Raw genomic sequence first — 70,026 nt, 5'->3', positions numbered from 1 at the left:
CCTGACCTCATGGTCTCATATTTTGAATCACTAAATCCAATTTGTTTCAGACATAAAGACAAATGCACTCATCAACTTGAATCTTCACACCAGTTTTCAGTTTGCAGGGAGAGGCACAGCTGAAAAAAGTCACGAGATGGTTGCTGACTCCAGCCTCTGGAGCATGCCTGATCACTGGAAAGGACCCATTCTGCTTCCTGTGGTTTGTGCGCCACCATGCCAGTCTCATACCCCTCTGTACACGCGAGACGTTTCCCGCAGGCAGTTCTCCAAAATGCCTCTGATTCTTAAAGGCTCCTCTGCTGTGGGAATTAACACGCAGGGACACCCAGAAGTGCTTTTGTAAAAGCTGTCATTAGCTTTTACTTACTGGAGGATATAGAAAGTATGTTTTACCAATTCCCTTCAGAAAGTGCATTGAAAACTAAGTTTAGGCTCCAGATCATATGCAACAAATTCATTTGTCCACCGTCTTGTCAACTAATAATAACTTAATGCATGGATACATATTCAAGATTTATAATCAGATGTATCTTGGTAAACAAACCTAAGTGGTCTTTTACCACCTATAAGAAGAAAAATTCTAGTAATTTTACTTAAATCTTTCAGAACTTAATATCACTGGGACAAGTCAAAGTCTTACATGTTTTTAACCCAATGCTTTTTTCAGAATAGCTAAGACTATTTATTGAATATTTAGTATCACATTATCTATTTGTAATAATTTTTTTTGTTTTTGAATATATACTCAAATCCAAAATGTACAAAAATCTCTTTCCATCTCAGACTCCAAGCCCTTTGTCTTAGTCTGTTTGTGCTATTATAAAAGAATACCATAGGCTGGGTCGCGTGTAGACAACAGAATTTATTTCTCATAGATCAGGAGGCTGGGAAATCCAAGATCAAGGTGCTTACAGATTGACGGTCGACACTGAAATCAGATTGATTATATTCTTTGCAGCCAAAGATGGAGAAGCTCTATACAGTCAGCAAAAACAAGACCGGGAGCTGACTGTGGCTCAGATCGTGAATTCCTTATTGCTAAATTCATATTGAAATTGAAGCAAGTGGAGAAAACCAATAGACCACTCAGTATGACCTAAATCAAATCCCTTACGATTATACAGTAGAAATGAGAAATAGATTAAAGGGACTAGACCTGATAGACAGACTGCATGATGAACTATGGATGGAGGTTCATAACACTGAACAAGGAGACAAGAATCAAGATCATCCCCAAGAAAAAGAAATGCAAAAAAGCAAAATGGCTGTCTGAGGAGGGCTTACAAATAGCTGTGAAAAGACAAAAAGCGAAAAGCAAAGGAGAAAAGAAAAGATATACCCATTTGAATGCAGAGTTCCAAAGAATAGCAAGAAGAGATAAGAAAGCCTTCCTCAGTGATCAATGCAAAGAAATAGAGGAAAACAATAGAATGGGAAAGACTAGAGATTTCTTCAAGAAAATTAGAGATACCAAAGGAACATTTCATGCAAAGATGGGCTCAATAAAGGACAGAAATGGTAGGGACCTAACAGAAACTGTGGTGTTGAAGAAGACTCTTGAGAGTCCCTTGGACTGCAAGGAGATCCAACCAGTCCATTCTGAAGGAGATCAGCCCTGGGTGTTCTTTGGAAGGAATGATGCTAAAGCTGAAACTCCAGTACTTTGGCCACCTCATGTGAAGAGTTGACTCATTGGAAAAGACTCTCATGCTGGGAGGAATTGGGGGCAGGAGGAAAAGGGGACGACAGAGGATGAGATGGCTGGATGGCATCACCGACTCAATGGATGTAAGTTTGAGTGAACTCCAGGAGTTGGTGATGGACAGGGAGGCCTGGCATGCTGAGATTCATGGGGTCGCAGAGTTGGACATGACTGAGCGACTGAACTGAACTGAACAGAAGCAGAAGATATTAAGAAGAGGTGGCAAGAATACACAGATCTGTACAAAAAAGATCTTCATGACCCAGATAATCACTATGGTGTGATCACTCACCTAGAGCCAGACATCCTGGAATGTGAAGTCAAGTGGGCCTTAGAAAGCATCACTACGAACAAAGCTAGTGGAGGTGATGGAATTCCAGTTGAGCAATTTCAAATCCTGAAAGATGATGCTGTGAAAGTGCTGCACTCAATATGCCAGCAAATTTGGAAAATTCAGCAGTGGCCACAGGACTGGAAAAGGTCAGTTTTCATTCCAATCCCAAAGAAAGGCAATGCCAAAGAATGTTCAAACTACCACACAATTGCACTCATCTCACATGCTAGTAAAGTAATGCTTAAAATTATCCAAGCCAGGCTTCAGCAATATGTGAACTGTGAACTTCCAGATGTTCAAACTGATTTTAGAAAAGGCAAATGAACCAGAGATCAAATTGCCAACATCTGCTGGATCATGAAAAAAGCAAGAGAGTTCCAGAAAAAACATCTATTTCTGCTTTATTGACTATTCCAAAGCCTTTGACTGTGTGGATCACAATAAACTGTGGAAAATTCAGAAAGAGATGAAAATACCAGACCACCTGACCTGCCTCTTGAGAAACCTGTATGCAGGTCAGGAAGCAACAGTTAGAACTGGACATGGAACAACAGACTGGTTCCAAATAGGAAAAGGAGTATGTCAAGGCTATATAGTGTCACCCTGCTTATTTAACTTATATGCAGAGTACATCATAAGAAACGCTGGGCTGGAGGAAGCACAAGCTGGAATCAAGATTTCTGGGAGAAAATATTAATAACCTCAGATATGCAGATGACACCACCTTTATGGAAGAAAGTGAAGAAGAACTAAAGAGCCTTTGATGAAGGTGAAAGAGGAGAGTGAAAAAGTTGGCTTAAAGCTCGACATTCAGAAAACTAAGATCATGGCATCCGGTCCCATCACTTCATGGCAGATGGGGAAACAGTGGCAGACTTTATTTTTCTGGGCTCCAAAATCACTGCAGATGGTGACTGCAACCATGAAATTAAAAGATGCTTACTCCTTGGAAGGAAAGTTATGACCAACCTAGATAGCATATTCAAAAGCAGAGGTATTACTTTGCCAACAAAGGTCCGTCTAGTCAAGGCTATGGTTTTTCAAGTAGTCATGTATGGATGTAAGAGCTGGACTATAAAGAAAGCTGAGCACCGATGAATTGATACTTTTGAACTGTGGTGTTGGAGAAGACTCTTGAGAGTCCCCTGGACTGCAAGGAGATCCAACCAGTCCATCCTAAAGGAGATCATTCCTGGGTGTTCATTGGAAGGACTAATGTTGAAGCTGAAACTCTAGTACTTTGGCCACCTGATGTGAAGAGCTGACTCATTTGAAAAGACCCTGATGCTGGGAAAGATTGAGGGCAGGAGGAGGAGGGGACGACAGAGGATGAGATGGTTGGATGGCATCATCAACTCGATGGACATGGGTTTGGGTGGACTCTGGGAGTTGGTGATGGCCAGGGAGGCCTGGCGTGCTGTGGCTCATGGGGTCGCAAAGAATCAAACACGACTGAGCGACTGAACTGAACTGAACTGAACTGAAGAGCCCAAATCCTGATCTATAGATGACTGTCTTCTTTCTGTGTCCTCATATGCAGAGGGGTGAGGGAGCTGTCTGGGGTCTCTTTCATAAGGGCACTAATAACCACCCATGAGGGCTCCACCATCATGACTCAATCACCCCTCACCCCTGGCCTCATACCATCGGCCTAACACCCCTAATACCACCCATGGCCTAATACCATGGCCTAACACCCCTCACCTCCTAATACCATCCATCATGTTGGGAATTAGATTTCAACATATGAATTTGGGAAGAAACATGAATACTCAGTCCATAGCACCTTCTAATGTCCTTTCCAAAGATAATTTCTATTGGTTGTTTTCTGTCATCTCAGAGATTTTCATGCTTTCATAGGCAAATGAAAGAAGGCATCCTTTCCTCTATCTCCCTTTGTAAACAAATGTTGGCATAATATACACCATCGCACCTCGCCTTTTTCAAATAACTTATTAGGAGCAGCACTTGCTCCAGAGCTCCTTGGAGGGTTCATCAAAGTCAACACTGCAATCTGATTTCCTCTTCTGCCCAATCTTATGTCCTCATTCTTCCTTTCATAAGGGTTCATCCCTAATACTCATCTTGTTGGTGGCTCAGATGGTAAAGCATCTGTCTACAATGCGGGAGACCCAGGTTTGATCCCTGGGTCGGGAAGATCCCCTGGAGAAGGAATTGGCACCCCACTCCAGTACTATTCCCTGGAAAATCCCATGGAAGGAGGAAGCCTGGTAGGCTACAGTCCATGGGGTTGCAAAGAGTCGGACACGACTGAGCAACTTCACTTCACTTTACCCCCAACACTGTCTCAGCCTCTGCTTCCAGAAAGTCCAACCTGAGCAGTTTGTAAGTCACTACAACAATTGTAAAGCCTCTGGAGTCTCATGAGATATTCAAATAACATGTTTAGGGACACACTTCTTGTAACAGAGAACAAAATATTAAAAATAATTGCACAAGACCTCCATTTTGGACAGGAGAATAAGCTTGATATTCCTGTCAATGTTCTTGGTTTAACACCTTCTCAAATTGAATTTTTTGAGCTGTCTTATGAAGCAAAAATGTTGTCTCTCCCTCTAGCTGTAAACAAGAGAATATTTTCTTTTTTTTTTCTGATTATACTTTTATGAGTTACATAGGCTTGCATTTTAAAGTCAGAGTTTAGAATTTCACTAGTTAATATTAGATGCAAAATGCAAGCCTGGGGACTTCCCTGGTGGAGCAGTGGATAAGAATCCTCCTGCCAATGGAGGGGACATGGGTTCAATCCCTGGTCATGGATTCTACATGCTGCAGAGCAACTAAACCCCAGTGCCACGATTATTGAGCTTGTGCTCTAGAGCCCAGGAGCCGCAACTAATGAGCTAACGGGCTGCAACAACTGAAAGTTATGCACCTAAAGCCTGTGCCCTACAACAAGAAAAGCCACCACAATGAGAAGCTTTCGCACTGTATGGAAGAGTAGCCCCTACTCACCACAATTAGAGAAAGCCCTTGCAAAGAATGAAGACCCAGTGCAGCCAAAAATAAATTAATTAAAAAGAAATGTAAGCCTACTAATTTTATTTGCAGAATCAACAAATGGGTCAATATGATTTTATTCAATACTGGTAAAACAAGCACTGTACAGCATTTCATTCTACAGTCACCACCACTCCCTACTGTCACACACATGGATTGCTTCACTCATCAGCATAGGTGTCCTCGAAGGCTGTACGAACTCACAGGGATATATAAAGATGTCCTAACAGGTACCTTGGCAATGATAGTTTAAGAGACTCATCCCTTGATGGAAAATTGATGGAAATCATCAATTTCCATAAGCACCCTTTCATTACATTTGTGCAGCCTAAGAACATGCCTGCTGTAAATGCTGAAGCTGGTTCATCCTTTTAAAGCTCTTCTTTCCCACTCATCCTTCTCCTAGTTTACAAAAGAAAAGCGGGTGAAAGATGGGTAGCTCTCACCCATCCCAAATCATGATAAACTACCCCAGGGATTAAAAAAAAAAATCTCCAAGTGTACCAAAGAGACAAAAGAACTATTATACAAACCAGAGGTAATTTTCATCTTTCTCTGTCTTATACTTACGGGAGTTAGGTGCCAAGTCAGATATTCAAAAACCACTGTTAGCCCATGTTGAGATGTTTTGAATCCTAGTATACTGTAGAGAGGTAGGGCAGATTTCACAACAATTTTTATTTGAAGAACTTGCTTCCTTACATTATTATTTAAAAAAAAAAAAAAAGCTTGGCTCTGCAGCAAAAGTCCTCTGAGAGCAAGGCAAAGAAAGTGCAAGTAAGAAATATTTGATAATAACCTTGTGCATGCTCAGGTTGTGTCTGACTCTGTGATCCCATGGACTGTAATCCACTAGGCTCCTCTGTCCACAGAGTTTTCCAGGCAAGAATACTGGAGTGGGTTGCCATTTCCTACCCTAGGGGATCTTCCCAAACTTGGAGATGAAACCCAAATCTCTCACATCTCCTGCACTGGCAGATGAATTCTTTACTACCTGATAACAACAACAAATTATCTCATCTAGGACAACAAACATGCACAGCCTATACCTAATCTATTCATCTATGAATTAGGCTGTATTCGAATCTATAACACGTTGTTTGGGGGTTTAAACAACTCCCAAATCCCAGCACCTTACACCAATAACGTTTTGTTGTTCATATTTACTCTAGGGTCAACTGAGAGGGAGGGAGAAGGCCAGTTGTTTGTGCCAGAATGAAAAAGAGTTCTCGAACATCTCAAACCAGGAATTAAACGCTCTAGCCCAGAAGTCACAACCAACACTTCAACTTCCAATGCTTGGGTCAGAACTTTGCGTTACACCCAACCACAAAGAGGATGTGAAATCCTAAAGTAAGCAAAAACAAGGAGCTGGAAATACTGTGACAACAGCATAAATGCAATCAGAGTATTCAAGCTATGCCAAAAGCATGCTGGGAAATACCAGCTAATTTTAAAAGAGCCATGTCTCCCTGCATCATCTCAGTAAAGGGAAGGGGTTGATCTTCATTCATCATGACTCAGTCTTGTTTCTTAGTTGCACAGGCGGCATGATTTTAAAAACTTGAAGTCTTTCACTTCTAACAGATTCAACATTACATCTTCAAGTAAAACAAGTGTGTAGCATGTCCTCAGTCGTGTGCAATTCTGCAACCCCATGGACTGCAGCCCACCAGGCTCCTCTGTCCATGGGATTCTCCAGGCAAGAATTCTGGAGTGGGCTGCCCTGCACTTCTCCAGGGGATCTTCCCAACCAGGGGTTGAACCCTGGTCTCCTGCATTGCAGGTGGATTCTTTACCACTGAGCCATTGGAGAAGTTGAAGGCAAATTGGTATTTTAAACCCTTCTCTGTTCCAGACTCATGTTTAGTACTGATGGGCCTCACTGTGCATCGGGCACGTGGATATGAGATTTCAGTAACAATTTATGGTGACTGGGGCAGGACGTCTGTGCCCATGGCAGTTTGACCTTGGCCAGGGGCAGCCCCTTCCCAAGTACCCAGCAGCTTCTGGAGTTCATTTTGCTCTGGGGAAATGGAAGGGACTCTCCCTTACAGACTGCAGCTGCCCCAAGGCACAAGGCTGTTTGGAGCAAAGAAACATCCAGAGCTATGATCCACATTTGGTGTCGCCTGGAGTAAGTCACTCAAGCTTGCACAAGCTAGGAATTCTGTCCACTCCATTTGCGCTACTTCCTTTGCAGAAAGTGAGCCATTTTGGGTCTGTTCTCTTTTGAGAGCTGGGCTACTCTGGAGACCTCTGGTAGTGGAAGTGGAATTTTAGACTCACTTTCTCTAATTATCTGTCTGTGTGACTGTAGCTTCTTTGTTGTTTGTGTTTTTGTGTGTATCATTTTGGGGTGGGCCACTCTGGTTTGTCCTTCTGTGCGTGGGACCACGTTTGTTATTTGCATATTGTATGTTTGTGATTCAGGATTTTCACTGGTTAGTTGAGATGTCTTTGAATAATGGAGCTAGCATGTGATGACACCAGGTTTCCTTCCCTATTGAGCTGGGTTTCGCCTGTGGTGGAACATTGGTTGGGATATTCCCTTTGCAATGGGTGGAAGTCTCATTTTTGTGGTGCTAGGGAACTGTGAATCTTAGAGACCATTTTGCACTGCATTTGTTTGTTTGGTATTTGATAACACCTGGCATTTGATAATAATCAGAGCTCTATTCCATCTTATAGTGACCCCCCCAAGGGTTAAAAAAAAGATTTTTTTTAACACTGCATGGCCACTATATTCTTTAGACTCTGGAGAAGGGGAAAATTTGGTCAAGATGAAACTTTGTAAATTTCAAAACTGGCCCTTTTTCGTATATGCAGTTGGAGAAAGCTGGCTTGATGAAATTTTTTTCAGAATTCTGACACTGAGAAAATAAAAAATACTTCTAGCAGAAAGCATGAAGTTAACTAAGTAAAGTTAACTTATTCCTACTGTTATTTCTGGTTTTGTGTTTGTCGGGTGAATTGCCGTGACACATGTAGTCATGATCTCCTGTCTTTCAATTTGCATGTTGTTTGTTATTAATAAGAGGAATCTTGGTTTGAAAAAGTTGAGGAAGTTGTTGAACTTCACCCTTTCGTTTTTGTCCTGCAGGGATTACATTTTTGTTCTTTGTATGTGTTTGTGTTTCTTTTGTGTGTAAGTGTGCCAGCTAAGGGAAACTCAAATTTCTTTCCTGAATACAGCTTATTCAACTGCATTCTCCAGAACTGGACCATTTTTTGGTTATAATACTTCTGAGTTAATTTGTAAATGATCTTTACTTAACTGACTCAAAAGTAAGCACTTACAAATAAAATACTTCCTAATATTTAGAAACGTGGCCAAAATGAATTTCAAATCATCATGATCTGGGAAAAATATTCAGTACTGAATTGATACCTGGTATTGAAGCTAGCTTAAGTATGTTGTTTTGCTAAATGTACCTAGATTTACTAGAGGTCAAATAAGACAGCAAAGAAACTGCCTGCAATGTGGAAGACTTGGGTTTGATCCCTGGGTTGGGAAGATCCCCTGGAGGAGGGCATGGAAACTCACTCTAGTATTCTTGCCTGGAGGGCTACAGTCCATAAGTTTCCAAGCAGAAAATGCTGGTATGACAAACAGTTCAAAATTACTTGCCTCTTGGTTTCACTAAAAATTAAGGTGTTTAAGAGTTGAGGATTCTGATCTAAATGTGTAATTAAAGCTACTAAGAATAAACAAAAAAATTATCAGTATATAATAGGAAAGTAGGATATATGTGCTGAGTAAAAACACATGAGGAGTTTTATGCATGGTCAGGCTGAAATTAGATTAAACTTAGGTAAATGGATTTTGCTAATATATGTGGATAACGTGCAAAAAGAAAAAAATGGAGAAATACTATACTATCACTTTAAACTGAAAAAAAAAAACAGACTGTAAAATCCTTACATATTGTTAGGGACCAAAGGACGGGCTCTAGGACCTGAGTCATGTTTACCAGAAAGAGACAGGATATGCGCTCATCCTGCCTGGCCAATCACGTAAGGCCAGCTACTCCTGTAGCTGAGACAAAGAACTGCCTGTATATAAGCCGCCATACTCCTTTGTTCGGGGCTCTTGTCGGATTCCCTTGTGTGGGATGAGACTTGGGCCCTAGAGCGCTAGGAATAAACAAACTCCCTTCTTGCTTTTGCATTACTGTGGTGGACTTGCTCTCTCGGTCAGTTCGGAGATACGGGCTTGGAGCATAACACATATAATACACAAACATAATTATGCTACAATGTGCACAGAAAAATGACAAGAGGGAAATTCTCCACATCTTAATGCTGACTTTGAGTGGTAAATGATTTTTTCTTCTTTCCCATTTTTTGCATTTATAATATTTATAATAGAAAAAAGACAAATATGGACTAGGAATCAATCTTGCAGTGACTAACAGCATGGTATGTTTAGAATTGCAAACTTGACATCAGATGCTGGTCTTTTTACTTTAGAAGGGCAGTCATTCCTAAAGATTAGATCAATTTCCTAAGGAGATCACCATCAGCTTCAGCACTGCATTTCAGTGGCTTCCTCCTGACATATCCACGTGTTATCCTCAAGATTAAGGATTATCAAAGAAAAGGCAGTAATTGCAACAGAGCAGGATGAGCACAGCCCTTAGCAGGTAGTATTGCTGTGCCTCATTACTCTGCACCCTGTTACTAGGCAACAGGTCTTGTTCAGCCATTGCTCAGTGCCTCAAGCATGGGCCCTGCCCACAAGAAACCAGCTGTCCTGCCCAAGGGTAACTGTCAATGAGGGACGACTGGGGAAGTGATTCAGTCAAGGGTCCATGGTGTGGTGGTCATCAGGTAGAGAGTGAGGTAAGAGGCAGATGCAGGCCTTCTCCTGGAGGCCCTCCAGTTTACCCAGCCTTGGACCAGCAGATGAGCTGGAGAGCCCAGGGAACAAAGCCCTCCATTAGCTGGGGCCCAGACTTTGAGAAGCAGTGAACCTCTCCCTGTTTCTGTGACTCACTAGCAGCAGTTGTCTGTATGCGTCACAGTCTGTGAGACCTGGTCTCCCCATTTGGACGGCCTGAGGAGACTGAGGCCACTTGGGTTGGATGCCTGGCTCCCTCAGGGATGACAGCTGAGCAGGATATGGGAACCTGGCCCCGAAGGAGCTGCCAACTGAGATCTGCCTCCTCTTAGCCAGGACTGGGACCTTGGAGGGTAAAAGTTGTGCCTTGGGACTTTGCCCTTTCTCGTCAGGACAGAGAATAACATTCATCTGGTAGAGATTTTCAGGAACATCGTTACCTGACCATGACCTGACCTCGAGAACAAAGGATCGGACACCCAGAAGTCTGCAACAGCTACCATGCCCATCCCTCACCTTTTCCTTTTAAAGGGACGTGCTGACAGCTTTCAGTAACTTTGGGGTTCTTAGGACATGAGCCACCCATCTGCTTGTATGAATCTGTAATAAACCTTCTCTGTTCCAGACTCCTGTTTAGTATTGATGGGTCTCAGTGTGCATGGGGCACATGGATGTGCGATTTCGATCACAGTACTAGATACTGTAAATCCATATTCATATTTTCACTCGGTTGCAAATCTGCAATCATTTGTTTCTAACTGGTGTTAGTAGATTCCACTGTAAAACTGCTACACTAACGGTCATTAAAGCACTTTTTTTTAGCTCCACACTTACTTGCTAGAACCGGGCTACCCGAAGGGTCAGACCAAAGCGGTAGCTCTGGGACTGACGCGGAGGAGTCTTCGTGCTCCGACGGTATCCCTCGGAAGACCGCTGGCGCCATCCTGTGATCTCCTGTGCACATTGCGACCTTAGCTCGCCAGAGACTGGGGCCGGGACTCGGGGATCCGGCGGCGCAGAGGCTGGGAGGGTGCACGCTTTCTGCAACCTCTCCTCAAAATCCCATGACAAATATTTGCTTCCCCAGAGCCAGCAAGTGCAAAAAATCAGCTCTGGTCGGGTCAACGGACAGGGACTGCCTTGTCCTGCTGTTGGGCCCGGCGGCGGCGGCGCCAACCTCGGGCCGCCTGTTGCGGTTGCACTCTCGGCCGCCGTCTGGCGCGGGGGTTGCCAGGAGGCGCCGGGCACTCAGGAGTTTGCCGGGGGCCACGGCCTCGGCTGAAACCTGGTCCGGGGGCCACCGGAAAGGGAGGAGCGCTAGCCATCTGGGCGAGACCTAAAGAAAAAGGCGGCTGGAATCGGCGGCAGCAGCAGGGAGGGAGCAAGTGGAGAGGACGAGGCGGCTGTCCAGTAGAGCACTGATGACTTCCCTGCTGGTTCCGTCACCATCAAGAGCCACGAAGGGACCCTCGGCCGGCAGAGTGTGCAGGCTGCTGTGCAGGGAGCCCCCAGGCTCTTCACAGGCTGCTCTGAAATACTTTTGGGAACTGTGGATCTTCTCCCTCAGGGGTCCAAGGCCTGTCTATTCCGGAAGACATTTCCGGGCCTGAGAACAAGGCCCCAGAGGGGACTGATGCAGCTAGCTGGGAGAGAGGAGGGAGGCTGGGGTTTTTTTTCCTTCGCTTTCAGTTTCAGCAGGGACAACACCTAGGACCAGTTGGATTTACCAAGGCTTCATCTGAGAAGCCCTTGGACTCTTATCTTATATTCCCCAGGGCTAGACCTAAGCACAGTTATGGAGCTGAACAGGCAACCAGGTGTGGAGAAGAGTTGTTTTTCACCTTCCAGCCTGTAGGGAGGGCCCTAAATTCATTTGGGGATCACGGGAACTTCTGCTAGAGTCCAGGCCCGCTTCAGAGCACACAGGTGGTTACTAGTCTGAGAAGGAATCTATGTACCAAAATACACACAGCATTTTAATACTTCTGTATCTAATGTTGCTGATAATTATGTACTTTTTCTTTCAAACTTAAATTTACTAAAGGAGTAACTTTAAATTTTCTTTCAAAGAACCAGATTATGGTTTTAATTAATTGTTTTGGGGGAGTGGGGAAATCTGTTCCATTGATTTCTATCCTAATTTATTTTTTCTTTCCTTGGGTTTTATTATTCCTTTATTAGCTTTTAATAGCTTTAATTCAGTTTTTAATAGTTCTTAATTTCTCATAAAGGCATTTTAAAGCTATGAATTTTCCTCTGACCTCATCATATAGGTTTTAAAATGTAATGTTCACTTTATTTCTAAGGAGTATATAATTTTTATTTTGATATCTTCTTTAACCATGTGCTTTTCCCCAACAGTATAGATCAAGGATAGTATTTTTAGTTATTTCATTGCATTATGATTAGCAAATATATTTTGTATGGCTTCAGTTTTTTCAGCCCTTGTTGAGTTGTCATTTGTCATCTCACACATGGTCAGTTTCTAATCAGTTTTGCATGTGAAGTTCAATATAATGTACTCTATGGGATAAAAATGGTGCAGGTATAGTACACTTATGATTGATCTTGTTAACTATGTTCTTCAAATCCTCTATATCTTCAAATAAGTTTTTGTTGATTTAGTCTTAATTCCTGAGAAAGATGTATCTATGCTAACATAATTAACACTTGATTATTGACTTATTTTAAATCTTTGTGTATACAGTCCTGAGGATATGCATGTGTGTGTACCTGTGTTAGATGCAAACAATTTTTTTTACATTATATAATTTAAAAGATTTGTTCTCCACCACCACCACCACACACACACAATTAGCAAATGGGTTTCATATCCAACTGGAAGTTTCTTCCTACAGTCACCTTTCAAGTGCAAATAGTTCTTGTTGTTGTTCAGTTGCTAAGTCCTGTCTCTTTGTGAAGAGCCTAAGGTACTCCATCTTGTAAAAGAGCTCCATTTTGCAAAGGTACCGGGCAAACAGACTTAGACTTTGGATATTGCCTAAACTTGCCCCACTGTGCGCTAGCCAATCAGCCCTTAGGTTAAACCTCCTGACTTTAAGTTCAAGAATTTGTGATTTACCTTGGAAGTAATGATTTACTTTTGTGATTTACCTTGGAAGTAATGAGTTACACTGTGATTACCTTGGAAGTAATGATTTACCGTGAAAGTAAAAAAACCAATTAGAAATCCACACACAACCCTATAGAAGAGGGTAACCGATCAGTAGTCCTTCAGCCTGAACACCCCCTTTGTTACCCTTTCACCTGAAGATTCCCTATACAAGCAGTGTAACCCAAAACTCGGGGCTCCTCTCCTTAGCCGCTGCGTCGGTAATGGTGGGAGCCCCAGCTCGAGCTTGGTAATAAAAACTCTCTTGCGTTTGCATCAGATCCCGGCTCCCTGGTGGTCATTGAGAGATTTTGCAACTTGGGCATAACATTTGTGGGCTCGTCCGGGATCTCCCATCGGCTACACGGGAAGACCGATCCGGAGAGTTATCTGTAACCAGTAAGTTTTTTTTCCCCTGCTTTTCTTTTTGTCTCTGACAAGGCCTATTTTCTGAGACTGGTACATGACTCAGGCGGACGCGCCAACGGGTCGTTGGGAGACGTCCCGGACCCCCTGTACTCTGTTGACAATAGCGGGTCGCCCCCGCTGAACGGCCGGAGGCTGTTCTCCTACTTTCAGTTTTGCCTCTGGACTCCCAAAGGTCTGTTTATTCTGTCTCTCTGTCTGTCTGTGTGGCTGTGTGTACTATTTGTGTTAGTTTACTAACGTCTGATTGATCCAGGAATGATGGGGCAACGTCAGTCTTAGCCCTACTCCTCTATCTCTGATGACTGAGCATTTTAAAGAGGTTAAGATGCGCGCTCATGACCTCGGTGTAGAAATTAAGAAAGATAAACTAATTACTTTTTGCAGCGCAGAATGGCCGTCGTTCCATGTGGGCTGGCCTTCGGAAGGCACGTTTGACTTAAAAACTGCGCACCGAGTCTGAGATATCATCCTCCAACCGCAGGCTGGACACCCCTGACCAAGTCCCCTATATCATAGTGTGGAAAAATATCATAGTACACTCCCCTCCTTGGGTAACATCTTTTTTGCCTCAACAGGAACTTTCTACCACTCGGGTGTTGGTGACACAGGTGGGAGAGAATCTGAAGAAACCCAGGAAAACTGGACCAACTGCGCCGCTATACCCCATCTTGCAGGGGAAAATTGTTAGAAAAAGCACACTGATTGAAACCATCCACCCTGGCCAGGCACCACAGTAACCATTTGCATGAGTTGTTTTATGACAGGAGATCCTGATAAAGAATACGGAACTAATAAGCCTCCTCCCCCTTCCTTTTTCAACCTGGCTTCCTTTCCTCCCTTGAAATCTTTAATGTTAGTACTTAAATCTGAAGTTCTGTGTCTCTATAGGAGGTTTTCTGAGGGACTGTATTCTTATATTTAAGGGCTTCCCTGCTGGAGCCGAGGTTAAAGCGTCTGCCTGCAATATGGGAGACCTGGGTTCGACCATCTCTAAATCCTGAAACTAAAAAAAAAAAAAAAAAAAGACTTGAAGCTAGATCTTGCACTGTGTCTGTCTAAATATGTCTTGGTATGTCTCTGTCTCTGGGTAATATTTTTGAGGTTAATTTGTATATGAGCTCTATTTATTTGGCTTAAAAAAAGGTAAGCACTTACAAATCAAGTAATTCTAAATTAAACAATAAATTCCAGGTTCATGTGAACTTGGAAATATTCAATGTTAAATACCTGATATTAATGTTTGTTTGTTGACCTATTTAATATAGACATGTCTTAGAGTAATTAACATTAAGTAAAATATTTTCATTGTACCTAGGTTTAATATGTTAAATATTATATCTGTTACAAGTTTGTCAACAAGAAAATTACCTCAAGTGATACACCCATCAACACTGACTAAATCTAACCAAATGTTCTAAACCCTTTTAATTGATTTTTTGATAAAGCTTCCTAAATAGAACTCTTTTGAAGTTCTTTTGATCTCTAGCTAACTTTGGGATGCTTCAGAGGGCCCCTGGAACATCCCAAAGAGAGATATTAAACTGTGTTTATTTGGTTGGTTAAATTACATGGAAAAGATTATCAAATGAGTAATAAATATGCTCATGTTATAATGTATGGTAAAATAACTAATACAGATATCCCAGAAATTACATGGAGTTTTTAACATTCTGGTATGTCCTGGTATTTTAATAAAAAACCTGATGACTTCACAAAAGTTAACAAAAGGACTGAATGAACCAGCGAATATGTTTATAACTTTTATGGTTTCTATCTGAAAAATTATGGGTTTGAATCTTATGTTTTCAGGGAGTAGGGAAAATCTTCCTCTCAAACTAATTATGACAATACTTTGGTAAAATTAAGCATTATAAACAAAACAATTATATTTTCTATCCGACTCCTCCAAAAATTGAAAAGTTCTTAGGTTTCCAGTAAGTTTATCAAATGAGTTAAGAAGGTTATCTCATGGGTACAAAAATCTCAAGAAATTTTTGAGGCCTTAAAAAGGGAAAAATTCACCTAGATTTGTTAGGCAAATCTGTGATAAGCCTTTGGTGTGGGTTTCCCAGCCCTGTTTTATTTTAAAAGTTCAGTCTGAGACTCCATAAATGTTTCAGCAAAATAAAAAGCCTATAATCAATTATGGTTATAAAAATCATCAGACCAAAATCAGTGAGAACAGACCTATTTTGCAAACAAGCTAGCCTTAATTTGGTTATATTTAATAAAAATAAGGGTAATTTTAAGGAGAAAAAGATATTTCAAAATGTTAAATACCAGTTTGTTAATGGAGGTGTGCATCTAGTAAGACTCATCTCTTAGATATTCTTTGCTATTATGTGATGTTAATGTAAAATTTAATTGAATTCTTGAAGAACACCCTAAGTTTGTTTCTGAAGCTTATCTCAGTAATCTATCTTTAAATAAAGATCAGATGCCTCATGACCTGCAACCAGGACTGGAAAAAGCCATAATTTAAGGGACTATCTCCAACATGGATGAAAGGACTTTTTATCAGGGAAACTACACTACACCAGGATGAGAAGACAATGACATCAGAGGCAGACAGCTTCCCCAAGATGCTAGACCTGATTCATATGATCATTTATGTTTTCTTGACTTCTTAGACCTTTGCATATAAATCAAATGCTTTTCTATCATAGGCCTGATCCTATGCTAGTTTTAAAAAATCAATCCAGTTGTTGGGTTTGTGGCCAATTACCTATGTCTAGTTCTGGGTTACCTTGGTAAATCTCTCTACTACCAGACTCTAACTGATTGGCCCTGAGAAAATTTACTTAAAAAATTATAGTCATATTCAGGTCACTGTGCAGAGGACCTGAGATATACTGGGCTACATCTAATAAAAGTTCTTAACATAAGTCTTACTTGTGACTTTACAAATACTGCTGGCTATGTTATTTGTATTTCATCTGTCTTACAAAATGGCAAAATTGCTGTTTTACACTGTCAAATATGTGTATAATATATAGTATAGAATATATATATGTAATATAATGTGTAGAATAATATATAGTCCCATATGAGATCGATGATGGTAATAGTGTAACTCTAGACATGGGAAAAAGCAACAAGAGGGAATATTTTCCTGGACCGAGAAGCTAGTAAGACAGGTGGTCCAGAAAATTTTGGATACTGTTTTATGGCCTAGTCCAGTAACAGCACATTGAGTGGCCTATCAACAGAATCTTTGCCAAACCTGAAAATAGACACTCTCAGCACCATGGGATAAAATGGTCATGAAATGCCCCCCTCAAAATCATGGTCAAGTTTATGAGCAAAAAGGGGCTTTGCCAACCGAAGACTGACACTCGCCATCTGCATCTGCAAAGATTAAATCATGGCCACTGCAACTGCCGACTTTCAACGCCCCTGAAGAGAGTTCAGGGTAAAAATCAGGAATGAGGCACTCTGTACTCTGGAAAAAACTGGCAGAACAGGCCTTCAAATAGTTAGATCTTTTCATGAGAAGTTTTTATGAATCCCAATTCTTGCATCTTCTCGTACCTAGAGAAATACTGACGTCATTAATGGTAAAATCTGCTTTGGCTATTAAAGAAAAGTTTATAATTAAAAGTCAAAATAGAGTAGCTATGGTTCAGATATCCTGGAAAATAACTAGGTGATTATGCTATGGGTGTACTTTCAGATTAGACCTTGTATTGCTAAACACTTGAGTTTTCTGAGTTGTGTCAGGCTTGGATGCCACCATTTTCAGAACAATGTCTGATGGAAGCTAATAACCTTACTTTTTATAAAACTAGGCAACTGGCTACATGGCTACAAGTCTCCCTAAAGTGCCAGGTCCAGACTGGGTTTCAGGCCTATTCTTCTAAAAAAAACATGAGATTTATTTTGTCTACTAAATTCCAGTTATCACTCCTCCAACTACTTCTAATTGGGTCTGTTACACCAAAATGGCAGACCAAGGGATTAAGATTTCAATCATACAAGACTCAGATCTAAAACTTGGAACTCAGAAATACTTCCAAATTCAGTGTCTATACTCCAAGCTGTGGCAGTCCTATGCCCCATTCTGACAGGAAGTTATCACAGTCATAGTTGCCTAGTTCCCTAAAATTAAAACTGAGAGGGACTCTGTGGGGATCTCGAGTACAGATCTGTTCTGTGTTCTCCATTTATCTGTAGGATATAGACTTTGTTCAGCCTCCTTGACCTTCCCTGAATTCCAAATCGTGGATTCAAACAATTGCTAACCAGGAAAGGAAGGGGATACAAAAACAGAAACAATCAAAGGTTGGTACAGCCTCCAGACAGAGTCCTGGTTACTACTCAAATATGCATAACAATGTCTTTGAGCCCCCACCCAGGTGGAAGATGGTAACTTCAGACTGAACACAAGATTCCTGGAGCACAGCCCTGTTGCCTCACCACCAACCAATCAGAAGGGGTCACAAACCCTGCAACCCTCACCCCAAATGTTGCCTTCTGTTTCCGGGGACCAGAGATGACCATCCTGTTAGGTCTCCTGCTTGGCCCTTGTCTATTTCATCTCTGAGAGGGGCCAACTAAATTGCTGTTACTACAAGGGTAGAAGCTGGTTTCAATGTGGAAAACCCCAATTTAGATCAGGTAGAGAGACTTCTGCTCTGCTAGGCAGGCCTACGCCCATGCACAGCAGGAAAAAGTTACAGAAGAAAGAGATCTCCGCCCCAATTCCCAAAAAGTATCTTGAGTATGAAGTCTCTCAGGGGGCCTATGTGCTGCGTTAGGGGAAAAACGTTGTTTTTATGTAAATCACTCGGAGGTAGTCAGGGAGTCCCTGGCCAAGATGAGAAAAGGGCTGAGTCAGAAAAAAAGAAAAAGAAAAATGTCTCAAAATTGGTTTAAATCCTGGTTCAGTTCATCTCCCTGGCTCACGACCCTCATATCTTCTCTGGCTGGGCCCCTTATCATTTTACTCTTGCTATTCACCTTCGGACCATGTTTACTAAACAAGTTGATAAACTTTATCAAAGGCCGCATAAACATGGTGCAGCTTATGGTGCTTAAGTCCCAATATGCAGCCCTACCAAATCCACCCCTGATAAAAGACGATATACAGCTAACCACAGACCCATGATTGGGTCTGTCTTGGGTCCTTGAGAAGGGGGGAATGAAGAGCCTAAGGTACTCCATCTTGTAAAAGAGCTCCATTTTGCAAAGGTACCGGGCAAACAGACTTAGACTTTGGATATTGCCTAAACTTGCACCACTGTGCGCGAGCCAATCAGCCCTTAGGTTAAACCTCCTGACTTTAAGTTCAAGAATTTGTGATTTACCTTGGAAGTAATGATTTACTTTTGTGATTTACCTTGGAAGTAATGAGTTACATTGTGATTACCTTGGAAGTAATGATTTACTGTGAAAGTAAAAAAACCAATTAGAAATCCACACACAACCCTATAGAAGAGGGTAACCAATCAGTAGTCCTTCAGCCTGAACACCCCCTTTGTTACCCTTTCACCTGAAGATTCCCTATATAAGCAGTGTAACCCAAAACTCGGGGCTCCTCTCCTTAGCCGCTGCATCGGTAATGGTGGGAGCCCCAGCTCGAGCTTGGTAATGAAAACTCTCTTGCTTTTGCATCAGATCCCGGCTCCCTGGTGGTCATTGAGAGATTTCACGACTTGGGCATAACATTTGCAACCCCGTGAACTGTAGCATGCTAGACTTCTCTATCCTTCACTATCTCCCAGAATTTGCTCAGACTCTTTTCCATTGAATCAGTGATGCCATCCAACCATTCCATCCTCTGTCGCCCACTTCTCTTCCTGCCCCCAATCTTCCCAGCATCAGGGTCTTTTCCAATTAGTGAGCTCTTCACATCAGGTGGCCAAAGTATTGGAGCTTCACCTTTAGCATCAGTCCTTCCAGTGAATTTGATTTCCTTCTGGATTAACTGGTTTGATCACTGTTTAATGGATTTCCGCTTTTCTGAATATGAAATATTTAGTACATTGTAAGTCAACTTTTATGCATATACATTTTGTATGTACAGGTGTATTTAAACTTACACTTTTCTAACTTCTAGAATAATTATCTATATCCTCCTCCTGAGTATAACATAAATATTAGTTAGCTTGTTTTATTTCTCTTCATTCTCATCCCCCCACTATGTCAATATCATCTGGAATTTGAAGTCCAGGTTTTCTTTTTAATTTTTAGGATCTAGACCAAAAGAATCTATATTTGAAGTCACTAATGGTTTTGAACTCGTTTTTTTTTTTTTTTAAATAGTAGACAAAATGTGGAGGAGAGACCATAAATGTAAAAAACTGTATAATCACAGAGTTATCTAAACAAAAATCTTAAAATCCAAACTTAAATCAGTAATCAAAACAGAGGGAGATTTCAATACAGACATGGTGGGTAAAATAAGTTAATGCTTCTTGTGTGACCCAGGATATCACAAACAGCGTCACCTGTACCTCTAACCTCACAATTGATCCCACATGCAACTGTTTTCGACCCTACACTGTAGTCCTCCGTGCTCTGTCCATGGGATTTTCCAGGCAAGAAGACTGGAGTGGGTTGCCCTTTCCTACTCCAGGGGATCTTCCTGATCCAGGGATTGAACCCACTTCTGTGTCTCCTGCATCGCAGGGACTGTTAGGGAAGTAGTCTTTTTCAGGCTTCAGAAACAAAGAAAGCAGAGTAGACCTCTGACTTGTCCCGACTTGCCTGCCTGCATGTACACTGGCTGTTACCAGCCCCCTGGGCCGCCTCAGAGATAAGCTAGGGAGTGGGTCTTGGAATTCTCCTGAGCTCTGGAGATCCAATCTCCCAGGCCAGAGAGTATCAACACTCGCAAGATAAAACATACAGCATTGTGAAAGATTAACGTGATACCAGAGCTGCAGTTTGCTCACAGACAGATGATGTTATCAGTTTGCAGCCTGGGATTATAAGCAGGAACCCCCAAACTGCAATTTCGAAGTCTCACCTGTGGAGTGGAGACTGCCTAGGACCTTTTCCCAATTGGGGGTTTCAGATTGCTGCTGTTACATGGGACTTCCCAGTGCTGTTTGAGTCTGGATGTTGGTAAAAACCCAATTCGGTTATGTATCTGCTGTTTTGTTTCTCTTTCCTTTTAATGATTGTTTATTGAAAATAAGTTAGATAATTATCTATTAAATACTGAATTGTTTGTGTATGACAAGTGGTTTCTTTTTTTAACAAATCCTTCGAACCTGAGACGAAAGTTTAAATTTTGGGCAAAACACAGATTCTTTTACCACTGCACCACTTTGTATCTATCTTTTATAGCATATTTCTTTTTAAAATTTTATTACAGGTAATTTGGCATATGTGTTATATTCCTTTGTTAGTTGAGCCTTTTCTGATTCATTTATTTCATCTCTCTCTTATCACCTGATTTCTAATTTCTCAATAAAGACATTCAATAATGAAATTAGATGGACGAATAAACAGCAAGTATTCTAAGCCTTAAAGAAATTTTTCTATTTTACTGGCATGTGGCCCCCTTCTGGTATCTCATATCTTCCTCTTAGAATCTTTTCTTATTCTTGCAGGAATACAATTCCAGAAATTCTTTCAGGGAGGGCCTGAAAAGTCAGTCCACACTTAGATGGTAGTTTCGTTGTATATAGATATTTAGTTTCAAAATTATTTTCCCTAGATTTTAAAAAATACCAATTCATTGTCTTCTTATACCCAAAGTTGTCCAAATGAGAAGTCTGACATAACTTGATTTCTATTTCTTTGCAAAGAATTTTCTGTTTCTGGAATTTTCTCCTTAACTCTTGTGTTTTGACATTTTATCACCATGTCTATAGATATAGATACTTTAAATTCATCTCTGTATACTCTGCATTTAATGGAAAACTTGCAGTCTGAAGATATAAATTCTGTGAAAGTCTCCTTTTCTTTACCCATGTATGACACTTGGGTTGTGCACTGTATGCTACTAACACACTGTACAATGGCATATTCAGAAGATTTTAAGGCTACATTATCCTACACTGTGACTTTGACATCTCTGTGCTGCTGTCGGGCCCTGCTACATGGTTATCTGACAACTCAATCTAAAAGACTCAGTCAGGCTTGTAATCCATGTACATACTACTATTTTCTCCTGTCAGAAAAAATAGCCACAGCTGTTTTGCTTTGTTTTACTCTTATAATAGTTGGGACTTTACTATTTCCCATTATAAATGATTTACATGCACTAATCCAGAAAGATTTATCTATTATGCCCCTTACAGCCTAAACAGATTCCACAATCATAAATACCATGAAGTTCCTTTAGCCAAATGAAAAGATTTCTTACTTTTTCTCTCTAGTCTAAGAATTGAAATTCAAATTCTGCCTTGGTTAACTTTCCTGCTAATTCTAAAATTGTGTTCTCTAGGCATACTTGTTGTTTGTGAAAAAAATTCATTTTAGAATAATTTCTGTCACCCAGTTCCTTGATATTTATGTGAAAAAATCATGAAAATAAAAATGCAGACATTTACGAGGCATCACAGGAAAAAGCACCTACAAAACAGCTTGCATAAGCAAAATCATTCTTACTCGATTTTCATGTTGCAGCAGGGAGAAAAGTGAAAAGCCCATGAAAACAAGGATATGCTCCCTTGCTGGAAGTAGTCTTATGGTTGATATATATACAAGTTAATCAGTATGACTTTCTTCTGCTCATTATTCTCCATGTTACAATAAGGAGCATAAGTGGACATGCTAAACTAGATGAAATCTACATCTCCAGAAAGAAATTCGAGTGGTTTAAGGCCCAACGCTAGAGTTGGAAATTTTGTTAAGAACACTGAACAACCTTTGCCCTGGGTTGTGGTATGTCTGAACTCTGTTTCACATTTCCTCTTGGACTAAAGCGTTTTCCTTCCATGCATTTGAAAATGATAATCCCACTAACTGGAAACAGTCCTACACAAATCTCCAACATCATTGCCAAAAACAACAAAAAATAAAGCTGATAGCTTTAGGTATTTTGTCTTCCCCTCAATGTTAAAAACACTGATTAAAAAAAGAATGATAAGGATTTTCCCCTACCTTCTGGCAATTTAAAATTATTGCCTTTGATCCTGTAAAACAACAGAGAGAAATTGTTCTTTATTTCATTTCACAAATCTGCATCCTCCATTTTTTTGCCACAGGAATTCCTTCTTCTGGGTACCTTGTGCTACCTCAGTCCCAAGACCAGTTATCATCTTGATCTGGGTCCTGGTTTGTTCTTGAGTTAAATCCTCCAAATTCAGAGATTTCAACTCAGAAATCAGAAATAGGAAAGAAGTATTGAGGGTATTTCATTTTTTTCTGAAAGTACTGATGGGAAGTTTCACAAACATCATCTGATTTTTCTTTTTAAAGGTATGTGTCAAAGATTATATCAGTCTTTATACAGCACTAGTAACAGACATTAGAAATAAGGTCTTTTGTTATGTCACTCATTTTTTTTTTTCCCTATTGAGACACATAGCAGATAGGTGAAGATTCTACAGAATCATAGGCCCAACAAGTAAACTGTGCCACGGCCTTCTTGGATGTTTTTAAAATAAAGAAGGTCTTATGCAAGATGCTTAGGGAGTTGACTGGCAAGTCTCTAGGAATCTCTTAAAGCACAGCTTGTTGGGAAAGAAATGTGCTCTGGAGGTACAGGAGTGCCCATGCAAGTGCCTCGCCTGCCACAACAATAATGGGAGAAACACTGATCAAGTGTCTGCCCTGTTCCAGCTGCTGTAGTATGTGCATTAAGTACATTATCTCATTTAATCTTCACAACAAGCCTCGAAGGTACATTCCATTATCTTTCTCATTTCATAGAAGAAGAAATTGAGGTTCAGAGGAGCAAAGAAACTTTCCTAAGGTTGTTGAGCTCTTAGGTGGGAAGCTGAGACTCAAAGCTAATGCCCATCACTACTACAGTATACTGCCTTTCAGCCGGTGTCTTGACTTTTATAACTGGTTTGCTATAAGGGGTCCATCGCCAGAGACCATGGCGTGGACTCTGACATAATAAATGTATATTTGGTCTCTTTCGCCAGTCACTGACACAGAGTTCCTAAAACTCTTTGTGATAGTGGTGCTAAGAACATCTTTTGTTCTAATATTTGGTCTTTGGTCCCAATTCCTGACACAGAGCTCCTAAACCCCTTGGGATTTTCTGGGTAATAGGAGCCTATTTTGTTCTAATGAGATGACTCTTCATGGACTCCTGAGTAGCTTCAGGAAAGGGGCTAGTCACCAGAAAGGCTGGGTATAGATTAGAAGATTGAAACTGTTAACCATACATCCTCCAGGGAAGAGAGAGGGACTGGAGACTGAGTTAATGATCCATCATGCTTACTTGACGAAACTGCCATAAAAATCTCTAAACTATGAGATTCAGAGAGCTTCTGGGTCAGTGTACATACCCACATGCCAGGAAGCCATGTAGATACCCCAGTTACACAGGGACAGAAGCTCCTGCACTCAGGACATTTCCAGATCTTGCCCTGTGCATGTCTTCATCTGGCTGGTAGTCTGGATCCTTTATTATATATCCTTTATAATGGTAAACATGTTTGCCTGAGTTCTGTAAACTGTTAGAGCAAATTATTGAAACAGAGGAAGGGGTTGTGGGAACTCCTGATTTGTAGCCAAGACTGACAGGGGTCTACTACTTGTGATTGGCATCTAAAGGTGGTGTGTGTGTTGGGGGTGGGGGTGGGGTAATCTCCTTGGCTGAGCCCTTAATGTGTGGGGGGTCTGAGCTAACCCCATGTAATTAGTGTCAAAATTGCTTGATATGGAAAGCCCACATACTTGGTGACCAGAAGGATTGAAAGTAAGTAAGTAGAGGAAACAAAAGTTTTCCTTTTATGCTCTTATGGTTTCTGAGTTAACTGTAGATAAGTATCCTTAAATGCCTGACAATGTACATTATGAAGCTTCTAAAGTGATTTCTGGACCATGGTGGCTGCAACTTCACCTAGACTTTCACTCTGCATTGTGCCATTACCCATTTGGAGGGCAAAAGATTCTGAAAATAATTTTTGTTAAATCCAACTCTTAAGACTTCTGCACCTCATAAATGCAATTCCTCTGCCCTCCCTTCTCAACTACTCCTTCCCTCATCAATCCATTCATCCCATCAATATTTACGAGCACCCACTCTATTCCAGATATAGCTTGAGCAGATAGGGATAACAGGGGCAGTGGGCACAGGACTGGAAAGGTCTGTTTTCATTCCAATCCCATAGAAAGGCAATGATAAAGAATCTTCAAACTTCCCCAACAAGCTGGGGTAATTTGACACTAATTACACACTAGCAAAGTAATGCTGAAAATTCTCCAAGCCAGGCTCCAACAGAACCAAGAACTTTCAGATGTTCAAGCTGGATTTAGAAAAGGCAGAGGAACCAGAGATTACATTGCCCACATCCATTGGATCATCAAAAAAGCAAGAGAGTTCCAGAAAAACGTCTACTTCTGCTTTATTGACTATGCCAAAGCCTTTGACTGTGTGGATCACAACAAACTGTGGAAAATTCTTCAAGAGATGGGAATACCAGATCACCAGACCTGCCTCCTGAGAAATCTGTATGGTACGCAGTACAAGCAGCAGCAGTTAGAACAGGACATGGAACAACACACTGGTTCCAAATTGGGAAAGGAACAGGTCAAGGCTGTATACTGTCACCCTGCTTATTTAACTTCTATGCAGAGTACATCATGTGAAATGCCAGGCTGGATGAAGCACAAAGTGGAAGCAAGATTGCCGGGAGAAATATCAATAACCTCAGATATGCAGAGGATACCACCCTTATGGCAGAAAGCAAAGAGGAACTGAAGAACCTCTTGATGAAAGTGAAAAAGGAGAGTTGAAAAAGTTGGCTTAAAATTCAACATTCAGAAAACTAAGATCATGGCATCCAGTCCCATCACTTCATGGCAAATAGATGAAAAACAATGGAAACAGTAGGAGACTTTATTTTTCTGGGCTTCAAAATCACTGCAGATGGTGACTGCAGGCATGAAATTAAAAGACACTTGCTCCTTAAAAGAAAAGCCGTGACCAACCTAAATAGCATATTAAAAAGCAGAGACATTACTTTGTCCATAAAGGTCTGTCTAGTCAAAGCTATGGTTTTTCCAGTAGTCACGTATGGATGTGAGAGTTTGACTGTAAAGAAAGCTGAGCACTGAAGAACTGATGCTTTTGAACTGTGGTGTTGGAGAAGACTCTTGAGAGTCCCCTGGACTGCAAGGAGATCCAACCAGTCCATCCTAAAGGAAATCAGTCCTGAATATTCATTGGAAAAACTGATACTAAAGCTGAAACTCCAATACTTCGGCCATCTGATGTGAAGAACTGACTCATTGGAAAAGACTCTGATGCTGGGAAAGATTGAAGGCAGGAGGAGAAGGGGAGAACAGAGGATGAGATGGTTGGATGGCATCACCAACTCAAGGGACATGAGTTTGAGCAAGCTTCAGTAGTTGGTGATGGACAAGGAAGCCTGGTGTGCTGCAGTCCACGGGGTCGCAAAGAGTCGGACACAACTGCGCGACTGAACTCAACTGATAGGGTTAGAGCAGTGACTAAAACAAAATGCCTACATTCATAGGACTTACTCTGAGAAGGTAGCAGGAGAGTCAGACAACGTTTTGGTCACAAAGCAACCTAAATTATTGTACCAAATATTTTAAAAAACGATGGCTTATTTAAACAAGATACAGATTTATTCATCTCTCGTGTGATAGTCCAGGGCCAGTAGCCAAGTTCTGCCATTCTCATCACATGGCTTCCATTTCTGGGCCCTGAGTGGTTGACGTAGTTCCTGCCATCATGTCTGCAACCCAGCCAGAGGAGAGGGTAAAAGGGCAAGGGCAGCACATATTTATTCATTTTTAGGGCACAAACTAGAAATAATATGTATCACTTTTATTCATATCTCATTGGCTCAGAACTTTGTCTTATGGACAAACCCAGATGCAAAAAAAAGCTGGTAAAGTAGCCTTTAATTAAGAAGCTATGCACCCATAAAGCAGGGAGTGAAAGTAAGCAGGGAAGAATAGCTTTTATGGGTAATGGTCTCTGATTCAATAATAAATAACTAAATATATTAATATTCAGATGGTACATGGAAGGAAATTTAGCACATTTTTTCATCTCTGGAATGCAACTTCCACCTCCTTACTTGTTTGAAACACTGGAAAAGCAGTACATCAAGCCAGGCTAAAAAAACTTTAACCTCATCATTTTGGTCACAAAGACACATTCATCAGCTGAAGGGAAGGTATCAAGTGCAGTACTTTATCTCCTCTTTTAGGATTTTTAAATCTCTAACAGTCATTTTAACTGGGTCAGTAATTATCAAGAGCAATTAAAAAGCATCCAGGTTAAAGGAGCAAGGAAAAAAAAATAGGAAAAAGTAGAGAGAAAAAAAAATCTCATGGGAGCACCTGAATCTACCATCCTTGCATCATTTTCTAGTGTTCTACAGTCTGGGCAACAAACTTTGAGGAGCTATTTTCTATCAGGCACTGGGATAGCCCTTGTGGAAGAAGACAAGTAGTATTAAAAAATGATAGATCCTACCCTCCAGCAGAAGACAAACACATGAAAATGTAAAAGCAATGAAAAAAATTTAAGGACAATACTACAACAGTTCACAAAGCTACACAGTTAATTGTAAACCCACTGTGCAAGGAATAGAGCCTTAAGAGTCAAAAGGAAGAAAACCTCCCCGTGAAATAAAATAGGGTGGGGAGGCTTCACAGAGTGAGATCTAAATAAGAGTTCAAAGAACTGGTATAATGATAGGTTTGCGTAGTCTAGAGAATGACAAAGTACTTACTACAACTTAGAAGAGTGATACCACAAAAGCAAAAATGAAAAATTTAAGATGCATTAAGTGAAGAACTAAAGAGCCTCTTGATGAAAGTGAAAGAGAAGAGTGAAAAAGTTGGCTTAAAGCTCAACATTCAGAAAACTAAGATCATGGCATCCGGTCCCATCACTTCATGGCAAATAGATGGGGAAACAGTGGAAACAGTGTCCGACTTTATTTTTCTGGGCTCCAAAATCACTGCAGATGGTGATTACAGCCATGAAATTAAAAGACGCTTACTCCTTGGAAGGAAAGTTATGACCAACCTAGACAGCATATTAAAAAGCAGAGACATTACTTTGTCAATAAAGGTCCGTCTAGTCAAGGCTATGGTTTTTCCAGTGGTCATGTATGGATGTGAGAGTTGGACTATAAAGAAAGCTGAGCGCCAAAGAATTGATGTTTTTGAACTGCAGTGTTGGAGAAGACTCTTGAGAGTCCCTTGGACTGCAAGATCCAACCAGTCCATCCTAAAGGAGATCAGTCCTGGGTGTTCATTGGAAGGACGAATGCTGAAGCTGAAACTAATAGTCTGGCCACCTGATTCGAAGAGCTGACTGATTTGAAAAGACCCTGATGCTGGGAAAGATTGAGGGCGGGAGGAGAAGGAGACAACAGAGGATGAGATGGTTGGATGGCATCATCGACTCAATGGACATAGGTTTGGGTGGACTGCGGGAGTTGGCGATGGACAGGGAGGCCTGGCGTGCTGCGGTTCATGGGATTGCAAAGAGTTGGACACAACTGAGCAACTCAACTGAACTGAAAGGATAGTGAGTAGAACATTTTACCTAACCTGGAGGACTGGGGTAAGCAAGTAATTGAAGAAGGTACCTTTCGGCAAGATGATAGAAGGCCTTTAGTTTCAGGATAAGGAATTGAGGTTTAATCTTTTAGTCACTAGATAAATGATGGCTTTTGATTAGGTGAGCCAACTGCCAACGCTTTAACAACTTCAAAAGACCATAAGAAACATGGTCCCTAGTCCTCAGGTATGAGAGCCCCTGAACTTTAGGATTCTAGTTGAGGAGAAGAACAGATATACTATCTGATGGCTTGTTTGGGTAGAAGACAGACAACCCTGGCCTTTAAACGTACAGTGATTTTTCCTACCATAAAGTGTTGTATAATGATTTTTTTTCTTTCAACTGAAAATTTTAGATTCTCAGTTGAGTCATCTTTCCCTGGCCTCTTTGTCTGAGAGTCTCTGGGGAAAAGATGACTCACTGAGAATCTTTATTTCCACGTGAAAGAGAGAAATCAGATACAGCCCACAATTCAACTTTTAATTAGATGTAAATTTGAACTCCTACATTATAAATTAATAAAATTCATTATAAGCACAGTCATGTAAATTCTCCCAAATTTGATTAATATCAAAACTTGACTGTCAAGTGAATTGGAAACTAAGACTTTGTCCTTTTGCCTCAAGGGTGTATTTTATTTGGTAAAATATCCAGCCTTTGTCAGGATTAGTCTTGAGTTTTGCAAATTTTGAGAGAGCCTTAGAAATTCATCCCACGTTAACTGTGCCCTTTTATATATCATGCCCCAAAATCTATTAAAAAAAGACACCCGAGAATACTAAAATCCACCTCCCCAGTCCCCACCCCCAACCTGACTTTATCAGGGAACTTCAGGACAGGCACCTGGATGTTGTTTAGCAGGCTGGTAAATGGTTGTTGTAACCAGGGAAGTTTGTTACAAAACTAAGACAAGGTCCTTGCCCTGGAGGAGATTATTTTCCTGTGGAGGAGTGTAGACAATCACAGTAAATTATGTACTGCTCAGTTTTCACCAAAAGCACAGGACAGGGGAAAATGTTTGACCTAAATGAGAACTAAATCCTAAAAGGGGCGGGGGGCAGGAAATCCCTGAAAGAAAGAAGTCTTTGGGCACTGGGTCTCTCAACCTTATCACAAGGGTCAACGTTATGCACCAGACAACTCTTAGTTGTGGGGGCTGTAAGCTGTCCTGTACATTGTAGGATGTATCCACTAAATGCCAGTAGCACCCCCTCCCAAGTGATGACAATCAAAAATGTTTCCAGATATTGCCAAATGTCCCATGGTTGGGGGCCTGGGGGAGGAAGCGAGTGCGAAAATTTATCTGGTTGAAGGTCACTGGGCTAAAAAGAAGTTAGGGGAGGATTGCTAAGTTGGGATTTGCTGACAGGCCAACATACTAAAGCACCTGGCTATGTTGGTAAAAGCTTGTGACACATACCCAGAGGTGTACGATTAAAAAAAGACTAAGATATTAGTAAACAGCGGGGACTGGGGAACTCAAGGCTATCTGTACGTTAAGAGTAAATCCCAGCTCGTTTACTAGATAAAAAAACAAATGAATTTAGTAGGTTAGTTCCCTCTTCCCCCCTATACCTAAACTCCACTGAGGACTCAGACTAGGCAGGTAGGGACCATCTTGAACACCCTATTACCAGCAAGACATTTACCATTAGGTGGCACCACTGGATCATGGGACGTTTCGAATTTTAACTGCTAGGGCAACTTTTTACCATTGTCCCGATATAGCCCCACATGTAAGTGCGATCCTAATTACGGACCCACCCAACGCATCTAATTAAGTGTTTACAGCCGCTTTCTCTGGTAACGTAAGTGGCTCTGAAAAGAGCCTTTGTGTATAACATAGATGTTCGATTTCGTCCCTTGCGCGCCCTTACTTTGAACTGGTGTATTTGGTGACCGCCTTGGTGCCCTCGGACACGGCGTGCTTGGCCAGCTCACCGGGAAGCAGCAGGCGCACCGCCGTTTGGATCTCTCGAGAAGTAATGGTTGAGCGCTTGTTGTAATGCGCCAGACGCGACGCTTCGCCGGCAATGCGCTCGAAGATGTCATTGACGAAGGAATTCATGATGCCCATGGCCTTGGACGAGATGCCGGTGTCCGGGTGTACCTGTTTCAGCACCTTATACACGTAAACGGAATAGCTCTCCTTGCGGCTGCGCTTGCGCTTCTTGCCGTCCTTCTTCTGCACTTTCGTGACAGCTTTCTTAGAACCTTTTTTAGGAGCAGGAGCGGATTTTGCTGGATCCGGCATTTTTGCAGGAAGACACACCACACGCCTGTACTAAACGATCCCGACTACCTCAAACCTGGCCACTTACGCGCTATTTATAGAGCTTGTATGCAAATGAAGGCTAACAGAGTACTGCATTTTTATTGGTTAAGATACAATAGTGTCGTCATAGAGAGGCAGGGTCCATGTAAATGAGGTCCTGCTCGCGCTTTCTTAGTGGTTCTTACAACAAACATCTTGTTAACCAATCAAAATGTTCTGTTTCATATTAACTTAAGTAAATATAGTTTCACCTGTTTGGGGTCTTTTGTTAAATGATTTTCACTTTTTCTCATTGACTTGTATATAGTAGAGATCTGAAGCGCGTGCTAAAGACAAGCTAACTTTCTCTTATTTTTGCATCGTTTTACTCCTCTGTACTATTTTGGGTAAGTTTGGTTCTGGTTTTCGCAACAATACCTTAGCCGCCTACCCCCTCCCCCGCCTTTTTTTTTTTTTTACAGTTTGCGCCTTCTGTCTCACGCAGTTAGGAAGATGGGATCCTACGTATCTCGGGATTCTCGTCCCCATTCTTAACAGTTGAAGTACCGAGAAACTACTTGGGGACCGAGGATTTTATCTAACATCTGGCCTAATTCTAGTAACTGTAGAATTGAGCTGAAACCGATTACAGTTATCACATAATGACGGCTTTCTTCAGTATTCAGATTTGTGCTAACGTTTTGTACTAGCAGCTTGGAAAGCGCTAAAAACGACTAGCAGAGAATTTAGCTTCTTGCAAAGTTTTCTCAGAAATGGCTAGGTTCTCCAAAAAAAAAAAAAAAGGGTAGTTTGGAGCTCTGCATTAAGAAATCAAACCAGCTTGTAAACGCAGTTAAAAACGACCCAGACCTTGCTTCTGGGGCTCCCTCTAGTGTCTGTCAGCTTTAATTCCATAACCTCACCACTCAACGCGTGTTAAACTCCCCTACCCGCTTTGCCCGTAACACTCGTGCGTTAAGAGTTCACCGACTAAAGTGAAAGCTGGTACAGCTGCTTTTTAAGAAAACGTGGGTGGCTCTGAAAAGAGCCTTTAGATCGTCTGTTTTTAAAAGTACGCCTTAAGCCCGCTCCCCGCGGATGCGGCGAGCCAGCTGGATGTCTTTGGGCATGATGGTCACGCGCTTGGCGTGGATGGCGCACAGGTTCGTGTCTTCAAACAGCCCCACCAGGTAGGCCTCGCTCGCCTCCTGCAGCGCCATCACGGCCGAGCTCTGGAAGCGCAAATCGGTCTTAAAGTCCTGCGCGATCTCGCGCACGAGCCGCTGGAACGGCAGCTTGCGGATCAGCAGCTCAGTCGACTTCTGGTAGCGCCGGATCTCCCGCAGGGCCACGGTGCCCGGCCGGTAACGATGCGGCTTCTTGACGCCGCCCGTGGCCGGCGCGCTCTTGCGAGCCGCCTTGGTGGCCAGCTGCTTCCGCGGCGCCTTGCCACCGGTCGACTTGCGGGCAGTCTGCTTCGTACGCGCCATAGTATCTCACAGGTTTTATTCACCGACCCCCTAGGCAGTCTCATTTATAGACATAGCCTAGTCTTGATTGGGCCCGAAAAGCTAGCAATTTCCGAAATTGTAATCTCATTGGTTAGAATTCAGTCCTATTTGGGCAGAAGATTGTAATGCTAGTTTCTTTACTTACAACCTCCATTTTCCAGTCCTTTTCTATAATCTTATCACAGATTTTTTTAAAGCCCTTTTCTTTATATTGCTGTTAACTTTCGTAAGAACAATTTATGAAGTATTTTTGCACGCTTGGGATTTATATTTTAGCAAGTTCTTTAAAAATACAAGCACGCCCTAGGTTTCAGCCTGCATTTCCACTTACTAGTTATTGTAACTCCTCTCCCATAACTAACAAATTTATTTAGCTCCTGACATTGAGCTAAGCGAGAGTTACATTACGACTGAGGTTCAACAAAACAATATGTAGTTGAAGGAACCGGAAATTAAACTTAACCTTTACCCGGTTCGGAACTACACCAAAATTGTGTGCTGATGCTTACCAACTCAGAGCCATCTGCCTCCCCCCATCCCCCGAGTGCGGTTTTCTCCTCAATCCATCAATGCATAAGTAGGTCCTATGGACAAAACGCTTTAAGTAAGGGAAGATAACACCGGAAATATTAATTTCTCCCTTACAATAGTGAATAGTTTTAAATAGTCAAGTTGCTTATTAGTCTTTTAACGTTAAAGGATCAAAGCATATAAATTATTCGTTGATTACTGAGTTGCTAGCATATTTTCAATAAAGTGTTTCCTAATGCTTACAGTTTCAAATCTTTTATATTCTTTATACAGAAATTTAAGATCTTTTGCCTTTTGTTTCCTGTGCTTTGAAGAATTTCTCAGAAAATTGCATATAATAAAACAAAAGTTATGTAAGGTTACCAATGCTTAAAATTTTAATAACTAACAAATACCTTTAATGATATGCTTATTTGATTGGAACAACATCCCATATAAAAACTCAAACCTGAGAATAAAATTAGGCCCAAGAGGCTCAAAACATAGCTCCAAGGTATGTTGATCACTTTCCTGAAGTTAAAAGTGATTTTAAGAGTTTTTCCTGAACGTTAAACACAAGGTAGAGACTATCTGTGATGTATGGTTGCCTTAGAAGTCACCTTTAATAACAGAATGCTGATTCATATTAGACATCTCCTTAGGCAGCAGCAATCTCCTGCTATAGGGAGAAGATCTAAAATGTCAGTGAGAAAGTGTTGGTGATACGAACAGCTGTTACCATATCCTGTGGTTATTTCGTAATAACGTCTTGTAGATACAGAGCACCGCTCAGTATTTTAAAATTTTCTATGTATATTATTTAATTCCAACTCTGTGAAATAGATGTTATTTAACTCATTTTACAGATAAAGAAACTGAGTCTCAGATGTTATGGCTCATCCTGGATAAGTGACAAGGCCTACATAATATTCTAAAGCACAAGAATGAAATTACAACGGATCTCCAGTTTTTTCAGGCTTGGGGTATATTTTAAAGCACTAAAGAATTTTCCCAACATACAATCGAATTACACAACTCAGTTGTTCCCATCAGAAGAAGAAACTACCCCACAGCAGGTGTCTGGGTTACAGCCCAAAGCTGTCCACCCAAGTGTCACGTTTCTTTGAAAAAAAGATTTTTTTAATTTGTTTTGATGTATCCACTCTTGGCCAGGCTGTATGGGATGTGCTCATTTAAACAAGAAAAAGATTCTCAAGCTGTCTGTTTATATCGAATCCAACAGTAATGGGACTTGTATTACCTTTGTCAGCCAAAATTGGCACTTGCCACAGGGGCTTGCTGTCTACCTCTACAAGAATTAAGTCATGGGCGCTGCAGCTGCTGACCTCCAACACTCCTTGAAGGAGTTCAGGGTGGAGAGCAGAAATTAGGCACTCTGTGCTCCGGAAAACTGGCAGGATGGGTCTTTAGATAGTTAGATATTCTCAGGAGCTGATTTCATGAGCCCAGTTCTTATAAGAAAATACAGATATAAGATATCTAGAAAAACACTAAAATCCTTCATGGTGATAATTGTTTCTCGTGACTAGCAGAAGTCTCATAACGCCAGCAGAAACTTCTATAAAAAAATATGTGCTTGATTGTATGTGCTCCTTTTGCCAAAATCAAGTATATATTGTCTTTTCCTTCTGCCTCTTTGGAAGTTTCTCAGAGCTATCAGAGGTGCTGTCTCCCAGGCTGCAGTCCTCATAGTGCCCCAAATAAAACTTAACTCACAACTCTCATGTTGTGCTTTTTTTTTTTTAGTTGGTATCTTTATAACAGAATGAGAAAATTCTGAGAGTCTTTCTCTGGCTTAATAAAGAAGCTGAATAAGAATTTCTACTTCTCAGAAAACAGTGATGCCAACTTAAATGTAAACTCTGAGACAACAAATCAAATAAGATAATCAGAATCATATATTATTAAGGGTCATAAGTAACATTTCTCTGAATATACCAATCTGTAATATATAGTCACCTTAGAAGTCATCTTTAATATGATATATGATTGTCTTAGATGTCACCTTTAATAAGAGAATTCTGATTTAGTTCAATTTCACCTAGTCTCCACATTGGACAATAGAGTAATAATCCTGTCAATGTTCTCAATATACCACTTTATCAAAAGCAAGTTTATAACAGAAGAATCTGTGCTTTGCTACAGCTGTGAGGAAGAGGCAATCTTTTTCTCTTTTAATATTTCTGAAGTTTCTTTCATTAGAAATAACAAAAATCTGCAGTTTTAAGACTGAGCACTAAAATTTCATTATTTAGTATTGAGCGGGGGAAGAAAAAAGGCATGAGAAGCTTAAATTTTACCATAGGAAATAAGCAGGCAAAACATATAATGTTTTGTGTGTGCATGTGTTTGTTTTTAATACAAAAGTAATGAACTAAATTATAAGTTCTAGGAAGACAGTTTGTGTCTTGTTTTTTACTTCAAGTACCCTCAAGGTTTCAAGTATCGCAATTTTGAGACTAAATCTTCAGTCTGTGGGTTTCAGGCCACATGCCTCCTTTTTTTCATTTTGAATGGCTTCAGCCTGGACCAAATGGAGAGAAGGCCAAGGATTTTGAGTTTCCTTTCTTACTCCATTCTGAGCTAAACTCATTCCCCCAACACTCTACTTATTGGATAAACACTTCCCCTTTCCTGCCTGACCTTAACACTACTACCTATAAGATACAGTGAGGGATTGTGTCTGGGAGGAAAAATTTCCCTTGACCCACTTAGGGTCCCTGGCTGAGTCTGAAAATTAAACAAAGACAGATTAACAGGAAAAAAGCACACACAGATATTTAAGTTTCACATGATGCAGGAACATTCATAAGGAAATGAAGATTTGAAGAAACAAGCCTAAGCATTTTTATGCTAGATTTAATGAAGAGCAGGTGTTGTGTAGAAATATGAGAGGTTAATGAGTATGAGGTAAGCGTACTAAACTGGGGGAACAGCAAGGCCTGTTTGTTAGGATTCTTCTGTGTGTCCCTTTGTCTTCAGAGATAAGGGTGCTCTTTTTCTCTGGGAATAGGGACAGCACCTCTCACAGAAGAGTTTTATGACCTCTTTCAGGTGAGAAAGTCTGGGGAAGGTCATAGTGACCCTCCCACTTCTGTCATTTTCTCAAAATTTCTTCAGATTACTCAATATGCTGAGGTGCCATATTTTGGAGTAGTACGTCTTGAACCCCATCAGTGGCAATATACGCCACCCCTAAAATATGTCACATTAATATAAGGATTGTTTTAAACTAGGGGACTTCTCTGGTGACTCAGATGGTAAAGAATCCACATGCAGTGCAGGAGAGCTGGATTTGATACCTGGTTCGGGAATATCCCCTGGAGAAGGGAATGGCAACCCACTCCAGTAGAATTCTACTCCAGTAGAATCCACTCTAGAGAACTGCATGGACAGAGGAGCCTGGCACGGGCTACATCCAAGGGGTGACAAAGGCAGGCACGGCTGAGCAACTTTCACTTTCATTTTTCGCTTTTTAAACTAAAGGCACTTGAAAAACAGCTGATACAAGAAGGGCCCTCTGACAACCCCTTTTCTTCCTTAAAAAAGGAGATTAACGCCCCTGCCCCGTATGCTAGATGTCTTCCCTGTACAGGAGCGTGTTCCAAGACAGGGAATCCTGGAAAGCCGAGAGGAATCTGCTTAAACAAACCTTATTAAACTAACCCGTATCTTCCTAGTTACTTCTCTACCTAGTTAACTCCTGCAGTTAACTTCACATGTTAGCTACCTTTGTCCAAACCCTTTGGTCTTGTCACATCTCTAGACTTCATCGGGTTTTTTAATTGTTTTAAAAGTTATATATAAGCTCAGGGCCTACCTAGGTCTTCATGTTCCTTTTGAAGACTCTGTATATACATGGAAATACGAAATTACATTCTTTTTTCCCTTTGACTGGATTTATGTCAGTTTAATTCTCAGGCCCAGTCACAGAATCTAAGATGTAAAAGAAAGTTTTCCCTCTGCTATAAATTTATACAATTTCTGTCTTTCCAGTATAACATGTCCTTGTGGACTGTAGTAGGTTCAAGTAAAGTTACACACAGTATTTTAAAGCTATTCAAACAAGAACTTATTTTGCTTCATTAACCATCCTCATGAAACTTGAGCTATATATTGCAGGGATTTTAAGGGCTATAGATATTATTTTTAACATTTATTTGACTGTGTGGATCACAACAAACTGTGGAAAATTCTTCAAGAGATGGGAATACTAGACCACCTGACCTGCCTGCTGAGAAATCTGTATGGAGGACAAGAAGCAACAGTTAGAACTGGACATGGAACAGCAGACTGGTTCCAAATCGGGAATGGAGTATATCAAGGCTGTATATTGTCACCCTGCTGATTTAACTTACATGAAGAGTACATCATGCGAAATGCCAGGCTGGATGAAGCACAAGCTGGAATCAAGCTGCTGGGAGAAATATCAATAACCTCAGATACCCAGATGACACCACCCTTATGGCAGAAAGTGAAGCAGAACTAAAGAGCCTCTTGATGAAAGTGAAAGAGGAGAGTGAAAAGTTGGCTTAAAGCTCAACATTCAGAAAATGAAGATCATGGCATCTGGTCCCGTCACTTCATGGCAAATAGATGGGGAAACAATGGGAGACTTTATTTTTCTGGGCTCCAAAATCACTGCAGATGATGACTGCAGCCATGAGATTAAAGGACACTTGCTCCTTGGAAGAAAAGCTATGACCAGCCTAGACAGCATATTAAAAAGCAGAGACATTACTTTGCCAACAAAGGTCATTCTAGTCAAGGCAATGGTTTTTCCAGTAGTCATGTATGGATGTGAGAGTTGAATTGTGAAGAAAGCTGAGGACCGAAGAATTGATGCTTTTGAACTGTGGTGTTGGAGAAGACTCTTGAGAGTCCCTTGGACTGCAAGGAGATCCAACCAGTCCATCCTAAAGGAAATCAGTCCTGCATATTCATTGGAAGTACTGATGCTGAAGCTGAAGCTCCAAAACTTTGGCCACCTGATTCGAAGAACTGACTCATTTGAAAAGATCCTGACGCTGAGAAAGATTGAAGGTAGGAGGAGAAGGGGACAACAGAGGATGAGATGGTTGGATGGCATCACCAATGTGATGGACATGAGTTTGAGTAAACTCCAGGTGTTGATGATGGACAGAGAAGCCTGGAAGTCCACGGGGTCACAAAGAGTCAGACACAACTGAGAGACTGAACTGAACTGCAACTTAGAAAAAAAATTCAGGCCACAATTGTTAGCAGGACACTTAATACTTCTGGTCTGTGGGGAAAATTAGAACAGAATGCTCACAACTCAACCTACATATAGCCCGTCCGGAAAAAAAAAAAAATGTATTTTTTAAACATATCCTCTTCCTCAACATTCCTTTCATTTAATTTTTGTAACAACAGTGTACATATGTTATTTCATTTAATACAGCTGCACATGGATTGCTTTCTCAATCTGAATTTACTTGCAACAGGGAAAAGGAGAATTTATTTTGGAGATAATTTTGTTTAGGTAATGAGTGATTAGTCACTTCACAGGCAGATGAAGCATGCTGAAAGTTTGTAGATACTCTCTCTGAATCTGCCTAGGGCCCTGTTCTCTCTGATATCAAAAATCATCACTTCTGTCAGCCTGGGGAAGGAGAGACATGGACCCTAGGCCGAACAGTTTCTTTCAGGAGGCTGGGCTCTGCCCCGATAAGAGATAAAAGACCACATATTTCTCATTCATGAAGTTAAGGAGACCTCCCTGACTACATATATGCAGAAAGGCTCCTTGGAGGTCAAAAAGGGAGGGGGCATCACCTCATAGTAATTAATGTCAACGACCCATAAGCCTCTTCACTAGAATCCATCTTGGCTAAGAGATGCATGTGAGCACATGGAAAGATCCTGAGATATACCAAATACAGACTCAGAACCAGGCAAATCAAAATGATTGGCCAAAGGAAACCTGGAAGCAATGCCCCATAAAAGTGATTCAAACCACCACGAGAGTGCTACTCTCTCTCAGCCTGCCCATGTGTCTGTCTGCACATACTGGACTCTTTTTCCTCCTAACAAATACTGGTTTCACTATTTTCCATCTTTGTGCAAATTCTTTTCTGCAAAGCCAGAGAGCCAGGGCCTTGTCACTGACCTCTGGTTTAGTGGCTAGGATTTGGTGCTCTCACCACCACGACCCCAGCCTCAGCCTGGCCAGGAACCAAAGCCCTGCTTCAAGCTGCTGCAGGCCGAGAGCACTTGAGATCAAACCTTGGCTTGCAGTTGTTTCATCATGTTACACTTTGGTTGTGTCTTTCTTTCCTAGGAGCGTTTGAAGCAGTCAAATGGAGAAACTGTTCATTTTATAAACAATTATTGAGCTTGTGCTGCATACTGAATAACATGTTGGTTTACAAAGAAAAATAAGAACCACTGCCAGGCACTCAAAGCTGGGGGAGGGGATATATAAGATGCAAAAGATACATAAAATAATGTGATAGATTCTGTAAGAGTGGCTAAAGAGTCAGAAAAAAAGCATGTGTTTCTCTGCCCTGAAGCAGCAAATGGAAAGGAAGATATTACAGGGAAGGAAAAATAATTTTCCCTGCTCCCTTCTGAGTTCTCACTGAGACCTCTATAATAAAAGACAGATTAACAAGAGAAAAACAAATTTATTAATAGATATACCTCAGGTTTATGTGAGAGATACAGGGGGAAATGAATAACTCCCTCAAATGGTTTAGAGTATAGACTTAAATACCATCTTAATAGGAAAGAGTGGTCAGTTAGGCCTTTAAGGGAGAGTAAATGATATTTAGGAAAGATGAATGGTTTGTGATGTTTGTCTGAGTGTGGTGGTGACGTCCAGTTTCCTCCCCTGTGTTGAGCCAATCTTCCCTGATTGATAGAAATCCCATTTCCATGGGATTTCCACTGAGTTCCTTTCTGAGCATCTGTCTTAGGTAGGTAAAGGAGTTCAAAGAAAGTCTATCCCTACATTAGCTGTTTTTCAAAGTATTACAGCTCAAAATAATCAATACACCAATGCCACGTATTTTGAGGTAGCATGTCCAGAACTCTGTCATATTCTGAGGTGGCATATGCTACCATTCAAGATCTACTGTGAATTCCAGGGTGTTCATTTAGGCTTGTGATTTATGATAGCACCATCCAATGAGCAGAGTTGTTCAGTCACTCAGTTGTGTCCGACTCTTTGCAACCCCATGGACTGTAGCCAGCCAGGCCCCTCTGTCCATGGGATTCTCCAGACACGAATACTGGAATGGGTTGGCATTTCCTTCTCCAAATGAGCAGAGAGAGAACCTCAATTTTTATAGGGTGGAAGGAGGAGAATATATTTCCTCAGCCCCCACAAGAGTCACACCTTGGAGAGTTTAAACATTTTGATTTGGGGAGATTTTGAGTTTAAAATGACTAAAGAACAACCAGGAGAACCTCTGTGCCTGGAGCCTAGAAGTTTAGATAAAGATATAGATTTAAGATTCATTAACACACAGAAGATAGAATTAAAAGGGAGATGAAGAAAGGCAGATAAGTTGTTTATTCTTTTCTTGTTTTTTAGGTCTGTTATGACTTATTTCCCATCATTGACCAGGCTAATACAACATAACTTGCAAATATATTAGTTAAAATTATAATTTCTAATATTCTGGATATAAATTTTTTGCATCTTATTTAACATTGCTCCATTTAGCCATTAGCTTTTCTTTTTAGATATTAAAATAATAATAAACGTATCTCAGAAAAAAAGATAATTCTTTCTGAGGTAGAAACCACATCTCTTCCTATATTCTACAGAAGACCCTGCTAATGAATGTGCTATCAGTAGAAACCAAATCAATTTCATAAGGCAGTTTCTGATAATGACTCTCAATATGGAGCAGATGTCCTCTTGTGTGAAACCCAATTCAGCAAACTTTGCTAGCTCCATGTGGGGTCTCAATTTAGGCACTGAATTCTCGCTGAAAACAAGGGTCAGATGGAGAGGATCTGTAGAAACTGAGGTACAGAAACCCCTTCCGTCTTCTTTTTGTATGTATTGCTTCTTTCTGCAGAGTTTAGGATGACAGTGCGTTGGATTCACTGACCTACACGTTAGAAGCCTTGCAGTATAGAGACCAGTTTTCCTAGAATCTGATTTCTCCTGGGTGAGGTGAAATTCCATGCCTCATACACACAAAATAGAGACGAGACTCGGGAATTACTGCGCGCTGTCTCTTCCCCCTCCCCACGCATGCCAGGTGCAGCTGCCCTAGGGATCGCCGCCTGGGTCTGTCAGTCTAATTGTGGAAACCGTGTCTGCTGTTTTATGTAACCGTGGTTTCGAAGCCTAGGATCTCTCTGTCGAGGTTAGATCCGGGGCGGAGCTCTCTAACTCCTGTCTCTGAATTCCATCTGCCCTTCCTCTGGTTTCTCTCCCCATTCCTTTCTTCTTAGTCTAAATTTAATGTCTTCTGGGACCTCACAGTCGGAGCGAGACAGAGGCGAAAACAGCGGCAGGATCCGGAAACTTGGATCCGAATTCTCCCGGGAATTGTGGCAAATAGATCTTTGAAAAGAGTAGTCCGAGAGGAGAGGGGCAAGATAGGGGCAGAGGATTAAAGAATACAAAGTACTATGCATAAAATAAACTAAAAGGGCATATTCTACAGCACAGATAATGTAGCCAATATTTTATAATAACTAAATGCAATCTGATTTATAAAAATATTGAATCGTTGGTACACCTGAAACTAATATAAAATTGTAAATCAACTTCAAAAATAATAAAAATGAAAGGAGAGGATCCATTAGAGGGATCTGTGGAGGGTGGAGGAAGATAGGGAAACAGCAGAAATGAAGAACAGTCGAGTGGGCGGGGACAATTGGGACCGCTTCCCGCCCGCGCGCTTTCGGTTTTCAATCAGGTCCGCTGCTCTTGTATATCTGGGGGAAAAGCAGCCCTTTCTGTCTCAGACTTTCCGACCAGCTCAGTCATGTCTGGACGAGGAAAGGGCGGCAAAGGCTTAGGCAAAGGTGGCGCCAAGCGCCACCGCAAAGTCTTGAGAGATAACATCCAAGGCATCACTAAGCCTGCCATTCGGCGCCTTGCTCGGCGTGGGGGAGTCAAGCGCATTTCCGGCCTCATTTACGAGGAGACCCGAGGCGTGTTGAAGGTGTTTCTGGAGAATGTTATTCGGGACGCAGTCACCTACACGGAGCACGCCAAGCGCAAGACGGTCACTGCCATGGACGTGGTCTACGCGCTAAAGCGGCAGGGACGCACCCTGTACGGCTTCGGAGGTTGAGCTGCTGCCCCTGTGCTCTGTGTGACAATCTCAAAGGCCCTTTTTAGGGCCAACCACACGGTCATCTGAAGAGCTGGATACTTAAAAGTATGGGTAACTTTGTAGCTGGCTAGAGTGGGGTCAGGAGTAGCGAATCCTAGAAGTGTCAACAGCTCAGAAGACAAGGCATTTACCAAAACCTGCTCTTCACTTGCTTGCTTTTGGGCTCGCTATCAATTGTAGTCGTTGGACCAGGCTGTGGAAAGTAGTTTGTGTGGGCTTCACTTCACAGCTCTAGGGATCACACTGGGTGGTGGTAATTGCCATTACAATCTTCTCACCTGGGAAGGTGCAAGAGCACTAGCAAAGAAATCAATCCAGTAACCGACCATTCAAAAATGAAGCAAATAAGGGGTTGTTAGGTCAGAGGTGGGCTCATTGAGTTTTAAACACATTTGTAAATTATCTGACCAGTGTATGGAAGGTATTTTTGGTGTCCTGTGCTTTTTATGCTAAAGGCCCCTCACAATTAGCTGCTGAGAGTAGTGTGTGTGTGTACAACATTCAAGGAAGAATTTACTTAAAGATTTAAGAGATTTGTCTTTGGTGATAATATCACAAAGATAAAATGCAGAAACATACGAATTTTCAATAAAAGCTGAGCAGAGTATATAACTTTAATGTGAAAGCACATCTTCAAGAAACAGAAAATTCTGGTATGTGACTTTTCCATTAAGGCCTGTTGCAGCTTAGAGTAAGAGACTGTCAGAAACATACCATCAATACACAAAGCAGTTTAATTTTTAACAAGGCAAAAGCAAATTCTTATATATAGATAGAGATACATAGTCTTTCTCTATACACTACCACTGCTAAATTGCCCTAATTTGAATTGAAGTATTGGTCCACACCTCTTGTCCTTAAACCTAATTATAGTTTTGCAGGTATTATATTTTCAAGTAAAAGGTTTTTTTTCTTTAATGTTCCAGGCCTATAATTTTACAGCTAAATTTGGCCTGTCTGTAGCCCCCAAGAAACTCCTACAGAAGAAATTCTGTCAATTCCCAAAAGATATTGAGAATTGGTCTCCACGCTTGGCTGCTCTCATTAGCATCAAACACTTGGTCAACTGGTTTAAAACGAGGTGCTTAGCAATGGAGATGCCAGAAAGTCAAAGCATGGGAAACCTGCCCTAAAGAGGTTATTATCAGAATGAGTGAGTGAATATTCAGTCGCTCAGTCAGTGGTTTCCAACTCTTTGCAGCCCCCACGAACTAGGGGAGAAAAATAATACATAAAATACATACACACACAGCCCAAAAGCACATGGTGTCACATATTTGAGATGATGCAAAATGTAAATGATTATTATAGGAGTCCTAACAGCAGAGGTCACTGGCTGCTGGAAAATGATGAGGCTCGGCTGTAGAGGTGGGGCTTGTATCAGGCTGTTAAGGAGCAGAATGCCTGGCATCCTGATAAGATATACAGTAAAGGGGAGGGGGAGGATCAGGGAGGGAAACGCAAGAATAACATTTGTGAAGATGTCCAAGGACAAAAGGATTCAATGTTCAAGATGTTTCATCTTCCCTTCAAAATTAAAATCTCAACAGCAACTGATGACATTTCTGTTTCAAACATCTCTATGATTTTTTTTTCATTTTAAAGGTAATGCAGATTGAATATATCTGATCCTCGCTGAGATCCTCTGAAGGAGATTATCAAAAATTTGAAGAGAAATCAAAGAATAAAGGAAGGAGGGTGCAACATATCCATTATCTAAACTGCTGCTGCTGCTGCTAAGTCACTTCAGTGTGTCCAACTCTGTGCGACCCCATAGACGGCGGCCCACTAGGCTCACCCATCCCTGGGATTCTCCAGGCAAGAATACTGGAGTGGGTTGCCATTTCCTTCTCCAATCCATGAAAGTGAAAAGTGAAAGTGAAGTCGCTCAGTCGTGTCTGACTCTTAGCAACCCCATGGACTGCAGCTTACCAGGCTCCTCCATCCATGGGATTTCCCAAAGTGTGGTATCTAGTCTAGGAGCATCAGCTTACCTGGGAATTGCTAGAAATCCAAAATCTTAGACCCTGATTTTGCAAAACCCCAGACCTGTTGCCTGAGAAACTCTGGGAAGTGAGATCTAGCAATTCATATTTTAACAAACCCTCCAGTTGATTCTGAAACACATTAAAGTTTGAGAACAACTGGTTAAATAACAGTTTTTCTTTAAATCAAACAAAAATATTTAGAATCTGAGTATGTGTTGCCCTAATTTGTTTCAGTTCAGTTCAGTTCAGTCACTCAATCGTGTCTGACTCTTTGTGACCCCATGAATCGCAACACGCCAGGCCTCCCTGTCCATCACCAACTCCTGCTGTTCACTCAGATTCACGTCCATCAAGGCAGTGATGCCATCCAGCCATCTCATCCTCTGTCGTCCCCTTCTCCTCCTGCCCCCAATCCCTCCCAGCATCAAAGTCTTTTCCAATGAGTCAACTCTTCGCATGAGGTGGCCAAAGTACTGGAGTTTCAGCTTCAGCATCATTCCTTCCAAAGAAATCCCAGGGCTGATCTCCTTTAGAATGGACTGGTTGGATCTCCTTGCAGTCCAAGGGACTCTCAAGAGTCTTCTCCAACACCACAGTTCAAAAGCATCAATTCTTCTGCGCTCAGCCTTCTTCACAGTCCAACTCTCAGATCCATACATGACTATGTTAAATTTTGGGTTCTTTGATACCAAAAAAAAAAAAAAAAGAAAACTTTAGGTGAATGATTCCAATAAAAAATTTTTAGGACAAAATATTACAGGAGGAAAAGGTAGAGTTGCTTATTTGCTTAAAGCATTTGAGGCAAAAAAAAAATGTATGAATAAAAAATGTAGTCAGCTTGTTTTATTAAATATCATTGGTTTGTGTTTTAACAGTACTTAATTTTGTTATCAAGGGATATATATATTTTTTATTCTTAAACTTCTTTAAGATCTTACTGTTTAACCATAAATTATATGTCTTCTTTATAGTGATTTTAATAGTGATCCCTCTTCCCACCTGGTCTACTCCACTAAATACTATTAAAACAAGGCATGACTGAATCTTCTGTTAGCCATATCCAGCCTCTGAATTTTGTCAAATTACAGAGTATACATTATGCATAGTTTCATGTTAATAAATGGTTTTGTTTTTTGTCATTCTTAACCATCTGTAACAGTGAGGAATATAATGCTATTTCACCTCTAATTTGGTAACAAAATAATTTCCTTTCCATTTCTACCTCCTGAGTGGCTCAAGTACTCTTTAAGCTAGCCCTGGCTGTCAGCTTGTTCCTCCCATGGGTGATTCAGGACTTTCAGTACAATACATGCATACAAATGATTGTTTAGTCTGCATGTCTACTTCCATTACCATGATGATAGAGGCACTCAAGTGTCACTAGCTAATCAGACATCACACTGGACCAGTTCGAAGACTTACCTTACCTTTCCAGACTCCCAACTTCTTTGAATAGCAGCATTATCCTCCTGAAGGCTAGATGTGCCTGTCATCTTTCACAACATTCTTCCTCTGAAACATTCAACTCCAAACTTTATATTGTAGCTATTGATGCACGTTATTTCTCTATGTGAGCCCAAAGTATAGAATTATCATTAATACAGAACATTACCAGTACATATAAATATGTATGGATATATAGAAAACTATCGGGAAGAATGTTCACAGAAATTTGAGTGATTTATAGGTGTTGGTTTTTGTTATAATCATTGAACGTTTTGAATTGTTCCAATATCTTAAATAAGCATGTACAATTCCAGCCCCCACCCCTACCCAGACAATCAGAAGATGTAGGGTGGATGGGGAATGAGGGAGAAAGAAAGAGAGATTCTGGGCTATATGGCCCATGGCAAATCTTAGCTTTGCCACAGTCCCATTATCTCATTGTAATGTTGCTGAGAACTCCTGACTTTCTTACAGAAATGATTCAAGGATCAAATGAGAAGATCTCTGAAAGATTAAAGTGAAATCTTTCTATGTGAAAGTCTTGTAATGAAATAGAAACCTAAGTTGGTGTATTTACTGCCTATTTCACTCAATGTAGGTCTTCTATGCTCCATAATAACTGGGGAAGCGGGAGTCAGTGTAGTCAAAATTTAAAGAGCAAAGAAGACAGTGGGTAAAAGTGGGTATGAACAAGTTGGCAGGTCCAGATTTTTCAGAATTAGAGCAGAAAAATGTGAAATCATCTTAAAGAATCAAACTTGCCAGCTTACTTGACTGTTAAAATGTGTATAAAGAGTAGAAAGTTATAACAAGTAGGTAAGATCGCCTGTGAGAAATGTTAAATATAAATAAATAGAGCATCTTCCTACATAGATATAGGAAAGGACAGAAGTACCAAGTAAGCACCATATCAAATATTTATGAGATACATGAAGTGCCCAGTATTCGTGGCTTCTATCAGCCATCCACTGGTGACAGCCATTGTTGCCCAATGTCCTCTGCATGCTAAACACAGAGAAATCCATAGCTACTCAGCAAGTTATTGGTGAATTACAATGACGGCCAGGAACACTTGCCCCTGTATCTCTTTGACTGAGCCAGCTTAAATTAGGATCAAGGACCTTCTGTCTGCGGAGTCCCCTTGTCCACTCTCATCTCTAGTCCTTTTAACTGCAGCATCAGCAGGGAAGGCTGATGCCACAGAGCAAGACAGGACAGAAAACTGTAACTCAGCATTGGATACAGTGTTGTACTTCCCCCATCATTGAACCCTATGCTATAATATGTATGTTAATTTACCCTTGCTTGTCATTTTCCCTTGCTCTTTGTTTCATGTTTCAAATGGATTCAATTAACTGTGATTTGAACATCTTTATTTGGCCTTTCTGTTCAGTGAACTCTGGGATTTATCTGGTAGTAGAGTAGAAGACTATGATTACAACAAAGTAATTTTTTACCACAACCTTATTAGAGAAGAGGGCTGGAAACGAGGGAGGAGAGGAGGGAACAAGAGGGTTGCAATCATCAAAGTACCCTCCAAGGCAGACGTACCCTGACTCTCTAGTGAGCATTTCCAGTCCAGTTCTTGTAATGAGGCAGCCTTTAGAGTGAAATGGTACCCTGGTTGAATAATGGCAGCCACTGAAGTCATCTGCCTCCAGGCTCTTCCAATCTTTATGATTGTAGTTTGGCTTCCCATATAGATTTGCCTGCAGGGAGCTAATGGACTGATCAGTTACACTTCTTGTTGGAAATTGAGAGCATGAACTCTGGAACCAGATTATTCAAGTTAGGATCTTTCCTTTTGTTGTTGTATAACCCGCCAGAAATGCAAAAAAGGGAAATGCTGTCTGAGGAGGCCTTAGAAATAGCTGAGAAAAGAAAAGAAGCTAAAGGCAAAGGAGAAAAGGAAAGATATACCCATCTGAATGCAGAGTTCCAAAGGATAGCAAGGAGAGATAAAAAAGCCTTCCTCAGTGATCAATGCAAAGAAATAGAGGAAAACAATAGACTGGGAAAGACTAGAGACCTCTTCAAGAAAATTGGAAATACCAAGGGAATATTTCATGCAAAGATGGGCACAATAAAGGATAAAAACAGTATGGACCTAACAGAAGCAGAAGATATTTAAGAAGAGGTGGCAAGAATATACAGAAGAATTAGACAAAAAAGATCTTAATGACCCAGATAACCATGATGGTGTGATCACTTACCTCGAGCCAAACATCCTGGAGTGCCAAGTCAAATGGGCCTTAGGAAGCATCACTACAAACATCACTACACTAACTAAGCATCCCTAGCTTAGTGGAGGTAATAGAATTCCAGCTGAGCTATTTCAAATCCTAAAAGATGATACTGTGAAAGTGCTGCACTCAATATGCCAGCAAATCAAGTCACTCAACTGAGAACCTCAAGCTGTACCTCAGAAAGCCCTATGTCTGTTTGTCCCTGAAAGTTTTACCATGAGGATGGATGAGATGATACGTGCAAAGGTGGTGCCCCACCACACCTTAAAAGTTACTACTTTTTAACTCAGAGTACTGATACAGGTCCTGGATCCACCCTGCATTGAGGGCCTAAGCAGGTAATCAGGGTCTAGGCAGAGACCTGGAGGCGTGCTCCGGAAATTGCTGTGACCCTGGAGCTTGGACTTCAAGGAGATCCAACCAGTCCATTCTAAAGGAGATCAGTCCAGGCTGTTCATTGGAAGGACTGATGCTGAAGCTGAAACTCCAATACTTTGGCCACCTCATGCGACGAGTTGACTCATTTGGGAAAAACTCTGATGCTGGGAGGGATTGGGGGCAGGAGGAGAAGGGGACGACAGAGGATGAGATGGCTGGATGGCATCACTGACTCAATGGACATGAGTTTGAGAGAACTGCGGGAGTTGGTGATGGACAGGGAGGCCTGGCGTGCTGCAATTCATGGGGTCGCAGAGTCGGACATGACTGAGCAACTGAACTGAACTGAATTAAAGCTTAAGAAAAAAAGAAGGAAAAAAAAGTATCTTTTCTTTTCCCTTCTCTGTATTCTCACTGACTTCTATAACAAATGCTTTTAACCTGTCACTGTGCTGAGACAAAACGGAAAACAGGCTTTGGCCTTGTCCAAGTTCAGACAGATGACTGAGAAGGTTAAGATGACGTGTCACATAAGACCTGTACAGCCTTTGTGTCTGAGATCTGTGGAGAAGGGCTGTGCAAGACCTTGCCCCCACTCTGCTGCCCATTAGAGGCCTTGCACTTCTACCTCCCCTCACCCCCTTCAACCCCTGCCCAAATGGTACAAGAATCATCTCAGGTCTCCACTCTCACTATTTCCTAACGGGGGGTGGGGGGAGATCGGTGGGGGACGGGGTGGGGGGCGGGGGCGGTGAGGACTTCATTTCCCCAAAAGACCATGCTCTGCCTGTTTGATCTCTTCCCCAAACTTGAGCTCACAGCCCCATTTCTTTCCTTTCACTGAGTAGTAACCCAAAACCTGAGAAGAGACTTCCCACATGTCTGAATGAAACAGATACAGACACTACCAGAGGTTGAAGCGATAGCCCCACGGAGTCTCTTTGTGGACCTGGGCAGGAAAGCAATCCCTTTAAGACCCAGCTCACCAAAGTGGCTTTAGGATCTGTACAAGCACCCCGTCATTCATCCCCGGGTTTTGAGAAGTAGAGGGTGGGAGTGAGGCCTCAAATTACTGACACCTGAAGCGATGAAATGCCGCACTTTACTCGGCAGAAGTGGGCCAGGACCCGGGTGGCGGTATCCCTCCAGAGCAGGGGAGCCAAGCGCCCAGAGACCTTTCGGGCACCGGTGAGAAGGTCTAATCTGTGCGCGGGTCTCAGCCGCCTAAAAGCCCTTTGACCCGCGAATCCCGAGCGTCTCCAAGTGACTCCGCCTTCTCTCAACCCATCTCCCCACACCACCAGTCGCCCCGCACCTAATCACAGCACACCTTGCTTCCGGGACAATTAAAATCGTGGGCCACAGTGGAGCACAAAGACGCTGGAAAAGAGCCCCAACCTACAAGAGAACACACCTCTAAGCAGCCAAGTTGGACGTTCTAGGACGCCCAAGGAAGCAGCGGTAACCCACCAGCCCAGACAAGCACACTGAGCCAATTCTTACTGACATCTGGGAAGGCAGCAGCGAGCAAGGGTTTAGGCTGGATAACTGGCCTTTAGCCTGTCTGTTGGGAGTCCAGTGCTTTGCGCGCTCTAAGGTCCTCCCATCTCGAGCGCGCCCTACCCTCCCGGAGTATGCGAACGCCTACCAAAAGAGTGGACAAGCGACACAGCTGCTTTCAAGTGTAGTCGTGGGTGGCTCTGAAAAGAGCCTTTGGATTTGATGGAACCTCGAGCAGAGCGCACACTTCTTAAGCCCGCTCCCCGCGGATGCGACGAGCCAGCTGGATGTCTTTGGGCATGATGGTCACGCGCTTGGCGTGGATGGCGCACAGGTTCGTGTCTTCAAACAGCCCCACCAGGTAGGCCTCGCTCGCCTCCTGCAGCGCCATCACGGCCGAGCTCTGGAAGCGCAGGTCCGTCTTGAAGTCCTGCGCGATCTCGCGCACCAGCCGCTGGAACGGCAGCTTGCGGATCAGCAGCTCGGTCGACTTCTGGTAGCGCCGGATCTCCCGCAGGGCCACGGTACCCGGCCGGTAGCGATGCGGCTTCTTGACGCCGCCCGTGGCCGGCGCGCTCTTGCGAGCCGCCTTGGTGGCCAGCTGCTTCCGCGGGGCCTTGCCACCGGTCGACTTGCGGGCAGTCTGCTTTGTACGAGCCATAGCGAACCAAGACGCGAACTTACGTGAGCAGCGCCGCGCAGGGAGAGTAACCAGGGGTGCGGCCGCTGCAGCAGTCTTTATAGGCAGTCTTTCCCCAGTTGGGCGGGACAATACTTGAAAGTCCCGCGCTGGCTATCCATTGGCTGGGACGTCATCCTCTTTAGCGCCACTGATTGGCTTGAGCCGACTCCTCCCTACCCCCGCCCCCTCGCCGCCCCGCCGCCCCGCCGCCCATCGGCCTCCCTTTCGACTTTCCAGTTTGCCTAGTTTTTCCCCTCTTCGGTTTTCATTTATTTCAGGGTGAGAATCATATTTGAGAGCAGCTGTGACAATGTTCCTTCTCAGTCCCTTAGAACACACTACTTACGATACCCTCTTCCTTTCTACGCTAACTCCCAAACTGAACCTCGACCTTCTGTTTGCGCCACCCCCGCCCCCAGCACCCTGAACGCAGTTACCTTTCCAGAGGTCCCCTAGGCTACCTAGTTGGCTGGACGGATCTTGCTTTGCTTTCCGCCTTTCGGTACTTCAAAGATCGTTATCTCTCCCCCGCAGCAGGGCGCGAGATCCCGTTTCCGAAAGCCGAACTGGGGACCTGTATCTCCACCGCTAAACCATTTTATCCCTTTAAGACAGTAGACTGAAGTCAAAAACCCAGGTCCGCCATCCTCTTCAAATCTTGTCCGCTTCCTTAACAGACGGGGGTGTCCGAGACGTATGCGTGTGAGGGAACATCCCGCTGGTACTTAAGACCTCAAGTTGGGCTAAGGCCTGGGGAACAACTGGTGTTGAGCACTAGACATCCGACTCCCAAACATAAACCATCGCGGAGCACTTAGAACTGAAGCGACTGTGGCGCGCTCAAGTTTCCTACCTTCACCTGGCTCAAGTCCTAGGTTTTACGATCCACCACAACCCAGGCTGGGCTTCCCCTTTACTACCGACAAGGTTGGAATCGAGAAGTTACTGTTAACAACTCTTTATTTGAAAGCGTGGGTGGCTCTGAAAAGAGCCTTTTGATTTTACAGATGCCCCTTCTACAGGAGAGCTGGGTAGGGCTGCCGGAGACCGGCCTCACTTGCCCTTTGCCTTGTGGTGGCTCTCAGTCTTCTTCGGGAGCAACACGGCCTGGATATTGGGCAAAACGCCGCCCTGGGCGATGGTGACCTTGCCCAACAGCTTGTTCAGCTCCTCGTCGTTGCGGATGGCCAGCTGCAGGTGACGAGGGATGATGCGCGTCTTCTTGTTGTCTCGCGCCGCATTGCCCGCCAGCTCCAGGATTTCGGCGGTCAGGTACTCCAAGACCGCCGCCATGTAGACGGGCGCGCCGGCCCCCACCCGCTCAGCGTAGTTGCCTTTGCGCAGCAGGCGGTGCACCCGCCCTACCGGGAACTGCAAGCCTGCGCGAGACGAGCGCGACTTGGCCTTGGCGCGGGCCTTGCCGCCTTGCTTGCCACGACCAGACATGACAGCAACACCCACTAACAAACGCTCCCGCCAAACGCCCGACAAAATCGCCCTCCACGGCCCCACTTCACCCTTTTATAGGCAGAACGGCGATTGCCTAGAAGGCACTTTGATTGGCTACAGCACATCTTCGGCCTCGAGACCAATAGGATAGCGCAGTCAGAATCCACTCATTTACATAACCTCGTCTCCCTCGCGAGAGAGCCACTGAAATCTCGCCAATCGCAACGGGGCGTGATCAGAACCTTAATTTGCCTACAGTCTCTATAAGTACTGAGTCGTGGCGGCCAGCCCGGGTACTGCCTGTTGTCGGCGTTCTCGGTAGGCGCTATAGCTTGTGCTTGACATTATGCCTGAGCCGGCAAAATCTGCTCCCGCGCCCAAAAAGGGCTCTAAGAAAGCCGTGACCAAAGCCCAGAAAAAGGACGGCAAGAAGCGCAAGCGCAGCCGCAAGGAGAGCTATTCAATCTACGTGTACAAAGTGTTGAAACAGGTGCACCCGGACACCGGCATCTCGTCCAAAGCCATGGGCATCGTGAACTCATTTGTCAACGACATCTTCGAGCGCATTGCGGGCGAAGCGTCGCGCTTAGCCCATTACAACAAGCGCTCAACCATCACGTCCCGGGAGATCCAAACGGCCGTGCGACTGCTGTTGCCCGGCGAGCTAGCCAAGCACGCCGTGTCCGAGGGCACCAAGGCGGTCACCAAGTACACCAGCTCCAAGTGAGTCCCTGTGGGGACTCGGCGCTCGCACGAGTTGCCCAGCCACTTGACGTTCTAAAGGTTCTTTTCAGAGCCACCCACCTTCTCAGTGGAAGAAGCCGTCATTTTGTTTTACACGGTCTTCTGCTGCCCAGCTTTTTGTATTGGTTTTCACTCGTTAAGAACAAATATCATATTTCTTTAGATACAATGGGGGAACAAGTATGTTTATCTAGTTATGTGTGAGAATATAACAGGGTATAGATGTGCTGAGTTTTCTCAAAAGAACTGCTGTTGAAACTGGCTGTTTCAATGATGTTGCTTTTTATGAATTTCATCATACAAGATTAAAAAGTTTGAATATCTATGGTGCGACTGTCTAGTCTTCCCAAACGATATAACGATGTGGTACTGAAGTTTTGTAGAGCGTGTTCTGTGTTGTGTACGAAATGGGATAATTTAGCTTACACTATGTACTACAAATTCGTTGAGTTTATATATCCTGCATTCACAAGCACATGGGTGCCCAGTTTATGTGTAGATTCCCCTGTTAGGGAAATTGGAGCTTGGTTATGATACCCAAGAACTAACCGTTTTGCTGCCGCTGCTCTGCTGCTGCTAAGTCGCTTCAGTCGTCTGCCTCATGTCAAATCACAAAAAACGTGCCTAATTTTCAGCGATAGTGTTCTCCCCAGAGAATTATCACTCAGAAAATCTTGCCGTATATAAAGAACTTGTCCATACAATGGAAACAAAGTATGCATTTTCCAAAGCAGTAAAAAGTTTGAAATCTTAAAGGAGCAGAAAGTTATAATATGGTTGGGTGTGCAAAGGAGACTAGCTGCAGTTTCATTTTAGTGCTTTGGGAACTGTTGGACTGCTTCCAGTAGGGATTAACCTTAATCACTTTGGTTGCTTTGTGAATCGTAGATCCTAAGTAGTTCACAATAGAAGCAAGGAAACCAACTAGGAGGCTGTTACAGTGTCACAGGTTAGAGCAGTGAGTCAAAATCTGGTCTAGAGACCAGCAGTATTAGCATTACCTGGAAATTCATTAAAAGTGGAGTCTTCAGACACTAAGAATTTGTGTTAAAAAGCCCTCTGGGTGATTCTGATGCTGCTAAAATGTAAGAACCACTTGGTAGTCTAGGCATGTTGGATTGGAATCAAAGTGAAAGTCCTGTCAGACTGCGACCCCATGACCTATACAGACTATACATGGAATTCTCCAGGCCAGAATACTTTAGTGGGTAGCCTTCTCCAGGGGGTCTTTCCCAACGCAGGGATGGAACCCAGGACTCCTGCATTGCAGGCGGATTCTTAACCAGCTGAGCCACAAGGGAAGCCCAAGAATACTGGGAATTCGCTGAGGGTAGCCTATCCCTTCTCCGGGAGATCTTCCCTACCCAGGAATCAAAGCAGGGTCTCCTGTGTTGCAGGCGGATTCTTTACCCAACTGAGAGCTCAGGGAAGCCCAGTACAGTGGAAGTGCTGAGAGATGTTGGGATTGAGATTATATTTGGGAGGTAGTACTGACAGGTCTGTTTGAGGAATAGGATTTGGATAGGAGTAAAACCCCTAATTTTCTGTCTTAAGCAACTGGGTGAACAGTGGTGATGTTAATTTGGTAGATTGGGGCATTGAAGGGAGATCTAGAATTCTGGTTTAAGGTTGGGAAGGTTTTTGATATTCAATTGGATATATGGAGTTGGCAGTGTGAGAGATACATCTAGGGCTCAGTGAAGAAAACACAAACTTGCCTTTAAGGGTACCTATTTTTGACTGGGAAAAAAGTGCACAACTGAAAGTTGAGAATCATATTTTATTTGGTAGACTTAGCTGAGGACTTAAACCTCTCAGCTCTGAGAGACTGTTGTTCTAAAGCAGCAAGGGAGGAGTCAGGATATATAGTAGTTTTTGTTGAAGGAAAAGAAATATACCCTCAAAGCCAAATACATGGGTATACATGGGCATATATCCTTGGAGCTTCTCTGGTGGCTCTGATGGTAAAGAATCTGCCTGGAATGCAGGAGACCCCAGGTTCAATCCATGATTCACCAAGATCCCCCAGAAAAAGGAATGGCTAACCACCCCCATATACTTGCCTGGAGAATTCCATGGGCAGAGGAATTTGGCAGGCTACAGTCCATAGCGTTACAAAGTGTTGGACACAACTGAGTGACTAACACTAATGCTTAACTATATAGGACCATTATCTTGTTTTGTTTTGCTCTGTCTTGAATTCCCTCAGGTTACACTGAGGAGACAGCTGCTGAGGCTGATGACTTTTTGGCCACAACATCCTTTGTTTATTGAAATGGCAGGTTACAGTCTTTGTCCACACAGTAAACACAGCAATGGAGATGAAGGCTATCACCTCAAAGTATTCTTTTTTAAAAAATTATTTGGCGGCTAAGGGTCTTAGTTGCGGCATGCAGGATCTTTTGTTGTGGCACTCAAACTCTTAGTTGAAAGTATTCTTGTAGACTTTCATTTTTTTCTTATGTGTTTCCTTAAAGTATTCTTCAAGACTTGATTTCTTATGTTATGAAGTATAACTTAGTCAATAATATACATTATAGGGCTGTCGACTACTATGTAGCATTTTTCTTCTGTTTCTCTAGTTGCATACTGATTTTCATTAAGGAACTCACCTAATCCCTTATGTATGTAGTTCTCAAATTTGACTGCTGTTAGAGAAATAAAATAGAAGTAGTCTTCTTCAAGCTTCAGAGGCAAAAGAGCAGAGCAGGCCTCTGATCTTGCTTCTAACCTGCCTGGACACTGCCCTGACTGGGAGTGACCAAGAGTGACTGCCTGCTATGAGTGCAAGACTTGCAGCACCTTAGATAAGATGGGGGAAGAGTTTTGAGATTGTTGAGCCCATGGAGGGGGTCTGGCCAGTCAAGCCCCAGGCTTAACAACATTCCAAGTTTTACAAGACAAAGTTTAGTTCAGGTCAGTTAAATCACCCAGCCGTGTCCGACTCTTAGTGACCCCATGGATGGCAGCACGGCAACTCCTGGAGCTTGCTCAAATTCATGTCCATCCAACCATCTCATCCTCTGTCATCCCCTTCTCCCACCTTCAATCTCTCCCAGCATCAGGGTCTTTTCAAATGAGTCAGTTCTTCACATCAGGTGGCCAAAGTATTGGAGTTTCAGCTTCAGCATCAGTCCTTCCAATGAATAGTCAGGACTGATTTCCTTTAGGATGGACTGGTTGGATCTCCTTGCAGTCCAGGGGACTCTCAAGAGTCTTCTCCAACACCACAGTTCAAAAGCATCAGTTCTTTGGTGCTCAGCTTTCTTAATGGTCCAACTCTCACATCCATCATGACTACTGGAAAAACCATAGCTTTGACTAGATGGATGTTTGTTGGCAAAGTAATGTCTCTGCTTTTGAATATGCTGTCCAGGTTTGTCATAGCTTTTCTTCCAAGGAGCAAGCATCTTTTAATTTCATGGCTGCAGTCACCATCTGCAGTAATTTTGGAGCCCAAGAAAAGGAAGTCTGTCACTGTTTCCATTGTTTCCCCATCTATTTGCCATGAAGTGATGGGAGTGGATGCCATGATCATTGTTTTTTGAATGTTGAGTTTTAAACCAGCTTTTTCACTCCCCTCTTTTCACTTTCATCAAGAGGCTCTAGTTCTTTTTTGCTTTCTGTCATAAGGGTGGTGTCGTCTGGGTATCTGAGGTTATTGATGTTTCTCCCAGCAATCTTTTTTTAAAATTAATTTTAATTGGAGGCTAATTACAATATTGTGGTAGGTTTTGCCATACATTGACATGAATCAGCATGGGTGTACATGTGTCTCCCCATCCTGAACCCCCCTCCCAACTCCCTCCCCATCCCATCCCTCTGGGTTGGCCCAGTGAACTGACTTTGAGCGCCCTGCTTCATGCATCCAACTTGGATTGGTCATCTATTTCACATATGGTAATAACATGTTTCAGTGCTATACTCTCAAATCATCCCACCCTCACCTCCCACGGAGTCCAGAAGTCTGTTCTTTACATCTGTGTGTCTTTTGCATATAGGGTTGTCATTACCATCTTTCTAAATTCCACACATATGTGTTAATATGCTGTATTGGTGTTTTTCTTTCTGACTTCATTCTTTCTAATGGGCTCCAGTTTCATCCACCTCATTAGAACTGACTCAAATGCACTATTTTTTATAGCTGAGTAATATTCCATTGTGTGTATGTACCACAACTTTCTTAGCAATTTGTCTGTCTCCCGGCAATCTTGATTCCAGCTTGTGCTTCATCCAGCCTGGATGGATGGACCCATTCCAGCCTGGACCCATTTCACATGATGTACTCTGCATATAAGTTAAATAGCAAACAAATAGCATTAACATGAAACCAGGCTTGCAATGGAGAAGGCAATGGCACCCCACTCCAGTACTCTTGCCTGGAAAATCCCATGGATGGAGGGGCCTGGTAGGCTGCAGTCCATGGGATCGCTAAGAGTGAGACATGACTGAGTGACTTCACTTTCACTTTTCACTTTCATGCATTGGAGAAGGAAATGGCAACCCACTCCAGTGTTCTTGCCTGGAGAATCCCAGGGACGCAGGGGAGCCTGGTGGGCTGCCGTCTGTGGGGTTGCACAGAGTTGGACACGACTGAAGCGACTTAGCAGCAGCAGCAGCAGGCTTGCAATTTGGTCACAGATTGATGATGATATCTGTCCTGGGGTTATAAGTGGGAACCCCAAACTGCAATCTCACCCACGGAGTGAACGCCCTGCCTGGGACCTTTTCCCAGTCGGGACTCCAGATGTTCTGTGACACGGGACTTCCCAGCACTGATTAAGTCTGGATGTTGGCCAAAATCCGATTTGGTGGTGTATCCTCTGCTCTTTCTGTTTTTCTTTTCATTTAATGTTAGTGTATTTAAAGTAAGCTAGATAATTCTCTAATATTTGTATTATTTACTTGTATATAATAAGTGACTTATTCTGTTAACAAATCCTTTGAACTTGAGACAAAAGTGAAAACTTTTGGCAAAAACAACAGCCCATTGTACCTGGAGGACTCTTAGAAATACTGATGTCTTGGTGCTATCCCCAGAAATTCTGATTTAAGTGATCTAGACTATAGCCACCCATTAGTTGGGAAGATCCCTTAGAGAAGGGAAAGGCTACCCACTCCAGTCTGGCCTGGAGAATTCCATGGACTATATAGTCACAAAGAGTCGCACACGACTGAGCAACTTTCACTTCACTTAGGGCTTCCCTTGTGGCTCAGCTGGTAAAGAATCTACTAGCATTGCGAGAGACCTGGGTTTGATCCCTGGGTTGGGATCTCTGGAAAAGGGAAAGGCTACCTACTCCAGTTTTCTGGCCTAGAGAGCTCCATGGACTGGTTGCAAAAGTCAGACATGATTAAGCGACTTTCACGTTCATCCATTAGAATTTTTAAAAAGCTCCCCAGGTGACTTCAATGAGCAGTCAGGTTTGAGAATCCCTGCCACTGTGTGTTCCCCCCAAAAGAAATGTTATCTCAGTTCTTAACCTTGACCTGACTGGTTTAAACGTAGTCCCAACCACTTTCCACATTGATTAGCTCAAAAAATTTAGATCAATTTGATTAGCACAAACATTTCAGCAATTGGACTGAGTAGGGCAGGGGTTCCCCAACCTTTTTGGCACCAGAGACCAATTTCGTGGAAGACAAAAAATTTTTCCACAGACCAGTGGTGGATGGTCTGGGGATGATTCAAATGCATTACATTTATTTTGCACTGTATTTCTCATCTCATGCCACCACAGATAAGATAGCGGCCCAGAGGTACCCTGGAGTAGGGGAATGTAGATTGCTCTTTTGTTAAAGAAACTTCTTTGTTTTCAAGAGGCAGCAGCAAGATGGAGGGTCATGTGGGTATGAAGGCAAGAATAACTGCAGACTGCACTCAGGAGGGCAACTGCTGAGGGGGAGAACTGGAGAACTGAGCCGTTCACGGAGTTCAGCAACCCTCTGAGCCCTGCTGTACTTTTGGACATCCAGTGAAGCCAGTTTGTATGACGTACTATTTAAACTAGCTGGGATCTTGAACTATTTGAGAAATAGTAATAAATAGTTCCCCAGAATAAAAGGAAAGACAACAGACATTTTATCTTGGAAGGTCTCAAAGAGGCCAAATAAGGCTGCTGCTGCTGCTGCTAAGTCGCTTCAGTTGTGTCCGACTCTGTGTGACCCCATAGACAGCAGCCCACCAGGCTCCCCCGTCCCTGGGATTCTCCAGGCAAGAACACTGGAGTGGGTTGCCATTTCCTTCTCCAATCCAAATAAGGCAGATAAGGAAAAACAGAACTATACATTTATACTAAATGTCCAAGTTTTAAAACCAGTATTTGACCAGGCCAGAGATTAACACTACCGTTAAGAAGGAAAGTCTAGGAATTTTTAAAAATCTGAAATTTTATTTAAAATTAAATAATATAATTCTATTATTAAAATTTTTAGTTTGCATTGGTTTCTTAGGACTGCCATAACAAAGTCCCACAAAACTGAGTGGCTTAAAACAACAGAAATGTACTCAGTCATCATTCTGAAGTTTAAAGTCAACATGTTGGCAGGGCCCTGTCCCTCTTTGCCAGGATCCTTCCTTGTCTTTCAGCTCCTGGTAGCCCCAGGTATCTTTTGGTTTACAACAGCGTAACCCCATTTGTCTCAGTTTTCTTCTTGTGCATTTCTACATTTCAAGGACATCAGTCATATTGGATTAGACTTTATGGATTAGACCCTAATGACCTTATTAACTGATTACATCTACAAAGATCCCATTTTCAAATTAGGCCACATTTTAAGGCACCAGGGAGTTAGACTTCAGCATATCTTTTAGCGAGACACAGTTCAATCCATAACAACAGTCAACAGCTGGGGTAAGTGGAATAGGGCTCCCAAATATGTCCAAATTTTAGTGAAATACTAAGACCAAAGTTAGATATGAGGGGAAAAAATGTACCTAGACATGTTAAATTGATTCTAAAAGCTTCCAGAAAGAAGGGGTTCTCTACTTAGTTGCTCAGTCATGTCTGACTCTGAGACCCCATGCACTATAGCCAGCCAGGCTCCTCTCCAAGGGGATTCTCCAGGCAAGAACACCATTTCCTACTCCAGAAAAGAAAGGGTAGAACACTATAAATGAGCAAAGAGTGGGCTTTTAGAATCTAACCCCTTTCTCTTCCCTGAACGCCAGATTCTCATATTTCATATTCCCAACTTGGGAATTTGGTATTTCTTATTTGATATTTCCACCTGGATGGCAACCAGGAATCTCAACATTTTGCCTAAGATATTACTCTAGGCTTTCCCCTTCCAAACCTACTTGCCTCTTTTATCAGTAAGTTGCAGCTCTTTCCAAGTGCAGAGTCCAAGAACCTGCAATTAATCTTTGACTCCTCTCTTTCAGTCATAACCTATGTACAATTCATCAATTTCATTTAAAATACATCTTGACTATTTCTCACTATCTCCATGGCTACCACCCATCTCTCTCCTGAGTGTTACTGTAGCTTCTTTTATATTGTTCCTACCTCTACTCTTGCTTTCTCCTACAGTCTATTTTTAACATAGTATCCTGGGTGAGCTTTCAGTTCAGTTCAATTCAGTTCAGTCGCTCAGTCGTGTCCGACTCTTTGCGACCCCATGAATCGCAGCACACCAGGCCTCCCTGTCCATCACCAATTCCCGCAGTTCACTCAGACTCACGTCCATCGAGTCAGGGATGCCATCCAGCCATCTCATCCTCTGTCGTCCCCTTCTCCTCCTGCCCCCAATCCCTCCCAGCATCAAAGTCTTTTCCAATGAGTCAACTCTTTGCATGAGGTGGCCAAAGTACTGGAGTTTCAGCTTTAGCATCATTCCTTCCAAAGAAATCCCAGGGCTGATCTCCTTTAGAATGGACTGGTTAAATCTCGTTGCAGTCCAAGGAACTCTCAAGAGTCTTCTCCAACATCACAGTTCAAAAGCATCAATTCTTCGGTGCTCAGCTTTCTTCACAGTCCAATTTTCACATCCATACATGACCACGGGAAAAACCATAGCCTTGACTAGACGGACCTTTGTTGGCAAAGTAATGTCTCTGCTTTTCAATATGCTATCTAGGTTGGTCATAACTTTTCTTCCAAGGAGTAAGCGTCTTTTAATATCATGGCTGCAGTCACCATCTGCAGTGATTTTGGAGCCCAGAAAAATAAAGTCTGACACTGTTCCACTGTTTCCCCATCTATTTCCCATGAAGTGATGGGGCCAGATGCCATGATCTTCATTTTCCGAATGTTGAGCTTTAAGCCAAGTTTTTCACTCTCCTCTTTCACTTTCATCAAGAGGCTTTTTAGTTCCTCTTCACTTTCTGCTATAAGGGTGGTGTCATCTGTATATCTGAGGTTATTGATATTTCTCCCAGCAATCTTGATTCCAGCTTGTGCTTCTTGCAGCCCAGTGTTTCTCATGATGTACTCTGCATATAAGTTAAATAAGCAGGGTGACAATATACAGCCTTGATGTACTCCTTTTCCTATTTGGAACCAGTGTTGTTCCATGTCCAGTTCTAACTGTTGCTTCCTGACCTGCATATAGGTTTCTCAAGAGGCAAGTCAGGTGGTCTGGTATTCCCATCTCTTTCAGAATTTTCCACAGTTGATTGTGATCCACACAGTCAAAGGCTTTGGCATAGTCAATAAAGCAGAAATAGATGTTTTTCTGGAACTCTCATGCTTTTCCCATGATCCAGCAGATGTTGGCAATTTGATCTCTTGGTTCCTCTGCCTTTTCTAAAACCAGCTTGAACATCTGGAATTTCACAGTTCACATATTGCTGAAGCCTGGCTTGGAGAATTTTGAGCATTACTTTACTAGCATGTAAGATGAGTGCAATTGTGCGGTAGTTTGAGCATTCTTTGGCATTGCTTTTCTTTGGGATTGGAATGAAAACTGACCTTTTCCAGTCCTGTGGCCACTGCTGAGTTTTCCAAATTTGCTGGCATATTGAGTGCAGCACTTTCACAGCATCATCTTTCAGGATTTGAAATAGCTCAACTGGAATTCCATTACCTCCACTAGCTTTGTTCATAGGGATGCTTTCTAAGGCCCACTTCACATTCCAGGATGTCTGGCTCTAGGTGAGTGATCACACCATCGTGATTATCTTGGTCATGAAGATCTATTTTGTATAGTTCTTCTGTGTATTCTTGCCACCTCTTCTTAATATCTTCTGCTTCTGTTAGGTCCATACCATTTCTGTCCTTTATCGAGCCCATCTTTGCATGAAATGTTCCCTTGGTGTCTCTAATTTTCTTGAGATCTCTAGTCTTTCCCATTCTGTTGTTTGCATCTATTGCTTTGCACTGATTGCTGAGGACGGCTTTCTTATCTCTCCTTGCTATTCTTTGGAACTCTGCATTCAGATGCTTGTACCTTTCTTTTTCTCCTTTGCTTTTTGCTTCTCTTCTTTTCACAGCTATTTGTAAGGCCTCCTCAGACAGCCATTTTGGTTTTTTGCATTTCTTTTCCATGGGAAGGTCTTGATCCCTGTCTCCTGTACAATGTCACGAACCTCCGTCCATAGTTCATCAGGCACTCTATCTATCAGATCTAGTCCCTTAAATCTATTTCTCACTTCCGCTGTATAATCATAAGGGATTTGATTTAGGTCATACTTGAATGGTCTAGTGGTTTTCCATACTTTCTTCAATTTAAGTGTAAATTTGGTAATAAGGAGTTCATGATCTGAGACACAGTCAGCTCCTAGTCTTGTTTTTGTTGACTGTATAGAGCTTCTCCATCTTTGGCTGCAAAGAATATAATCAATCTGATTTCAGTGTTGACCATCTGGTGATGTCCATGTGTAGTGTTCTCTTGTGTTGTTGGAAGAGGGTGTTTGCTATGACCAGTGCATTTTCTTGGCAAAACTCTATTAGTCTTTGCCCTGCTTCATTTCGTATTCCAAGGCCAAATGTGCCTGTTACTCCACGTGTTTCTTGACTTCCTACTTTTGCATTCCACTGGCCTATAATGAAAAGGATATCTTTTTTGGGTGTTAGTTCTAAAAGGTCTTTGTAGGTCTCCACAGAATCGTTCAACTTCAGCTTCTTCAGCAATACTGGTTGGTGCATAGACTTGGATTACTGTGATATTGAATGGTTTGCCTTGGAAACAAACAGAGATCATTCTGTCGCTTTTGAGAGCTTTCAGTTCAGTTCAGTTCCTCAGTCGTGTCCGACTCTTTGCGACCCCATGAATCGCAGCACACCAGGCCTCCCTGTCCATCACCAACTCCCGCAGTTCACTCAGACTCACATCCATCAGGTCAGTGATGCCATCCAGCCATCTCATCCTCTGTCGTCCCCTTCTCCTCCTGCCCCCAATCCCTCCCAGCATCAGAGTCTTTTCCAATGAGTCAACTCTTTGCATGAGGTGGCCAAAGTACTGGAGTTTCAGCTTTAGCATCATTCCTTCCAAAGAAATCCCAGGGCTGATCTCCTTTAGAATGGACTGGTTGAATCTCCTTGCAGTCCAAGGAACTCTCAAGAGTCTTCTCCAACATCACAGTTCAAAAGCATCAATTCTTCGGTGCTCAGCTTTCTTCACAGTCCAATTCTCACATCCATACATGACCACTGGAAAAACCATAGCCTTGACTAGACGGACCTTTGTTGGCAAAGTAATGTCTCTGCTTTTCAATATGCTATCTAGGTTGGTCATAACTTTTCTTCCAAGGAGTAAGCGTCTTTTAATATCATGGCTACAGTCACCATCTGCAGTGATTTTGGAGCCCCCCAAAATAAAGTCTGATTAGCATGAGTCAAATAATGTCATGGAACTCTCTCATGATGGAACTCTCCAAAGGCACTCCAACTTAATTTCAAATTAAAGAATAACTCTTTCCAATGGCCTAGGAGGTCCCTCAAAGGCACACATGATCTGACTCTCAACTACCTTTCTGAGCCTATCTCCCTGCACATCTTTCCTTTGCTCACTGTGCTCCAGCCTCAGTGGCCTTGCTCATTCTTTGAACTTCTCAAACTTATACGTACCTCAGGGCCTTTGTTCTTAGAACGCACTTCTCTAAGTTATCCTATGGCTCACATTTTCCATTCAGGCCTCTGTTCAAATATTAATTGATCAGATCTGTCATCCACGCTCAATATTCTGCTGTACAGATCACCTCCTAAATATACTATTATTCTTTTCCTTCTTTCACTTATTCTCAGCATCCATCAACTAGAATGTAGTTTTACATAGACAGGGATTTTTTTTCTGTTTATTGCTGTTTTATTGCTTGTTTATTAATATTTATCTCAGTATGAATTTTTTCCCCTCTCCCATATTGTGAGAAGTGATATGTATGAATACTCATAAAGGAACGTAGACAATGTGTCAGTTTTGCTTTCACACTTGTAAGTGTAATGCTGGTGCTAAAGGGAACTATTGATTGATGGGTAATAAAGTTGCATTGAGTCTTGGATTTCTCCGTCTTTCAGACCAGTTGTATTCTGCTTTCCTATTCATATTTTGAGTCCTCAGAACCAAATACTGACCATTATCTCACCCACTTATAATTAGGTTATCTACCCAACATCCTGCATGCCTCTTAGAATATGTTTGTTTTATTTTTGTCCTGTAAACTCAAACTTTCCCCTATCAGCTTTCTGTCTTTCCTCCACATTGCCGTGCTTTACCTGAACTTTTCAAGCTCCAAGCAACCTGTCTCATCTCTCAGCAGATCCAAGCAAGGCAGGTCAAAAGCAAGGAAATGTTTTCTGGGACCGAAGAAAGTATGGATTTAGTACAATAACTAGGAGACAAGTTACCTGTTTTTGATTGGATGGGACAGATGAGAAGTAATGAAAATAATGCTGGAAGATAATATTTGGGACTCTATGTACATACATAAGAAAAAATGAATAAAAGGGTGCTTGTAGTGAGCTTAACATTTTTTTTTCCTAGGAAGTTTCACCTTTATACCTTGCAGTACTTTATCTTCTGTTCTCATTTTACCTTCTTAAAATGTGTTTTTAAATCCTAGTAAAGGCAGAAAATGTCAAGTTCTATGCAATATTTGGTACTCTGTATTAATAAGGGAATAAATGAAACTAGCTTTTCATGTTGCTTTACAAACAGTTCTGGGAAAGGACAATTAGGAAAAAAGAAAGAAAATATCTAGGGTGGGAACTGCAAACTGAAGAAGTTCTTCCCAAGCACTATGGGAATCTCGTAACTAATCTTGTTAGTGGTTATCAAACATTTGACTTACTTGACTTGTTCCATAGACTATTCATCCTTGCCCCACCCCCTTCCCCCCCCCACCCCCCCACTGCAGCCTGGTGATTTGGATTCAGTGAAAGTATGTAGGGTTTGAAGGGTAGATAGATAAATTGAAGATCCAATGGCCTTTGAATTGTTTGTAGGAAACACTGCTTTTTAACCATCTAGTCTAAAAAAGAGGTGAGGGCCTTTATTCTCTCATTTTTGGTGTCTCTGTTTTCAGAGGAAGGAATTGTTCCAGGGAAGGGGAAAGTATTTTTAAGGTAGGTTTAACAACAACAAAAAAGCTGCTGGATAAAGTCTCCAGAGCACATTTTATGATTGGCAGGCCCAGGTTCTTGAAATTCCTGACTTTATAGGCTTTATAGCTTCTGTCCTTCTTGCTTCTTTACTCAAATTATAAAACAGCAAAACTACAACTATAGGGAATTATGTTGGTATCAATATCTGGGGGGAAAAATTTACTATGGATAACAATGGCTTTTGTATAACCTTTTTCTAACAGTGTTGCTTAATATCTAGAATTTGGGCAAAACATTGACTTCAGTGTAGGCACCTGAAAGGAATAGCAAAGTGAGACAAGAAGTATGTGTAGATTACAAATTACTTTACCTATGTGTGGATGAAAAATGTCACCTGCCATACCTGTAATCAAAGGATGTGGCCATCAAGCCATCAGCCACTGCAGCCACCCTAGTCATCCTGGGATTCAGGATGGAGAAAAACAGGATCCTGGTCCTAGATAGTTAAAATATGTATCAAGGAATGATGTCAGTCAGCCTGCTCTTCCAAATTTCCATACACAAAATAAAGAAGTGCTAAATTCATTGAGATTTATTCTTTAGCAGAAATCTTTTGATGAATATTCAACTATCTGGTTTGTTTTTGCAAAACTGCTATATATTCTGGTTCCTCCCTTACCTCCTCAAAACAGCCCCTCAGTGCTATTTGAAAGGCTGTCTCCTGGGCTTAGAAGTGTCAGTCACTCAGTTATGTCAGAGCCTTTGCCACACCATGGGCTGGAGTCTGCCAGCTTCCTCTGTCCACAGAATTCTGCAAGAAAGAATACTGGAGTGGGTAGACATTCCCTTCTCCAGGGGATCTTCCTAACCCAGGGATCAAACACAGGTCTCCTGCACTGCAGGCGGATTCTTTACCATCTAAGCCACAAGGGAAGTCCATTTGCTTGGCTTAGGTCCACAACAAATTATTGAATAAAACACAATTCTCAGGTTGTGGATTTTTGAGTGGACAAATGGAATCAAGATAATCAGGTGCACTATGTTTTCTATTCATGTTGGGGCATGGTATCAAAATATTAATTTGGTTTTGAACTCAAGAAAAATGGACTTGAGTTGACCCACTCTATCTGCTGTAAAGTAACTAATGCTTAACTTTCCACCCTCCCTCCCCATCCTGAGTAGATTTACACTGACCACCCATCTCTCACGGTTTTACTGGAAAAGGTAAGTTACTTGCATGAGTGAACAGTTATTCTAGCTAGTTCTGGACTGATCCACAAAACTTGGTCTTTTCTGGACTACTTCCTCTTCATCCTAAGAGAAAGGCCAGTTCTTACTAGAAAAAAAAATCGGCGGTACAGAAAAGTACCATAACAGACAACAAAAGTAAAGTAAAAAGGTGAGTTTCTTCCACTGAGAAGGTGGGTGGCTCTGAAAAGAACCTTTAGAACGTCAAGTGGCTGGGCAACTCGTGCGAGCGCCGAGTCCCCACAGGGACTCACTTGGAGCTGGTGTACTTGGTGACCGCCTTGGTGCCCTCGGACACGGCGTGCTTGGCTAGCTCGCCGGGCAACAGCAGTCGCACGGCCGTTTGGATCTCCCGGGACGTGATGGTTGAGCGCTTGTTGTAATGGGCTAAGCGCGACGCTTCGCCCGCGATGCGCTCGAAGATGTCGTTGACAAATGAGTTCACGATGCCCATGGCTTTGGACGAGATGCCGGTGTCCGGGTGCACCTGTTTCAACACTTTGTACACGTAGATGGAATAGCTCTCCTTGCGGCTGCGCTTGCGCTTCTTGCCGTCCTTTTTCTGGGCTTTGGTCACGGCTTTCTTGGAGCCCTCTTTGGGCGCGGGAGCAGATTTTGCCGGCTTAGGCATAACGTCAAGCACAAGCTAACGCCGACGACAACAGGCAGCACCCGGGCTGGCCGCCACGACTCAGTACTTATAGAGACTGTAGGCAAATTAAGGTTCTGATCACGCCCCGTTGCGATTGGCGAGATTTCAGTGGCTCTCTCGCGAGGGAGACGAGGTTATGTAAATGAGTGGATTCTGACTGCGCTATCCTATTGGTCTCGAGGCCGAAGATGTGCTGTAGCCAATCAAAGTGCCTTCTAGGCAATCGCCGTTCTGCCTATAAAAGGGTGAAGTGGGGCGGTGGAGGGCGATTTTGTCGGGCGTTTGGCGGGAGCGTTTGTTAGTGGGTGTCGCTGGCATGTCTGGTCGTGGCAAGCAAGGCGGTAAGGCCCGCGCCAAGGCCAAGTCGCGCTCGTCTCGCGCGGGCTTGCAGTTCCCGGTAGGGCGGGTGCACCGCCTGCTGCGCAAAGGCAACTACGCTGAGCGGGTGGGGGCCGGCGCGCCCGTCTACATGGCGGCGGTCTTGGAGTACCTGACCGCCGAAATCCTGGAGCTGGCGGGCAATGCGGCGCGAGACAACAAGAAGACGCGCATCATCCCTCGTCACCTGCAGCTGGCCATCCGCAACGACGAGGAGCTGAACAAGCTGTTGGGCAAGGTCACCATCGCTCAGGGCGGCGTTTTGCCCAATATCCAGGCCGTGTTGCTCCCGAAGAAGACTGAGAGCCACCACAAGGCAAAGGGCAAGTGAGGCCGGTCTCCGGCAGCCCTACCCAGCTCTCCTGTAGAAGGGGCATCTGTAAAATCAAAAGGCTCTTTTCAGAGCCACCCACGCTTTCAAATAAAGAGTTGTTAACAGTAACTTCTCGATTCCAACCTTGTCGGTAGTAAAGGGGGAGCCCAGCCTGGGTTGTGGTGGATCGTAAAACCTAGGACTTGAGCCAGGTGAAGGTAGGAAACTTGAGCGCGCCACAGTCGCTTCAGTTCTAAGTGCTCCGCGATGGTTTATGTTTGGGAGTCGGATGTCTAGTGCTCAACACCAGTTGTTCCCCAGGCCTTAGCCCAACTTGAGGTCTTAAGTACCAGCGGGATGTTCCCTCACACGCATACGTCTCGGACACCCCCGTCTGTTAAGGAAGCGGACAAGATTTGAAGAGGATGGCGGACCTGGGTTTTTGACTTCAGTCTACTGTCTTAAAGGGATAAAATGGTTTAGCGGTGGAGATACAGGTCCCCAGTTCGGCTTTCGGAAACGGGATCTCGCGCCCTGCTGCGGGGGAGAGATAACTTAACGATCTTTGAAGCACCGAAGGGCGGAAAGCAAAGCAAGATCCGTCCAGCCAACTAGGTAGCCTAGGGGACCTCTGGAAAGGTAACTGCGTTCAGGGTGCTGGGGGCGGGGGTGGCGCAAACAGAAGGCCGAGGTTCAGTTTGGGAGTTAGCGTAGAAAGGAAGAGGGTATCGTAAGTAGTGTGTTCTAAGGGACTGAGAAGGAACATTGTCACAGCTGCTCTCAAATATGATTCTCACCCTGAAATAAATGAAAACCGAAGAGGGGAAAAACTAGGCAAACTGGAAAGTCGAAAGGGAGGCCGATGGGCGGCGGGGCGGCGGGGCGGCGAGGGGGCGGGGGTAGGGAGGAGTCGGCTCAAGCCAATCAGTGGCGCTAAAGAGGATGACGTCCCAGCCAATGGATAGCCAGCGCGGGACTTTCAAGTATTGTCCCGCCCAACTGGGGAAAGACTGCCTATAAAGACTGCTGCAGCGGCCGCACCCCTGGTTACTCTCCCTGCGCGGCGCTGCTCACGTAAGTTCGCGTCTTGGTTCGCTATGGCTCGTACAAAGCAGACTGCCCGCAAGTCGACCGGTGGCAAGGCCCCGCGGAAGCAGCTGGCCACCAAGGCGGCTCGCAAGAGCGCGCCGGCCACGGGCGGCGTCAAGAAGCCGCATCGCTACCGGCCGGGTACCGTGGCCCTGCGGGAGATCCGGCGCTACCAGAAGTCGACCGAGCTGCTGATCCGCAAGCTGCCGTTCCAGCGGCTGGTGCGCGAGATCGCGCAGGACTTCAAGACGGACCTGCGCTTCCAGAGCTCGGCCGTGATGGCGCTGCAGGAGGCGAGCGAGGCCTACCTGGTGGGGCTGTTTGAAGACACGAACCTGTGCGCCATCCACGCCAAGCGCGTGACCATCATGCCCAAAGACATCCAGCTGGCTCGTCGCATCCGCGGGGAGCGGGCTTAAGAAGTGTGCGCTCTGCTCGAGGTTCCATCAAATCCAAAGGCTCTTTTCAGAGCCACCCACGACTACACTTGAAAGCAGCTGTGTCGCTTGTCCACTCTTTTGGTAGGCGTTCGCATACTCCGGGAGGGTAGGGCGCGCTCGAGATGGGAGGACCTTAGAGCGCGCAAAGCATTGGGCTCCCAACAGACAGGCTAAAGGCCAGTTATCCAGCCTAAACCCTTGCTCGCTGCTGCCTTCCCAGATGTCAGTAAGAATTGGCTCAGTGTGCTTGTCTGGGCTGGTGGGTTGCCGCTGCTTCCTTGGACGCCCTATAACGTCCAAGTTCGCTGCTTAGAGGTGGCCATATTTTTTGGCAGGCCCTTTCATGCTCCGTGAAGGGAAGGCGCGCTAGGGACGGGAGGACACTAGAGTGCGCAAAACACGACTCCCAACACAAAGGCTAAAGGCCATGTAACCGGTCTAACCCCCTGCTTGCTGGTCGTCTTCCGGAGTGTCAAGTGCTTATCTGAACTGGCGAGGCTGCCGCTGCTTTCTTGGACGCGGCCAAGACGTCCGGTAGGCTCGTCATGCTCTTCCGGGGAGTCTTGGAGCTGGGTTGTAGCCCAGAGCTGTAATTTGTCCCGGGAGCGTGGGTGGTGGCAGGGGAGGCGGAGCGATTAGGGGACTCAGGATTCGCGGGCTAGAGCAGGCGGGGCTGGCTTTTTGGCGGCTGAGAGCCGGGCCCAGATCTGATTTCCTCACCCGCGCCGGAAAGGGCCCCTCCCGCTGGCGTGGATCTGCCGCTTGAGGGAGAGAAATCGCCTCCTCGGTCCAGACCCATTTCTGCCGGGTAAAGTGCGGCATTCCTGACCCTGGCTGCACGTTGAAAGACGGTAATGCTAGGACTTCCCTCAGGGAAAACTTTAGCGGATGTTATTCATCCCCTTACCCTATTTTCTGTCAAGATTCCCTCGCAAGCCTGAACGATTTTGCCTGGTATTTTAAGCCCTTGACATTCTCACTATCCTCAACCTTCCTCTTTTCAAATACCAACACAACTCAGACAAGTACCACTAGCTCTGTGCTGGAATAGACCAAAGGATGGAGAAGGATCTTGTGTCTCCGGCCGGGCATTCAGTTCGGACAGTCGAGTGGGTTTGACCTGCCCGAAGGAACAGCAAGGGGAAGAGGATGAATGGACCGGGGTTCGTGGGCCACGATAATCTAGGTCACTACCTGACAACTCGGTCTTGTCGGTATTTTCTCCGCTCCACAGCAGGA

The 70,026-nt window shown here is 43.1% G+C and overlaps 9 protein-coding genes across 9 annotated transcripts; 4 read left to right on the top strand and 5 right to left on the bottom strand.

Moving 5' to 3' along the window:
- Positions 1 to 30,003: 30,003 nt before the first annotated feature.
- Positions 30,004 to 30,384, bottom strand: LOC138073165 (histone H2B type 2-F). The gene has a single exon (XM_068964702.1). It carries the CDS (start codon positions 30,382 to 30,384, stop codon positions 30,004 to 30,006), a length of 381 nt encoding a protein of 126 aa, XP_068820803.1.
- Positions 30,385 to 31,463: 1,079 nt separating this feature from the next.
- Positions 31,464 to 31,874, bottom strand: LOC138073481 (histone H3). The gene has a single exon (XM_068965242.1). It carries the CDS (start codon positions 31,872 to 31,874, stop codon positions 31,464 to 31,466), a length of 411 nt encoding a protein of 136 aa, XP_068821343.1.
- Positions 31,875 to 41,398: 9,524 nt separating this feature from the next.
- On the top strand, positions 41,399 to 41,710 carry H4C14 (H4 clustered histone 14). Its single transcript, XM_068965718.1, has one exon. The coding sequence runs from the start codon at positions 41,399 to 41,401 to the stop codon at positions 41,708 to 41,710; it is 312 nt and encodes a 103-aa protein (XP_068821819.1).
- Positions 41,711 to 49,560: 7,850 nt separating this feature from the next.
- On the bottom strand, positions 49,561 to 49,971 carry LOC138073443 (histone H3). Its single transcript, XM_068965185.1, has one exon. The coding sequence runs from the start codon at positions 49,969 to 49,971 to the stop codon at positions 49,561 to 49,563; it is 411 nt and encodes a 136-aa protein (XP_068821286.1).
- Positions 49,972 to 50,964: 993 nt separating this feature from the next.
- Positions 50,965 to 51,462, bottom strand: LOC138072849 (histone H2A type 2-A). Its single transcript, XM_068964091.1, has one exon. The coding sequence runs from the start codon at positions 51,436 to 51,438 to the stop codon at positions 51,046 to 51,048; it is 393 nt and encodes a 130-aa protein (XP_068820192.1). The 5' UTR covers positions 51,439 to 51,462; the 3' UTR covers positions 50,965 to 51,045.
- Positions 51,463 to 51,787: 325 nt separating this feature from the next.
- On the top strand, positions 51,788 to 52,306 carry LOC138073235 (histone H2B type 2-E-like). The gene has a single exon (XM_068964818.1). It carries the CDS (start codon positions 51,788 to 51,790, stop codon positions 52,166 to 52,168), a length of 381 nt encoding a protein of 126 aa, XP_068820919.1. The 3' UTR covers positions 52,169 to 52,306.
- A 13,837-nt stretch (positions 52,307 to 66,143) lies between these two features.
- LOC138073127 (histone H2B type 2-E-like) lies at positions 66,144 to 66,546 on the bottom strand. The gene has a single exon (XM_068964629.1). The coding sequence runs from the start codon at positions 66,544 to 66,546 to the stop codon at positions 66,166 to 66,168; it is 381 nt and encodes a 126-aa protein (XP_068820730.1). The 3' UTR covers positions 66,144 to 66,165.
- A 315-nt stretch (positions 66,547 to 66,861) lies between these two features.
- LOC138072959 (histone H2A type 2-A) lies at positions 66,862 to 67,357 on the top strand. Its single transcript, XM_068964305.1, has one exon. The coding sequence runs from the start codon at positions 66,884 to 66,886 to the stop codon at positions 67,274 to 67,276; it is 393 nt and encodes a 130-aa protein (XP_068820406.1). The 5' UTR covers positions 66,862 to 66,883; the 3' UTR covers positions 67,277 to 67,357.
- Positions 67,358 to 68,355: 998 nt separating this feature from the next.
- LOC138074130 (histone H3) lies at positions 68,356 to 68,766 on the top strand. Its single transcript, XM_068966169.1, has one exon. The coding sequence runs from the start codon at positions 68,356 to 68,358 to the stop codon at positions 68,764 to 68,766; it is 411 nt and encodes a 136-aa protein (XP_068822270.1).
- The last annotated feature ends 1,260 nt before the right edge of the window (positions 68,767 to 70,026 follow it).

This window comes from Capricornis sumatraensis, chromosome 2 (assembly GCF_032405125.1).
Source record: "Capricornis sumatraensis isolate serow.1 chromosome 2, serow.2, whole genome shotgun sequence".
Lineage (NCBI taxonomy): Eukaryota > Metazoa > Chordata > Mammalia > Artiodactyla > Bovidae > Capricornis > Capricornis sumatraensis.
This window is presented reverse-complemented; position numbering and strand designations above follow the sequence as displayed.

What these genes read in the sequence shown, in the direction of transcription:
- LOC138072849 (XM_068964091.1), bottom strand. Translation starts at nt 51,438, where the DNA reads ATGTCTGGTCGTGGCAAGCAAGGCGGCAAGGCCCGCGCCAAGGCCAAG.
- LOC138073235 (XM_068964818.1), top strand. Translation starts at nt 51,788, where the DNA reads ATGCCTGAGCCGGCAAAATCTGCTCCCGCGCCCAAAAAGGGCTCTAAG.
- H4C14 (XM_068965718.1), top strand. Translation starts at nt 41,399, where the DNA reads ATGTCTGGACGAGGAAAGGGCGGCAAAGGCTTAGGCAAAGGTGGCGCC.
- LOC138073127 (XM_068964629.1), bottom strand. Translation starts at nt 66,546, where the DNA reads ATGCCTAAGCCGGCAAAATCTGCTCCCGCGCCCAAAGAGGGCTCCAAG.
- LOC138073481 (XM_068965242.1), bottom strand. Translation starts at nt 31,874, where the DNA reads ATGGCGCGTACGAAGCAGACTGCCCGCAAGTCGACCGGTGGCAAGGCG.
- LOC138073443 (XM_068965185.1), bottom strand. Translation starts at nt 49,971, where the DNA reads ATGGCTCGTACAAAGCAGACTGCCCGCAAGTCGACCGGTGGCAAGGCC.
- LOC138074130 (XM_068966169.1), top strand. Translation starts at nt 68,356, where the DNA reads ATGGCTCGTACAAAGCAGACTGCCCGCAAGTCGACCGGTGGCAAGGCC.
- LOC138073165 (XM_068964702.1), bottom strand. Translation starts at nt 30,384, where the DNA reads ATGCCGGATCCAGCAAAATCCGCTCCTGCTCCTAAAAAAGGTTCTAAG.
- LOC138072959 (XM_068964305.1), top strand. Translation starts at nt 66,884, where the DNA reads ATGTCTGGTCGTGGCAAGCAAGGCGGTAAGGCCCGCGCCAAGGCCAAG.